The sequence below is a fragment of the Solanum lycopersicum genome, chromosome 1 (assembly GCF_036512215.1).
Source record: "Solanum lycopersicum chromosome 1, SLM_r2.1".
Classification (NCBI taxonomy): Eukaryota; Viridiplantae; Streptophyta; class Magnoliopsida; order Solanales; family Solanaceae; genus Solanum; species Solanum lycopersicum.
Genome location: NC_090800.1, coordinates 70499133 through 70571221, shown reverse-complemented (window position 1 = coordinate 70571221; position 72089 = coordinate 70499133). Strand labels below are relative to the sequence as shown.

The 72089-nt window shown below is 35.2% G+C and overlaps 6 protein-coding genes and 1 pseudogene across 6 annotated transcripts; 4 read left to right on the top strand and 3 right to left on the bottom strand.

Moving 5' to 3' along the window:
* Positions 1–5508: 5508 nt before the first annotated feature.
* Positions 5509–5985, bottom strand: LOC138346329 (uncharacterized). Its single transcript, XM_069294751.1, has one exon. The coding sequence runs from the start codon at positions 5983–5985 to the stop codon at positions 5509–5511; it is 477 nt and encodes a 158-aa protein (XP_069150852.1).
* A 16936-nt stretch (positions 5986–22921) lies between these two features.
* On the top strand, positions 22922–24777 carry LOC101260471 (pectinesterase). The gene has a single exon (XM_004229214.5). It carries the CDS (start codon positions 23063–23065, stop codon positions 24719–24721), a length of 1659 nt encoding a protein of 552 aa, XP_004229262.2. The 5' UTR covers positions 22922–23062; the 3' UTR covers positions 24722–24777.
* A 146-nt stretch (positions 24778–24923) lies between these two features.
* On the top strand, positions 24924–36607 carry LOC101261062 (pectinesterase-like; annotated as a pseudogene).
* Positions 25564–25973, top strand: LOC138346298 (uncharacterized). The gene is made up of 2 exons (XM_069294750.1): positions 25564–25599; positions 25674–25973. Exons 1-2 carry the CDS (start codon positions 25564–25566, stop codon positions 25971–25973), a joined length of 336 nt encoding a protein of 111 aa, XP_069150851.1.
* A 2019-nt stretch (positions 36608–38626) lies between the features above and the next one.
* On the bottom strand, positions 38627–39376 carry LOC138346267 (secreted RxLR effector protein 161-like). Its single transcript, XM_069294749.1, has one exon. It carries the CDS (start codon positions 39374–39376, stop codon positions 38627–38629), a length of 750 nt encoding a protein of 249 aa, XP_069150850.1.
* A 4148-nt stretch (positions 39377–43524) lies between these two features.
* On the bottom strand, positions 43525–47238 carry LOC138346251 (uncharacterized). The gene is made up of 9 exons (XM_069294748.1): positions 47233–47238; positions 46966–47134; positions 46779–46868; positions 45885–46117; positions 45686–45834; positions 44899–45184; positions 44623–44735; positions 43957–44439; positions 43525–43549 (listed from the first exon to the last, which is right to left on the bottom strand). The coding sequence occupies exons 1-9, from the start codon at positions 47236–47238 to the stop codon at positions 43525–43527; spliced, it is 1554 nt and encodes a 517-aa protein (XP_069150849.1).
* Positions 47239–67647: 20409 nt separating this feature from the next.
* LOC101260967 (pectinesterase) lies at positions 67648–69492 on the top strand. Its single transcript, XM_004229216.5, has one exon. The coding sequence runs from the start codon at positions 67778–67780 to the stop codon at positions 69434–69436; it is 1659 nt and encodes a 552-aa protein (XP_004229264.2). The 5' UTR covers positions 67648–67777; the 3' UTR covers positions 69437–69492.
* The last annotated feature ends 2597 nt before the right edge of the window (positions 69493–72089 follow it).

The window sequence follows — 72089 nt, the reverse complement described above, 5'->3', positions numbered from 1 at the left end:
TCCGATATAGATCTTAATCCACACAACTTTCAAACCAATGGCGTAGCCACACTTGTGTCAAGGTGTCCAACAATTGGACACCCTTCGTCGGAATATTATACCGTATATACAAGTAAAATGATAAATTAAGTGACTAAATAATATATTTTGGACACCCTTGACACAACAATATGATGTAATCTAATGGTTTTAGACGCCTTGACACAACAATATGATGTAATGTAGTGATTTCAGACGCCTGAAAGAGTAAAGATACACAAATTTAAAGCGTTTGTGTGTTTGAATTTCACTAGTAGTAATTTTTTTCACTTTTTAGTAAGAGCAAATTTACTTTAGCACTTGAACACCCTTTGTAAAATTCCGACTTCGCCACTATTTCAAACACATCACTAGTGGATAAAGCCTGATATACTCAATATCTAGCTCGTGTATTTGCCGAAATAAGACTTCTTATTCCTATATTAAATCGCGGCGTCACATCGATTTCCTTTGTCAATCTTTTATTTGTTAGACGTTGGAAAATGATGTTATGCTTTCTAGGAGAATTAAGTGGTTAAGTTTGGTTGAATTCAATTACGTAAAGCTATGGATATGACCATAGCCCATATGTATGTTGATTGCATTTGCGCCTAAAGAGGGATTTTTTTTTTAGATGAGTCCATTCAAAACCTTCCACTTTATTTCTCTTAGTAGGAGTATAACTTAAAAACGGGAAATTGGGACTACTCTCCTGCCGGAAATGTTTATCATGTTGCGTTTATCAAAAGTCAATTTGTGTAATTTTTAAACGTAAATTAGTTCACATTAATTCGATATTTTAAACAAAAAAATTAGATATTCTAAAACTATGTGAAAAGTACTATAAATTACAATTTTTTGCATAATAATATATTGAAAATATGCATCTTAAAATGTTAGTCAAAGTTTTTATAATTTGACTCTAAAAATAAAAACTATGACAAACAATATCGAATGGAGAAATAGTCAAAAGCTTGGAGTGGAGTGTGTAACTAGCGTTTCAGTGTTGCTCACGTTACTAACGTGATACCAAGCACTGCACAGTTTATTCACCAATTCAAACTAATACACACATGACACATTGGGGTACGAAAAGGGAAAATACACAGGCTATTATAATGCGGTGTGTTTATGGTTTTTTTTATTAATACAGACTTCATCGAATAAATCAAACTATACTGGATAAATATATATAATTATTACCCCATTCATCCGGTTTAAATTTATTTGTCTTATTTTTCTGTGTTATTTGTTTTGAAAAAAATGTCTTTGACCTTTTTTGACAACTTTTTAGGGTATGATTTGTATGAAAGATTTTTTTTTATTTTTTGAAAATAAGTTAGTTTCTAATTTATTATCTCATGTTTGGTTCAGAATGAGTGAAAAGATAAAATAATTTTTAAAAATATACAATGAGAGGAAAAATAAAACAATTTTTAGAAAATATCTTTTATGTTTGGCTAGATAATAAAAAGTACTTTTTAATAAAATAGTTTCTAACCTTATAATCAACCCCGATAATCAATTCAATACCTAACCCCGACACCTAATTAATCCAAAAATTGACCCCTACTCCTAATACGGGACCTGAGATTTGAATTGGAACACGATCTTGACCATGAAAAAAATAAGGACACGGTCCCAAGACTCGACCTAAGACCTAACCGTGCTAGAGTCCCGACGTTCAAACTAGAATATGATTCTGACATCCAAACCTGAACCAGACCCGAGATCCAACACCAACTCCCGACCCAACATTCAACTGAAGATCCAACTTTTGAAATGGAATTCGAATGAGAGTCAATGTCTAACCCCGGCACCCAACCCTAGGTCCGACCCCGAACTTGACCCGAGACTTGATCTCGACCCCAACTTGAGACCTAACCCCAATTCGATACTTGAGATTCGATACCCATCCCCAACCCCGAAACCCAACTTAGAGACCCTTCTCGAGATTGGACCTCGACCTAGACACCAAACCCAAAGACTTAAACCCGACCCTTTGCTCTATCCCTGAACCTAACCCCGACCAGATACGCAACCCCTACTCAAGACTCGACCCCAAAACCCAACATGACACCCAACCTCGAGATCTAACTCGAGACCCTTCCTAAGACCCAACCTTGACCCCGACCAAAGTCCAAAACGTGACCCAAGATCAAACCTCGACCCAAACACCCAACTCGAGATCGAACCCCAACCCAAGACCACACCTCCACTCGATATGCTTCTCAAGACTCGACTATGACTTGACACTCAACCTTTGACCCAAATCCCAATTTTAGATTCGACTTCAAATCCAACTTTGACTTAAGACTTGATCCCAAGATCCAAAACCTGACCCCGACATCCAACCTCAAAACCTGATCCCAAGACCCGATCTGAGACCCAAAGCCTCAAGACCTGCTTCTGAGACCCCGATCCCGACACTCAATTAGAAATTCAACCTTTAATTCTATCTCGAACACATGAACTTGATCAATTCGAAATTCGGTAGTGAGTCTCAAATATAGGTCGAGAGTCGCGTCTCGAATTTAGAATCAAGAGCCAGATTTAGGATTGCTATTGCCAATCGATATCCGAGACTTAAGTTAGGATGAAAAGTTGAGGTGTGAGGTTTAGAATGATTTTGAAAATTGTTTTCCTTACTTTTTAAATGGAACTCATTTTCCTTAAATTTGAGGAAAATAAGTTGATTTGAAAAACATTATCCAAAATATTTAAGCCAACCAAAGATAAGAAAAAGGAAAAACCATTTTTGGAAAACATTTTCTATCATACTAAACAAATCCTTAATTTGAACTTCCCACTTTAAATGCTTAAGACTGCAAAATTAGTAGATGTTTTGGTATATTCAACATCTCTTTAATTTAAGTTTAAAAATTTAAAATTCGTTTTATTTATTTAAGAACCACCTGTGAATTAAAAAGTAGATAAAATTATTGAAATGGTTCGAGTAAATTTTACATTTTAAAGAGTTAGTTCAACAGAATTTGTACACTTCACACGGATAGTCTTTCTTGAAATTTGCATGAAGTTGAAAATGGGAATAACGAATAGAATATTGAGTTTTGTAAGTTACAAAATAAAAAGGGTAAGTCAACGAAAGAATGTTGCATTGAGTATATCAAGGTAGGAACAATATACAACATTCTATTTTGGGGATAATATATAGACACACTTTATAATTAACTTGTGATAGAATATATGCCTTCACTTAACAAGTAATGGACCAGGTCCCTTACTACACTAATGAATAAAACCAAGAGTTAAATGCAGTAAAATCAACACAATGATTTTACGTGGAAACCTCCTTGCTTAAGGGAGTAAAACCACGACCCGTCTCACAGGATTTTCAATCGTTTTCATTAATCTTCAAAAGCAAAAGCGAAACATGATTACACCAAACGTAAGAAAGAGTTATCAATCTTACAGTTAAGCAATAGTCCTCTATTGCTTAACAAGCCTAAGTAGAAAACAATCTACCTACTAAGCTATCCCACCTGGACAACCTAGACTTCTAACACAACACACCAATTCCTTTATAGATTCAGGAATGGTTTACAGTTTAAGAACAAGAGAATGAATTCCTAAACAACTATACGAAAAGCCCCAGATATTGTTGTTGTTCTTGGAATAATTCTACCTTTGCTTTGTAGTAGATTTTGCAAGAGTTCTTGAAAAGTTTTTATCAAGTTGCAAAAACTAAACAAAAATGTTTAGGAAAGTGCCTTTTATATGGGCAAGTCACTTTCCTAAACTTCTTTGCAATTGGCTGGAAAAGTCATACTTTCTGACGTCATCGGGAAGTGTGCACCTACTTTCTGTACCGTCTTCAGCTGACAATCAACTGGCTCCTCATCATGAGAGCCTAGTACCTCGACTAGGTCCCTGAGTTTGTTTCATCTGCAATACTCAAGCAATAAACCTGCAATACTCAATTAAGAAATTGATACCAAAGGTCCCCAAGTTTGTCAAATCATCAAAACTACAAAATAACATTTTCCCCCTTTTTGATGATGACAAACACTGAAACCATGATCTAATATCCTTTCAACTTTGTTCCTCCTTTTTATATTCCCCCTCAACTTTGTTCCCCCTTTTTATATTCCCCCTCACTAAATGTTCCCCCTCACTAATGTATCATTTAGCTACACACAGTTTTACTTCCCCCTTTTGGCATCATAAAAAAAACGCAGTAAACCAGTGATGTGAGTAGAAACACTGAACAAGATCAAGGCTAAAAAGCAATCAAACAGTAGAGGAAAAGCAGTCGCAAAAGAAGATGAGAAGAACAACAAAAGAATAAAGTAACCAACATGCCATCATAACATAAATACATTAAAAACAAACTAAAATTCATCGACATATTGATAAGCCACACAACAAAAAAAGTGACACACGGAAGGATTGATTAACAATCTAGGAAGAGGGAGGGGTTTGAGATAGGGACTGGATAACAAGAGTGAGTCGTGCATTGGCAACATCATTATCCTTGATGGCCTTTTCTTGCAGGGCAATTATCTTCACCTTCAACTCATCATTATCTTTCTCCAGAGCTTGAACAACTGAAGAACCAGGTCCCTCACTCTGTGCAGTAAGCAGTTCTGCTTTGAGTATAACAATTTCTGCCTCTTTACCACTCAACCGCACAGTGAGCTCTTCAATCTCGTGTTTAAGCTGATCCAGGTCCTCAAGAAGTTGAGCCATCTTGCTTTTTGGATAGCCTCTGCCTTCAATGCATTCACATTTAAACAAGGTATTCTCAGAGATAGTCTGTTTAACTGTCTCAACCTTTCCAACACTAAGAGGAATTCGAAAATGCTTGAATACTTCCGTGAGAAAGTATCCATAACCCATTCCATGAACACCTTTCCTCTCAATGATAGTTTTGTGAATGTGCTCAATCATTAGACTAGGAAGGCTCAGAGCTTCAAAGCTGCACAACATCTCCATCACATACAAGTCAGCAGCAGTAGTAAGTGTCCTCTTTTCTGTGCTAGGAAAGAGCACCTTGTTGACGAACTCAAAGACCAGCTGATACTCACTCTTCATGATTTTATTATAAGTCCCAGCAACCTTAGTTGTGGGTGTCTTAGAAATCATAGAGGCAAACTCAGAAGAGCAAGTTTTTCCCAGCACAGACCGGGTCCCCTCTGTAGGCACCCTGAGGATTTTGCTCAACACCTCCTCATCTAAAGATATGGCAATATCGCTTACCCGTGTAAGGAGACTCCCATCTTCCATGAATTGAACATTGTAGTAAAATTCACGAACCTCTTCTTCATGGAGGATGGGGGATTTGTTGTTGAATAGGTGCAGCCAAGATTGAATCTCCACCATGTCATGCAGAGAATCCATGCCAGGAAGAGTTATAATGCCCATATCAAAAACTCTTCCTGCGAGGACTGCTTCTTTCCTCAGGCTGTCAACTACTTCCTGCATGCTGACATTCTCAACTTTCCTGGCTTGAGAACCAGGTCCCTGTGACTACTTTCTCTTCTTCCTTTTTGATTGCGATTGTTCAACCTTCCTTGTAGCCTTTTCCCTTTTCTTTTCTGACTTCTTTTTCTTATTTTTCTTCTCCGCTTCTTCTCCCGACAACTCAACCAATTTTTCCTCAGGTATTCTAAAATTTGATACCTTGAAGGTTCTTGCACTTCTAACTGCAGCAGTAGAACGTGCACTTGCCTTCAAGGAATCAGCCGTCAACTTTTGTGTAGCAGACCTTGTAGTAGGTCGTCTCCTAGGTGCCTCCTCCACAACCTTTTCCTTCACTTTTCTAGATCCCACTCTTTCTCTTCTCTCAACCTTCCATTTTAATGGTTCTTCCTCACTTGCAGATTCAGAGGAAGAGGAAGAAGAGTACCTTCCTAAATCAGGGGTTTTATCAAAGATGGGTTGAGAAGGTCTTACCTCTTCCCTTTCCAGGACATCAGTATGCTCTGCCCTTGCTTCTTCTCGCATCATTCCCAGGCTTTCAATCACGAGTTCCTCACTTGCTGCCAGTATGTTAGACTCGGAAGCCTATGTTTTGGTAGATCTGCTTTAAACATGTTGTCAGGAAACATGTCTTGAAATGGACCAGGTCCAGTAGGCACTGCAGAAGTGTTTAGATCTATGGCGAAGAAAGGGTTATCAGGAGTGTCTTGTGGAGGACTGGGTGAGGGAGGAAGTCTGGCTTGAGCGGTTGTTGGAGAATAGAATGCAAGGGGCTCTATTTCACTAAGAGCATCCAACATTTGTTTAGAAGAAGATGAAGAAGAAGACATGGTTGTGATACTAGAAGGTTTCGTTGAAAAGCAAAGAGAGGAAGAAGAAGATAGATTTTGCCCTTGAATTTGATAAGCCTTTTGAGAAAAGAGAGATGAAGTTAAGAGACGGATGAGAGTTTCAAAAAGAAGAAAGGCTTTTTAAAAGAAGTGAAAGGGTGCCAGATCCTGTGATTGGATGCGTCGTTTGAGAGAGAAACGATGGGACTGATCGGTCAGAGTAACCGATGATTGACACGTGGCATTTTCAACGGTCAAATTTTTTAGTTTAAATTTAATGTATAAATGCTAACCTGGACAGGTACCAGGTACCAAGGTAGAGTTTAACTTTATTCCTTAATTGTTCTAGGTTCTTCTTTTGCTAAGCAGGTCCCTACTGAGAGTATACCTACAAAAGATACAAAAAGGGATCTTTGTTCAGATATTTAAAATTCACACAAAGGATACCTGCATTGCAATTTTAGCCATCAAGGGAGTTCCACTGTTGGAAGCCAAAAGCATCACTTGGAGATCAACATCCCAACTTTAACCAATTCCTCTCAAATTGATCCTTGCTGAGAGCCTTGGTGAAGATGTCTGCAATTTGTTCCTCCATTGGACAATATGTGAGCACAATATTTCCCTTTTCAACATTATCTCTCAAAAAATGATGTCTAACATCAATATGCTTTGTTCTCTTATGGTGGACTGGGTTCTTTCCCATACTAACAGCACTAGTATTGTCACACATAAGAGGAATTGCGTTGATGTGAATTCCAAAATTTTCCAAGTATTGCCTGATCCACAACAATTGAGAACAACAGGCTGCAGCAGCTACATATTCAGCTTCAGCAGTTGAAAGAGCCACAGAGTCCTGCTTCTTAGTACCCCAAGAGATAAGTGATGATCCAAGGAAATGAGCCATTACAGAGGTGCACTTCCTGTCAACTTGCTAACCTGCAAAATAAGCATCTTCAAAACCAACTAGATCAAAAGTATCACCTGCAGAATAAAAGAGAACCAGGTCCCCTATTTTCTTCAAGTATCTAAGAATACGTTTTGCAGCCTTCAGGTGTGAATCACGAGGACATGCTTGAAACCTGAAACACATTCCAACAATATACACAATATCAGGCATGCTAGCAGTCAGATATAACAAGGATCCAATGATTCCTCTGTACATTGTCTGATTCACAAGGGGATCAGATTCTTCTACTATCATCTTGGAATTTGTTCCCATAGGAGTATCAATAGGTTTAGAATCAAACATATTGAATTTCTTCAGCAACTCTTTGATGTACTTCTCCTGGCATATTGAAATCCCATTTGATGATTGCTTGATTTGCAGACCCAAGAAGAATGTCAACTCACCCATCATGCTCATTTCAAACTCCCTTCCCATTAGTGATGAGAATTCTTCACAGAGATGTTCTGAAGTAGCTCCAAAAATTATGTCATCCACATAGACTTGAATGATAAGCAATTCTTGTTCTCTTTTTAATAAGAACAAAGTATTGTCTATCTTGCCTCTTTTGAACCCATTCTTCAGCAGAAACTTTGACAACCTTTCATACCATGCTCTTGGAGCTTGCTTCAGACCATATAGTGCCTTATTCAATCTGAACATATGATTTGGTAGCTCTACATCTTCAAAACCAGGAGGTTGCTTGACAAACACTTCCTCTTTGAGATCTCCATTCAAAAATGCACTCTTCACATCCATTTGATACAGCTTGAATCCCATAAAAGCAGCAAAAGCTATTAAGATTCTAATAGCTTCCATTCTGGCAACAGGTGCAAAAGTCTCATCGTAGTCAATTCCTTCTTCTTGATTGTATCCTTGCACCACCAGCCTGGATTTATTTCTAGTGATCACTCCATTTTCATCAAGTTTGTTTCTGAATACCCACCTAGTTCCTATTATTATTCTGCCATCAGGTCGAGGAACCAGGTACCATACCTTACTTCTTTCAAACTGATGGAGTTCTTCTTGCATAGAATTGATCCAGTCTGCATCACCTAATGCTTTTTTAACATTCTTGGGCTCAACAGATGATATGAATGCTGAGAATGCAACTAGATTTCTTGTTTTTGATCTAGTTTGAATTCCAGAATTCAAGGGAGAAATGAGATTATCAAGAGGATGTGATGAACTATGCTTCCACTGACTTTGCAGCAGACTGATTTGGCAGATCAACATGATCTTCTTCATCAAGAGTGACATCCTCTTCTGGGAAGTCTGATGTACTCTGGCTGGAGTTTTGGGTAGTACCAGGTACCATATCATCCTGTTCAACTTCAGCATCATCTTCACGTAGTCTATGATTCTGATCATCACAGTCATTTTTCATTTGTTGATCTGCATCAGCTTCAGCTCCTTCAATCTTCTTTGATTTGAGCATTTTCAGCACATCATCATCATCATTTGATCCATAATTCTTCAAGCTTCCATCTTCATCAAATACAACATAAATGCTTTCTTCAATTCATTGAGTTCGTTTGTTAAATATTCTGTAAGCCTTACTGGATGAAGAATATCCAACAAACACTCCTTCATCACTTCTGGGATCAAATTTTCCCAGATCATCCTTTCCATTATTGGACAAATATATTCTTTAACCAAAAATATATTTTTTTATACGTAAAATATTCTTCTATTTTACGCTGTAAATTTACTCAAGAGGAATAATATTTGGTTACGTCATACTATTAAACCGAATAAAAGGTAGATTTCTTATAGGAAATAAAGGGGAGAAAATTGGTGTAACTAAAAAAATAAGTAGCATATATGGAAAATCGATGCACTCCTAGTCCTATTTTTTGTAGAAAAAGTAAAGGTTAATAATTTTTAAGGGGGTAAAGGTTTATTTTTAAATATATCTTTAGGAAACGGATAGGAAGTTCCTAAAATATCATATAAGGTTTATTTCCAAATATGCTCCTAAAATTTCCTATGAGATTTATTTCCAAATTTGCTCCCAAAATTTCCTATGAGACTTATTTCCAAATATGTTACTAAAAAAACCCTATATAAGGAAGCGTTGAGTCATGTTGATTAAACAAAGAAACAAAAAAGTGACAGCTTACACCATCTCCAACTCAATACGAAATTTCATATTTAGTGTAAAATTTGGTGTTTTGAGCTCCAACTCATATTAAATTTCATACCAGATTTGGTGTGTGAATAGTGTTACACAATCACACCAAATAACTTGTTGAATATTATAATATCATTTCATTATACAAACTTTTATTAAACATTATATAAGTTGTATGTTTTATTTGATGAACAATTTTCACATATAGCAAATACAAAAATCATATTTCTATGCTATAACTATAGTTTGCATAATTGCACTTCATAAACTTCATAACAAACTTTGTTATACTATTTCGCTAAACATATATACAAAAGGCAATGACTATTTTGCTATACATATATGTAAAAGAAAAAATTGTATAATTCGCTGGCTTCTCTTTCAGATTTGTATAATTTTATTGGTAAACCATTTATCTCACTCTCTCATTTGAACAAATTGATGACATCCTCTCAATTTAATTTTATGCGTGTGTATATTTGTATAAAATTTGAATCTGTATACAATTGAATCGAAATACAACATTTATATATCAAATCTCTCTCTCTCTCTCTCCCTCTCTGTACAAACATAAATTATACATTGTAATTTGTATAATCTGCATTTGTGTAAAGCGAGAAAGAGAGAAAAACAAAAGAAAATTGAGCAGTGGAATATTTGTATTGTATAATTATAAGTGTATAGGAAAAAGATATATGTATTTGCAAATGTATATACATTTTTTCTCATTTTATACAAACAGAAACACAATTTATACATTTCTAACTGTATAAAGCGAGAGAGGAAACTACAGAGGGAGCGAGCGAGAGAGGGAAAGTGGCGAGCGAGAGTTTGAAAACTTTGGTCTAAGTAGAGGGGTTCATGAAAACTTTGGTCTAAGCAGAGGGGTCCATTTGAGGTGGTGAGAATGATGCAACATAGTGCTACAAAATAGCGGAACAAGGATAAAGATCTACCTTCATGGTTAATGGGCAAACGGTTAAGCACTATTTTGGTAAGGACGTGGATTGTGAGCTTGAAGTGCTCACATTAGACAACGAGTGAGTCCTGAGATGGGTCATGTCGCGATATTAAATCAGGCGCTACACGAGAGACAACCCTCAACCATTGTAATAGATAGTTTTTATTTGTTTTTTTTTAGTTTTTTTTTGAAAAAATAAATTGATATATGCAGAAAAATACAAAAATATGAGTCGTGAAACGACAAAAACTAAGACAATAGATGGGAGGCAACCCATTGTGTTTCAACTAATTAATTGTTTGTTGAAAATGTGTAGGAATAAAAAAGTTTTGATTGAAGGCACTTAAGTGACATCTTGGCGCTACACGAGCAGGTTTGCTTCACCAAAATTGAATCGAGACAGAGAACCTCGTACCAAGCCTGCATCACATGCACAAGTCTTCATTTTTCCCATCGAAAGAATTTTGAGGCAATAGACCTCATGACAGCCTTGTGTCGTGCAATGGGATCCAACTTTGTATTCGACGATAGATAATGTACGACAAGAACAAGACGGGCAAGTGTTATCTCCGTCGGTGGGCAATGGTAATGTCTTGGCCCTAAGTGAAATTTAATTCCATTAAGATAAGTGGAGCTCGCACATCGAGGCTAAAACTTGGCTCACCTGGATTTAAATTTCCAATGAGCCTCACGAAGGCTCTGTGTCACATGACCAAGTAAGATATACGTACTTTTCATTAAATTAAATGGGTTTCACCTGTTTTGAAAAGAAAATAACCCGACCCACCCCTATTTCTACCCCAAAACCCTCAATTTTTCCCTGTTCAACCTCAAAACAAAAGTTTTTCTTGCGATTTTTCTCCCATCTCTTCTCCCTTACATGATTCACTTTTCTCTCTCTGTGTCGCATAACATGGGAGTTTTTTCCTCATTGTTTTCTTCTTTAATTCTGTGTCATCCAGGTACATTTTCTCGATTTGCTCTTCGTAATGTGGGCGTGGGTAAAGTGGAAATCACTTAGTTTTGTGATTTAATTGATTGTAGGGTTGTGGGTATGAATTTTTCTTTGATATATTGCGTGTTTCATGAGAAATCACGTGTGTTCGAAGTGTTGAGTAGAGCACATTGATTTTGTTATTGTGGGTTGGATTGAAATTATTGGTAGGGTAAGTTGTGGGTGACATGAGGGCTAACTTTGGACCATAAATTATTTGTGCTTGGGTTTTGAATCCTTGAGTAGGAACACACAATGTGGTATGTTTTCTTGATTAGGATGGATATAATTGTGGCATTATGTTAGTATAATGGTTAGTTCAATTGTTTAGTAGAACCATAATTGCACATGAATATAGTCCTTCTTGTGGTTTTGGCCAGATATTATATGCATTCTCGGGTAAATGGTGTAGGTATGAATTCCTTGGTATCACTGTCTAACTAATTGCGTGGGCTTTTTCCTATGTGATGTCAATAAAAGTGACGTCCCTGATACCTGTTTGACTATATGGTACATTAATTTGTGGGAAGTCTAAGTATCTAAGTTAGGGCTGTTTTGAACATAGTGTGGGGTGGTGTGCGCACACCACCAATATCTTGCTTTTGGATGTAGTATTCTGGGCTTAACATTAATATGTTTTGTAGGTAACCATGTCTATGTCCCAATGCCCTAGGAAGGTATTACTCATCCAGACCAAAAGAAGCGGCCAAGGAGCGGTAACGTACCACTAGAACCTACGACTCCCAAAAAACAAACCAAAAGATATAGAGCTAATGTTGTGTCGAAGGAAGGAAAGAATCGGTATAAGTAGCATACTGAGGCTTCTTACTTCTTCGATGTCAGCACTAATTGATATAGCCAAGCTCAAGAGTTCCCAAAGATTTTAAGGTGGTTGCAGAGCTTAGAATGGATTTTGCATTTGTTGAGCCAGATAAATGCAACCTAAGCATAGTCTGTGAGTTCTAGTGTTGGAGACTTGCTCCCACTATGTAACTGTCCGGGGTAGGAACGTGTCTACCAGACCAATAACATCAATGATATTTTGGGCACTTCTGAGGACACAGTTTTGTAAACTAACCTAATCCGAAAAACATGGGTTGGTTGTAGGTTGTGATGAACTACCTAATTCTAGGATTACACTAAACGGAGATCACTCATGACAGGGTATGTCTGTTATATGCACTGATGACAGATATAGAGCTCAATGTAGGGTCCATTAATAAACCAATAATGCAGAAGGCTCGAGTTCACAAGGGCCACATGTATGCATTTGGGGGCTCATTACAAAGATGTAGCATATTGTAGGTGTGTCGGAGGAGAGCTTGGATTACATGACACTACTATACCCAACAACAGTGGACATTACTCGTAAAAAAGAGCCCGATACTGATTTAGGCCCAATTCTCACCACTGTTGAGCATCATAACAAGGATAATTAATCATGACCAGAACGTTTGGCCTAGAGATGCTTCGTCACACTACTGGTGGTCGGCCGTCTACTAATTGGGAGATTGGGGAAATGCACATGCGATACCCGCTGAATCATCATGCTAAGGCACTACCTGGAATTGGTTTTGAGTTCCGGGAGCCTATTGAGAATGACATCCCAACTGTTGAAGAGAATCTTCGCACGAGCTCTAATGTGGACTCCAATATTGAGGAGGAGATTAACCCAGCATAGGCGGGCGATGGTGCATATGGAAATGACGCCATGAAGGAGTGATCATGGAGTTGTTTTACCTTACCCTTCGAACTTGGTTGAATTTTGAAATGCACGGAGGACAGTGATATTGTATAAATATGCGGTGGGGGTGTGAATAACATATATAATTTGTACAAATTGTATGTTGGAACTATTTTTTCTATTTTCATCTTGATTTTGGATTCCTTGGTAATTGTTTTCGGTTCTTTAGTCAAGGATGGTCCCTTTGAACCCTACAAAAGTACAAAAAAGATTTTCATTAGTAGAAATTGAGTATGTAGTCATAGATTGAGTCAAGCTGCCCAATGATAGACGATGAAGATTGTCTTAAGGGAAATTTCATCAATTGAGTCTTAGGTTGGGTTGTGATGAAGTTGTAACTTCTTGGAAAAAGGATTGTATGAAAAACATGAGTGAAGTGATGTATAAATGCACTGACATGTTTTGTATGTGATCTAAATGTGCAACTTAAGCTTAATTGAACCTTTTGTGTAACATAATTGTGTACTGAATTTGATCCTATGTGAAAACAACTTGTGCTATGAGTGGTGAGTTTAGCTATGATATCCAAGAAATGTTTCTGAGTCTAGAACTTGCCCAGGTTGTTATTGAAGCAAAATTTAGGTATTATTATGCTCAAAAGATGATAACCTGCTTTTTTTGGAAATGGTTTCAAAGTTTAGCCTGTTAGAAAATAACATCCCTAGTCGAGCCCAATTGAGACTTTATCCTTGATTTTTTACTAACCTACATAATTATCGAATCCCTTTTATTTATACCATAGTTTTGATCCCAACCCCTAATGCACTATGTTAGGACCAAATGTGGAAACAAAGGAAAAAGTAGATAGGGTGGTATAGCGTAGTTGTTGGGAAAGTGTGAAAGAAAAGGTTAAGCAATGACCTAGGATTAGGAATCTGAGTTGGCTTTGGTCCATAGGACACTGTGCACTTCAAAAAAGGGGAAATCAGATTTGAAGGTGGCTAACTTAGTAAAATACCTCGATGATGGCCCCCTGGATCTAAATAGCAAAACGTGCACCTTAACCATAGAGAAATCTCCAAGTCAAGGTAGCTCTTGTTGAATGTCAAAAAAAAAAGGAAAAAAATGAGTAATCATAAAGAAGAAAAATGGTCAAAGTAACTTAATGAAAGGTCGGAAAATTTCATGGAAGTTATTGAAGACTAGAGGGTCTAATGCAAAAGAAAAGTTGTGATTGTTAAAGAAAGCAGAACATAGTGCATTAGGGGGAACGTGTCACTAATGTCATCTAAATGCATCCTCCCTTACCCTTAGCCTACATTACAACCAGAACAAGTCCTGTTTGATTTTGAGCATAATACACTTTATTAGTCGAGATGTACATAAAGGGCAAGCTTATGGTTCTTAGTACATGCATGTATGATGTTGCTTTCTGAATGACAGTGTGTTTGTTTGTAAAGTCCTTAAATTATATTTAATTGAGTAACTTGATTATATGGACTGTTGTTGGCGTGAGGGGCACTTGTTATATGAGGTTAGGTGATAAGGAATAGTGCTTCTGTTGTTAAAAGTGTTGGTTGCAAAAGGTTGTCAAGTCATATGCTGGAGACATGCATATTATGATTGAAAACAAGCTATTATGAAGGGTGATCAAATCTTCTGGCAGTTGAGAGTGGATGCACAATACATTGTAGTGAGTCTAGGTCTAGGAGTAGTGAGTAGTTGTTCAAGGACGAACAAAGCTTTAAGTATGGGGTAGTGATCTTTGGCATATTTATATGCCCATAATGTTAAGTATGTCCACATTTATGTCTAGTTTGAATTCAATAAGTATATGTTTAGAGTCGTATCGAGTCATTTGTATATTTCTGAGCTAACCGACATGATTAGTTGTGTAGGAAAGCTTATTGGGAGAAACGTGCTCAAAAAGGGACAAAGGAAGCAATATAAAGATTCGAGTCAAAAGAGAGCAAGGAAAAAGCTGAAAAAATGCTCTAAGGCATTTGAGTGATGGTCCCTTGTCGCTGAGAGGAAGAGTTGTTACCTTTTTATATAAAAAAAAAGTTGAAAACTTTATCAAAATAAAGAGTTATCACTACAGTAAAAATGATCTTTAATGACAATTGATAGCTTAATTGATGCTAAATATGTATTTTAAAAGTCAGTTGATACTCTCTATAAGTGTCCCTAAAGTTTAGAGCAACATTGAATTTAATGACAACTAATTAATATAGGTTAAGGCTCTACCAACTCTTCATTAATGCGCATATTTGTTGACAATTAAAAAAATATTTTTATTATAGTTTATTTTAGACATTCGTTACTTTCAAGAAAAATTGATCTCTTATTACGTCCAAAGGGAAGAGAATAACAAAATATGACAAATGACTTAACTTGCGACAAAAGAAGTGGGTTAATTGTGTCTATACTAATATTCTATTAAGATGCAATAACATAAAAATTGTTTGTACCTGTTTGCAATAAATTTTTGTAAGCGCGGAAAATTAACTGCAAGCAAAATAAATAAAAAGAAAAATGTGATTCTATTACTGAATCGTTGTGAGTACAATTCAGTTGTTCTCTTGATTCTGTCTCCTAAGTTTCTCCGCGATTCGAGGGCCTTCAGTTTTTCTGAATTGTTGGATGATGTAGACCTCTTTGAGATATTATCGATCTCCGGGACATTGGAAAGCGCTTCGTCGTTGTAGTTGATTTGCGGTTGAACTCCGTCGATCACTCCTTCGAAGAACTATTGATGTTGATGTTGTAGCTTTCTCCAATTTTTTGAATGCTTGTTGAAGAGTATTCTATCTCTCTTTGAATGTCATGTCTAGCCCCTATTTATAGTTGTAGAGAGTGGACAAGGTTGTTTGTGATTGTCAAATGATGTCATTTTGACACTTGGCACATTTTGATTCGTTCTTGCATTTGACTGGGACTACCACATCATTTGGACACGTAGCGTCACCTTGTTGGTCTTAGATAATTAGTCATTGTGACACGTGTCATGGGTTTGGGCTTTAAGGTGAAATGAACCTTGAATTTGAATTTAATAAGATGGACTTATTTATTTGTAAAGCCCAAATTAATTTTTCATCCCAAATGAACATTGATTTAATTCAAATTTTGTATGAATTTGATCCAATACAATTTATTTGTCTACAAATGCCCCTTATTTTGAGGACTGTCGATGTAGATGTTTGCCGAAGTTTGGCGACAAGACTTGAAGTAGTCATGAATGTGTTTTCCCTTTTTTTAGACTCCTCTGTGTGTAGGCTTTCCAAATTTTGACGAAGAAAGTTGAAGTCTTCATGAGAAATGATAACGCTGATATATTGAGGTCAACCTTTACCAGAGTCTTCATGACAATATTCTCTATATTTATACGAGGTCATTTGACTTTCGGTTGTTTATCAACTGATTTTCGACTTGAAGTGTTTCAAGCTGTTGAAAACTTATCGCATGACATTTATTCATAGTGTGGTAATTTCATTTTGGTCATTACTACGAAATGACCGCAAATTCAATGAGCAAGGATTGCATCCACAAGCTTGACTTGGTGATAGAGATCTTGTGGTTTCGACGCAAATTTTAGGCTTTACTTTAATAGAACGCAAGGAATTCAAATTCTCATGACGCGAGTCTATTCTCCTTTGGGCATACTTCTACATGTAGTTTTCGAGAAAACTTTACCATAATTTATTTTTTTGGAAAATTTCCATAATTTAATTCTTATGAAAACCTACCATAATTTGATTTCTATGAGATTTCCATAATTTGATTTTCATGGGAAATTTCCATAATTTAATTCTTATGAAAACTTACTATAATTTGGTTTCTGTAGATTCCAATAATTTGATTCTCATGGGAAATATCCATAATTTAATCTTATGAAAACTTACCATAATTTGGTTTCTATGGGATTCTATAATTTGATTCCCATTGAAAATTTCCATAATTTAATTCATATGAAAACTTATCATAATTTTCATACTTTGTAAAAAATAAATTTTCCATCATTATAATTTTCCATAATTTGTAGGAATCAAATTGGTGTCTCCTTGTTTTGAAAGATATATATATACCCGTATTGCATTGTCGTATCATCAAGTTCAACTGAGTCCTCTCAAAATCTTCTCTAACTCTGATTTTCGTCACACCTTTCAGCTCAGCGCGACTTTGGTAGAAAATTCATATCTCATTGTAGGAATACTCATAATGCGATCCGTTTGATTTTTCTGGAACTAGTCTCCCAGAGCTACAACATATCCGAAAATTACGGTTAGAAAATTCTCGATTTACTCAGGTGATTTTTGAACTCAGGCTAAAATTCGTATGAACTGAACGCATCAACTTTGCGCGACTTCGCGGAAAAATTCATACCTTAGTGTAGGAATACTAAAATTGCGATCCGTTTGATTTTTCTGAAACTAGAATCGCAGAGGGATACGACATATCCAAAATTCAAGGTAAATATATTCATGGATTGACGATAATTAATTTTCGACGTTGCTCTTTAATTCTATCATTATTGTTTTGCAGATTTGTTGAGTCTCACCAAAACGTTTGTATCTTGGCGTAAGAGCTCTTGAATGGGGAGAGACTTGATTCTATAGAAAATAGAATCTTAAGTCTTCATGAGTTTACTTCTCTGCATCTTTATCGAAGAGCCGCATATTGATTTTCATATTATTGATTTTTTTATCCCCTATATGGAGAGACAACATAAAACTCTCAAGCCAATAGGATCATATTCATCATGACAATTTGAAGTTTCGTGCAGTTGGTATCGTGAGGCACATCATTCATCATGACGAGCGCGAGAGCATATGCCATAATTTTTCCACATATCGTGTGTGTGTGTGTATATATATATATATATATATATATATTAGGAACTAATCTAAGGAAGTACAAAAGACATCCACATTTTTATTTAAATGATATAATTTAATATTTAAATTAAATAATTAAATGCTTTTATAAGATTTTAATTTATAGTGGGAGTAAAATTGTAATTTAACTTTCAACTTTTTTTGTCCCTCTTATAATAATACTAGTTCTCGAAATGTGCATCACACGTTTGTCCCTTAATTGATATTATATATATATATATATATATATATATATATATATATATATATATATATTAGGAACTAATCTAAGGAAGTGCAAAAGACATCCACATTTTTATTTAAATGATATAATTTAATATTTAAATTAAATAATTAAATGCTTTTATAAGATTTTAATTTATAGTGGGAGTAAAATTGTAATTTAACTTTCAACTTTTTTTGTCCCTCTTATAATAATACTAGTTCTCGAAATGTGCATCACACGTTTGTCCCTTAATTGATATTATATATATATATATATATATATATATATATATATATATATATATATATATATATATATATATTAGGAACTAATCTAAGGAAGTGCAAAAGACATCCACATTTTTATTTAAATGATATAATTTAATATTTAAATTAAATAATTAAATGCTTTTATAAGATTTTAATTTATAGTGGGAGTAAAATTGTAATTTAACTTTCACCTTTTTTTGTCCCTCTTATAATAATACTAGTTCTCGAAATGTGCATCACACGTTTGTCCCTTAATTGATATTAGAAAATTTTAATTTATATAGCTAAGTTCAAATCTAAGTCCTTTTATATGTAAGTTTAACATGAGAATATAACTCTGAACAAAATATAACATGAAAATCTTGTGTTACATGTTGGAGGTTTGATATATGAAATACTTCATGAAAAATAAACATTTTATTTTATTAGAGGAATCAATATATTTAAATAACTAAATATAAGTTTTTATAATCAAAAAAGAAATTGTCTATAAAAAAGATACGTGTAAAGAAAAATATTACAAAATGTTTGGGCGGTATACAATTAATTTTATAGAAAAAATTACAATTTCAAACGAAAAAAAAGAAGTAAATAAAGATATTACATTAAAATATATAGATAAAAATATTTTTCATACTAATTAAATTACAGTTTGTTAAAAATAGATTTATTCTAGACAAAACATGACGAAACATATCTATATAAAAAAAATTTATAATCATATAATAATAATACATAAGACAAACAGAAAAGAAGGCATTAATATGTTAAGAACAAAGAAACTATATTTCTTAAACTATATGATAAATACAAAATGTGATTAGTTTTACTATATATATCCTAAAAATTGAAGAAAGGATGAATACAAAAATACAATAATCAACTACGAAGTTATATTTAAAAACTCAAAACGATGGAGATGTGAAAAATAAAATATTTACTTCAACTTCATATTGGAGTATATTCATCTTGTAACTATCATAATTTACATATTTCTCAACAAAAAGAAGATGAATATGCATGAAATTTTAAAGAATACAAATAAATAAAATAGTAAGAATTCTTATAATTACAAACTGGTAATGAAAATCAACTACTGTAGAATGCAGGATGATTACAAACTTGAATAAAACAAGAAATATATATAATGTGGTATGAGTGTGTTTGATAGACTCTTCATTACCCCACTTATCTTATAAATTAAAATTAAAAGGTTATTAGACTCTTTATTATCTACATTTAATTAGTACATGAATATATGATGCATTAAGATCTTATTTGATGCATGAATTTAAATATAACTTTTACTTAATATTTAGTTAATTAAATAGATATTAATATTAATCTATTTTAGAGGTAAAATAAGGATAAAATGGTAATTCAACTTTGAGGTTAGAAGCTTCCCATTTATAATAATATATGATGATATGATATATGAAATGATTAGTAAGGGAAGATCGATTACACCTGATATAATTTTGGAATAACACAAACTAAGCTAGTGTTTGACCATAGATTTTCAAATATTATTGGCAAATATCATTTGGGTGAAATTTCACCATGTATTTGACCATAGTATTTGAGAAATATCTTTCACTTTTATAGAAAAATATAATTAATACCCATAAGGTTTAAAAACTATCAAAACTAACCATAAGTTTGTATTACAAGTCAATTGGATCTTCGTTGCAACAATAACAAATAGTGTCCATGACACGAGAGTATTATGGTAGTTTGAAGTGAGTGCAACAAGCATCATTCCATACATCGTGAAATAGACAAAGCACATGATTTTGATACCCTGAGCCGATTGTTCATCATTTTGATCAGCAACCATATCATCATTTAATATTCACTAAATATTTCATCACTAATTTGGTGTTCACGTAAAAAAAATTATGTAATACAACACAAACAACTACTATAGAGGGTGTTTTTGTAAAAGATAAAAGTTTGGGTAAAATTTCAATTTTCAAAAGATTCCAAATAATGAGATTTGACCCAAACACTAGAAAAAACTATTATTTGGGAATTTGAGATATTTGCCAAATATATTTCCAAATAATGACAAATTGTTTGGACAAACACTATTTGTCAACTTTTTTCCCATATATTATTTGGAAAATCTATGGTCAAACAAGCCCTAAGTAGGTATGGAGTGGTTAATTGGATTGTTGAATACAGTGAGGAGTGGGGTGTCCATTTTTGAGATCAATTTGGATTCATCCCTAGGCAATTGAATGTTAAAGTCATCCACCTTGTGCGTAGACTAGTGGAAAAGTATATGAAAAGGAAGAGTGATCTAGATATGGTGTTCATTGATCTTGAAAAAACATATGAAGAAGTCCCGATGAATGTCCTTTCGATGTGTTTGAAGGCTAAAGGTATCCTGATGGTTTATATTGTGAAAATAAAGAACATGCATGAGGGAACCAAGACTATGGTTAGAACGACGGGAGAAGACCCGGAGCCCTTCCTAGTTAAGATGGGGCTACACTTCATATAAGGGATCGTTTCTTAGTGCTTTCCTATGTGTCTTGGTGTTTGATGAACTGACACAGTCTATTTAGGAAGAGGTTCCTTTGTGTATATAATTTCAAGACGACATAGTACTGATTGATAAGACACCATATCAAGTTAATTCTAGGTCGGAGAACTGGAAACAGACTCTAGAGTTCAAAGGGTCAAGGTTGAGCATGACCAAAATGGAATATTTGGAGTGCAAATTTAGTAGTTATTGCATGAAGTGAACGTGGAAGTAAGGCTTGCACACAACGTATTTCCAAGAGAGAAATTTGTAAGTATCTTGGGTTCGTAATCAAAGGAAATGGGCACATCAATGATGATGTCACATATTGCACTAGGGCAACATGGATGAAATGGTGGCTTACCTCTAGAGTTTTGTATGATAAGAAGGTACCACCTAGACCTAAAGGTAATTTTTACAGAGAATAAGATGAAGGAAGCGAGACTGAGATGATTTACAAATGTGAATATTAGGTGCGCTAGTTCCCCCATGAGGAGACGTGAGAGGCTAGTTGTAGGGGATTCATGAAGGGTAGATATAGGCCAAAGAAGTATTGAGAAAAGGTGATTAGACAAGATATGACACAACTTCATGTTATTGACATGACTGTAGGTGATTAGACAAGATATGACACAACTTCATGTTATCGAGGACATGACTCTAGATAGGTGGATCGCTGAATAAGGTAGAGGGATAGAAAGGATGGACAGTGTGTTGCCTTGTGAAAGTTTAGGCTTGTTAGTGTCTGTGGTAGTACTAATCATATCCTTTTAATTCTTGCCATATGCTGTTATTGTGTTTGATTATCAATATTTTATTGTTCTTAGTGTTTTTTTGGTGTAGACTTTGTAGTATTTTTCTTATTAATTAATAACTATGCTTCTTCATTTTTTTTCTTATTAAATTTCTTCTGTTTGATACACTTGAACTAAGGGTCTTTCAGAATGCTTCTCTCTATCTCCACGAGATACTAACATATTTTGCATACACTATACCCCTTCTCATACTCCACTCAATGATATTTCAGTGGATTTGTTATCGAATCCTCGACGAGAAATTATGATTTTTAAACGATTAACTTTATTTCACTAACTAAAGTATCTTTAATAGTTCTCACTAAGGAAGTGTTCGTCCTAAGTCTTGGAAATATCTTTTGACATGTAACTAGAGAGACGTGGTGTAGCCGTTCTCTCATGTATATATTGAAGTTCTATTAATAAGGTAGGGATCAATGTCAAACCCTCTGATAATTATAAATACAAGGTTTGTGGAATTGACTTAAATTAGAAAATGATATTATCTTTATTTCACAAATTCTAAGTAAACTAATTAGTCTTTTGGGCAAATCCAGGCTTGTCAGGATAACTTAAAATATTTTTCATATTTTTTCATAGTTATCAAATAATACATATTCTTGTTTAAGCTAGCGTTTGAGCTAATCACTTAGTTGAAAATTTTGATTCGGATAAATTGTTAAGTTAAAATTATTTCTAAAACTTCAACAATTGAATTATTCCATTACTTTGAAATATTATGAATGTTTAAGTATCAAATAATTTCTGTTCATTTTTAAATAAGTTTTTTTTCCACAAATAATCCTTGAATATTTTCATTATTAACTTATTTAATCCGTCGGTCAACCACATATAACTTTTCTGAGAGGATCGCTTGAACCTTTAAACTTAAGTTTTTTTAAAGGTTTTCAAAATCATCTTTTTAAAGGGTTTTCTTAATTTCCTAAAAATTAAGTGACAACTCAATTATTTTAATTAATTAATAAAGTACGAAGTATCAAAAAGGGAAGTCCAATGGAAATGAAAATTTCACAAAAATAATGTTTTGGTGGTTTTTTGTTAAGCAAAGAATGAGAAGTCATACTATTTTTTAGGGGAACAACTAAAGGAAGGGAACAAATCTTACGAATTAGAGAGGTCAGACACTATTCCAAAGAGAAATTTAAGGCAATCCAAGCAAAAACTTGTCGTTCCTCCAAACTATAAATAAGAAAGAAATCAGGTAGGAAAAATCATCAAAAGGAAATAAACACAGCCTTCAATAAAACCCCTCTGAGTTCTTCACTTACAAGAAGAACCATAGGGGTTGTTTCATAGGGAACTCCCCCCATAAAAAAAAATCCAAAAAAACAAAAAAACCAAAAAAATGACAAAGAAGGTGGTAATTGGTGGAATAGCTTCTGTTCTTGTGGTGGCTTGTGTGGTGGCAGCCTGTGTCACCCTGACTAAACATGATTCTGATACTTCATCAAATGGAGTTGCAACTTCAACAAAGTCAGTTGAATCTATGTGTCAACCCACACCATACAAACAAACTTGTGAAAAGACCCTCTCCGCAGCAAAGAATGTGTCCGATCCAAAGGACTACATCAAGGTTGCATTCGAAGCCACTGTGGCAGACATCAAGAATGCCATCAAGAACACTGAGCCAGTTAAGAAAGCTGCTAGTGATCCTTACACCAAAGACGCTCTCCTTGCTTGTGAAGAGGTGTTTGATCTAGCCGTTGAGGAACTAAGGGGCTCTATCGCTAGGATTGAGAACTTTGATTTCTCTAAGATGAAGGATATAGTGGATGACCTCAAGTCATGGCTTAGCGCTGTCGTTGCTTATGAAGAGACTTGTTTAGATGGTTTCACCAAATCAGAATACAGTGCAACCCGTGACGAAATGATGAAGCTAATGAGCACCACTCGGGAGCTGAGTAGCAATGCTCTTTCCATGGTCAACAGCTTCGGTGAAATGATCACACAAAACACAGGCCTTACCCGCAAATTGTTATCAAACAGTGACTCATTTGTCGAAGCCAGTAATCGTAAGCTCCTTCAAATTTCTGCCTCCAAGCCTAATGCTGTGGTTTCTGCCAGTGGAGGCGGACAATACAAGACCATTCAGGAAGCACTTCAAGCTGTCCCCAAGAGCAGTCCAACTCCTTTCGTTATCCTGATCAAGGCGGGTACATACAAGGAACACATTCAAATCGAAAAGAACATGCTAAATGTTGTGCTTATTGGTGAAGGCCCAACCAAGACCATAATCACCGGTGACCAGGCAGTAGTTCCTAACCGTATATCAACATGGCATACAGCCACCCTTGGTGTTTGTGGTGATGGTTTCGTTATGAAGGACATGGGTATTGAAAACACAGCAGGACCCACAAAAGAACAAGCCGTTGCATTGAGAATTAATGCTGATAAGGCTGTTCTCTACAACTGCAATATCGATGGTTACCAAGACACGTTATATGCTCACTCAGGAAGACAATTTTATCGTGATTGTACCATTACAGGCACCATTGATTTCTTGTTTGGTGATGCAAGTGCTGTTTTCCAAAACTGCAAATTGATTGTGAGGAAACCAGGTCCTAATCAAGCTTGCATGATCACTGCTCAAGGAAGGATGAGAAAAGATTCCTTAGGTGGATTCGTTATCCAAAATTGTGACATCAAGGCTGATCAAGCACTCACTAGCGCCAATCCACCAGTCAAAGTCTATCTTGGACGTCCATGGAAGGAGTTTTCCAAGACCATCATAATGCAATCAAACATCGATGGATTCGTTGATCCATCAGGATGGTCACCATGGAACACAACTGATTTTGGAATACACACATGTTTTTATGCAGAGTATCAGAACAGAGGACCAGGTGCTGCACTTGACAAAAGAGTCTCCACATGGAGAGGTTACCAAAAGGATATTTCAGGAGACGTTATTAACAGCTTCACTGCCGGTAAATTCATTAATACACAACAGCCATGGTTACCAATGTTTGATATTCCCTATGAAGCTGGCATGATGAAGGTGTAATTACATATACCATTCATCCTGTAATTTTTTCTAATTATTCAAAATTATATTTCCTATTTCCTTTGTTCTACAACCATTATTTTCTTTTCATTTTCTCGTTCATCCTATAACTTAAAACTAATCAACAATAACAAAGACAACTAGTAAGTTATCAATAAAATTCCAAGATAACTAAGACGCAGCAAAATAGTAGCAAGAGGCAAGAGAGGATTTTTTATATATATATATATATATATATAAGCAGTACTTAGTGGTTAGCCTCAAGACTTTTGGGAAATTTGATTCTGTTTGGGTAGTGGTTGAAAGGTTTACTACAACCAGTCCACGTTATCTCGGTCAGAGTGGATTAGAATGCTGAACAATTGACTAAGATTTATGTAAAGGAGATACTAAAGTTGCATGGTGTGCCCCTTTCCATCATCTCATATCGTGGAACCCTTTTCACTTCTAAGTTTTGGAGGAAGTTGCATGTTAAATTGGTCAAGCAGCTCACATTTAGTACAACCTTCCATATCCAGACGGATGGACAATTAGAAAGGACTATACAAGTGTTTTGAAAACGTGTTGAGTAATTGACTTTGGAGGGTATTGGGATAAGTTCCTACCATTATGTGAGTTCTCTTATAATAATAGTTATCACTCGAGCATTGATATCACATCATTTGAAGCGTTATATGGGACAGGATGTAGATAACCCATATGTTGGTTTGAATCCGGAGATGTAAAACCTTTGGGGGATTGACTTAGTGAACGACGCTCAAGATAAGGTGAGGAGCATTCGAGCTAAATTTCTAACCTCGTAGAGTAGATAAAAGAAGTATGCGGATCACAAAGTGAGAGACATGGAATTCCAGACCGGCGAGAATGTTCTTCTCAAGGTATAACCATGAAAGGGGTGATGAGACTTGTCTAGAGGGGTAAGTTGAGTCCTCGGTATATTGATCCCTTTTAGATTCTTGAACGTGTAGGAACGGTGGCGTATAGATTGACGCTACCTACAAACTTGTCCGATGTACATTCTTTATTTGATGTGTCTATGTTGAAGAGCTATCACGGTGATGGAGAGTATATCATTAAGTGGGACTCAATAGTGTTATGCAAGGACCTCCAATATGAGGAGGAACCGATTGCTATTCTTGATCGTGATGTTCGAAAGTTGAGGAACAAAGTGATTAAGTTTGTAAAAGGTCAATGGAAGCATCGTCCAGTTGAGGAATCTATTTGGGAGACTGAAAAGGATATGCGAGACTAGTATCCACAATTGTTCGTCGAATCAGGTACTACCTTGTTCCTTCTCTAGACTACTTTTCCTTAGTTGATCACCCGAGGACGACTGATTGATAAATTGGTATCTACTGTAACAACCGGTTTCGTCTTCTAGAAATGCCAATGGGGAAAATTGGGGTCAGAAAAACTTTTCATATGACTAGGATATTTCCAACCTTGTCCAGATTTGGAGAAAATTAGAGTCATCAAGGCGTAGAAAAATCCGGTAGCAATCGGATGGAGTAAATGTAGTTTTGATTACATAATTGGATAGATAAATTGTAAAGGAATTCGTACAACTTTACAAAATCGAATTTGGATAAGTAGATCATTTGGAATTGATTTTGACGTTAAGAGCATTTTCTCAGCATAGTGGGTGAAGAGGGTATTGTAAAAAGGGAGAAGTGAAATACCCTTAAGGAGCTCACTATCTCGTTTTGTGTCACTACATCGATGCCGCTACAACAGGATGGGTACCCTTGTAGCGGAACAGACGAGAATGTATATACGTAATTTTTTTAGTTTTTTTAAAAAGCTCACTGGTCTAATTTGTGCCGCTCAGCAGGATTACTGCCACTGCAGCGACGCCGCTACAACAGGATGGGTGTTGCTGGAGCAGGATGGAGGATTTTAAAATCATAAATAAAACCCTTAGACGACTTTATTTTGTACTTTTTGACTTTTTGAGTAATGAGACGACCCTTGAGCTATTCCAACTCATTTTCCACCATTCTTGAAACTAGATGTAAGTTTTTACTTCCTGAATTAGTTTTTGATCCGTATATACTTTTAGAATGGGTCAATATTAATGAGGAAGGATTTCTTGAAGAGTCTTATGGTGGAATTAACCATAAATTGACTACTTGGGGTCATGGGTTTTGAACTAAGGTTCATAGTTCGTTAACATTTGGAATTGAGTGTTTCTTTATTGAATCCTGTACATGAATTGTTATTTATAAACCACGAACAAGCAGAACGAATCTGGAAAGGAATGGATCAATCTGTCTAGGGTTTCAAGCTTGTTTTAAGGTTGGTGATGGTTTTGATTCTATTATTGTATGATATACATTTGCTTTGCTTCGTTATGATACTTGTATGTGTATACATAACACAATATTGATCATAGATGTTGAAATGAGAAATATGAATATTGACACAATGAAATTATGACTTGAACGTGTGATCTTGATGTGTTATTGTAATATGTGATTGGGATCAGCTGCCACGTTACGACACTCTAACTTGAATCGGATTTTCACATTTCGACATGCTAATTGGGATCGATTTTCATGTTTTCCATAAAATGGATTTGATAGCCACATTCCGGCATGCTAACAATTTGATTTTGGGTTCCGTGAGAGGACCAACTACATGATATAACATGTGAACTGTGATATTGTTCTTGTGATAGTATTGAATATGTTGATATTTATGCATGTTTTATAATCCTGTAATTGCTTGTTTATGTTACACTAGTGGGATAGCCACGTGACTTACCACTACACCGTGGTTGTGTACCGATTCTGCACTTGATCATATTTTTGTTGAGTACAGCGCATCTTGCACGACTGTTGATAGACCTCTCTTAGGAGATCGATGATCACTTCGAGTTCAAGGGTGAGACACATCGTTCGAATTGCCATAAAATTTTCTTTAGTCTATGTCCATCATTTTTGGACGTAGACCTTGTTTTAGTTAGTTAGATAGTTCACAAGAAATTATTGTTAGATTTGGTTCTTATTTCTAATTTTAGTACATTGACTTTCAGGTTCTAGGTTTATCTTCCACATTATTAGTTAGTTGTTATACCATTGTTTAGAAATGGAACATTGTCTTTAGTTATTTAACTTGCTTCCGTAACGTTAATACCTTAGTTTGTAGGTTTATTGCTTTAGTTGATAACTAGTAGTGGTTCTCCCACCAAGTTGTAGTGTAGGTGCCAATAACGACGGTCTGGGTCATCATAAAACAATCGGAAAAGACTCAGAGCACTTACCAGTTACGATGAGGCTACACTTCAATTAAGGGATCAATTCTTAGTGCTTTCCTATTTGTCTTGGTGATAGATGAACTGATGTGCTCTATTCAGGAAGAGGTTCCTCTGTGTATATTATTTGCAGAAGACATAATACTGATTGATTAGACACCAAATTGAGTTAATGCTATGTTGGAGATTTGGAAAGAGACTATAGAGTTCGAAGGGTCCATGTTGAGCATGAACAAAATAGAATATTTGGAGTGCAAATTCAATAGCGTGTCATATGAAGTGAACGTGGAAGTAAGGCTTGCCACTTAAACTATTTCTAAGACAGAAAGTTTTAAGTATCTTGGGCTCATAATACAGGGTAACGAGCACATCAATGATGATGTCACACATCCCACTAGAGCAACATGGATGAAATAGAGGCTTGCCTCTAGAGTTTAGTATGATAAGAAGGTACCACCTAGACTTAAAGGTAAGTTCTACAAATTGGTGTTTAGAGTGTTCTTGTTATGTAGGTTGGAGTGTTGGCCAGTCAAGCACTCATATGTACAAAAGATGCATGTTTCGTAGATGCATATGTTGAGATAAATGTGTGAGCATACTAGAAGCGATAAGATTAAGAATGAGGTTATCTGGGAGAAGAGGAGAGTTACCTATGTGAAGAACAAGATGTGGGAAGCGAGACTAAGATGGTTTAGACATGTGCATAAGAGGTGCGCTGGTGCCACAGTGAGGAGGAGTGAGAATCTAGTTGTTGGGGATTCACAAAGGATATATGTAGGCCAAAGAAGTATTGAGAAAAAGGTGATTATACAATATATGACACAACTTCATGTTATCGAGGTCACGACTCTAGATAGGAAGGAGTATAGATCCTTGATTAAGGTAGAGGGATAGAAGGGATGGAGGGTGTGTTGCCTTGCGAAGGTTTAGGCTTGTTTGTTTGTCTGTCATAGTAATTGTTGTACCCTTGTAGTTCCTGCCATATGTTGTTAATGTGTTTGATTACAATATTTTACTCTTGTTAGTGTTTTTTTCGTGTAGACTTTGCACTGTTTTTCTTATTAATTAATGACTATGCTTTTTTCATTGTTATTTTCTTATATAATTACTTGGTTTTGATAAACTTGAATCGAGAGTCTTTCAGAAGAAGTCTCTCTATCTCGTTGAGATAGTAATATGTTCTGCATACACTGTACCCTTCTCATACACTACCTAATGATATTTTAGTGGATTTGTTATTGAATCCTCAACGAGAAATTAAGAGTTTGAATTGATACCTTTATTTCACTAATTAGAGTGTCTTTAATTAATAGTGTTCTCTCTAAGGAAGTGTTCAACCGAAGTCTTAGAAATATCTTTTGACATGTAACCGGGGAGACGTGGTGTAGCCCACCTCTCATGTATATTTTGAAGTTCTATTAACAAGGTAGGGATAAATGTCAAATCCTTCCATGATTACAAACAATACAAGGTTTGTGCAATTGACTTAAATAAAAAAATGTATCTTTTTCACAAATGCTAAGTGAACTAACTTGTCTTTTGGGCAAATCCAGGCTTGTCAGGATAAGTTAAAATATTTTTCATATTCTTTCATAGTTATCAAATAATACATATTCATATTTAAGCGTTTGAGCTACTCGCTTATTTGAAAATTTTGATTCGAATAAATTGTTAAGCTAGAATTATTTCTGAAACTTCCACATTAGAATTATTTCATTTCTTGAAATAGTATGAATGTTTATGTATCAAATAATTTCTGTTCATTTTTAAATAAGTTCTTTTCACGAATAATTCTTAAATATTTTCATTATTGACATATTTAATTCGTTGGTCAACCACATATAACTTTTCTGAGAGGATCGCTTGAACCCTTAAAATTAAGTTCATTGAAAAAATTTCAAAATTATCTTTTTAAATGGTTTTCTTAATTTTCCAAAAATCAAGTGACAACTCAACTATTATTTTACAAAAATAAATAAAATTTTCTCGAAGGCATGAAGTTTTTGACCTTTAGTTTTGAAAACGGCTGTAACAAATTATCATATGATTATTTTTTCCCAAAACACACACATTTAAAACTAATGGTCAAAACTTCATGCCTTTTTCAAAACTATGATTGGCTTAACATGTGATTTGATAAAATTGCAAAGAAGGTGGTAATCGGTGGAATAGCTTCTGTTCTTGTGGTGCCAGCCTGTGTCAGACATCAAGAATGACCTCAAAAAACACCGAGCCGATTAAGAAAGCTGCCAGTGATCCTTACACCAAAGACGCTCTATCGCTAAGATTGAGAACTTTGATTTCTCTAAGATCAAGGATGTGGTGGAAGACCTCAAGACATGGCTTAGCACTGTGATTGCCTATGAAGAGACTTGCTCAGATGGTTTTATCAAATCAGAACAGAGTGCAACCCACAACAAAATGATGAAGATATTGAATACGAAAGAGCTGAGTATCAATGCTCTTTCCATGGCCAACAGTTTTCGGTGAAACGATCACAAAAACCACTGGCCTTACCCGCAAATTGTTATCAAATAGTGACTGGTTTGTTGAAGCCAGTAGCCATAAGCTCCTTCAAATTTCTCCCTCCAAGCCTAATGCTGTGGTTTCTGCAAGTGGTGACGGACAATACAAGACCATTTCAGGAGAACTTAACGCTGTCCTCATGAACTATACAACTCCTTTCATTATCCTGATCAAGGCCGGTACATACAAGGAACACATTGAAATTGAAAAGACAGGCAAATGTTGTGTTTATTGGTGAAGGGCCAACCAAGACCATAATCACTAGGCAGGGGCGTAGCTATATACTATTGGACACCCTTCGTCGGTAAATTACATAGTATATACAAGTAAAATAATATACAAAATGGTTAACTAATTTATTTTGGACACCCTTAACACAACAAGGTGTAGCCTAGTGGTTTAAGGTGCAGCCTAGTGGTTTAAGTTGTCTTGAAAGAGCCAAACATTTAAGCGCTTGTGAGTTCAAATTTCCCTAGCAGTAGCTTTTCCTCGTTTTTTTAAAAAAAAAATTCATATATATTTGGTATCCCCCCCCCCCCCACAAATTTCATGTATACTACATAGTTTAATTTTTAAATTTTCTAGTCCACTCATTCATCTTTTCATCTTTTCTTTCCAAAAATTTTCATGTATATTACGTACTTTAATTTTTAAAATTTCTAGTGCACTCATTCATCCAAAAGAAAAAATATACCCCTATACAATTTTTGGACACTCTTTGTGAAATTTATGGCTACCGCCACTGTCACTGGGTGACAAGGGAGTAAGAATGGTGGCGGTGTAGTAAAATGGCATACAACCTCCCTTGGTGTTTCTGGTGAAAGGTTCGTTATCAGGGACATCGGTATTGAAAACAGAGCAGGACCAGTAAAAGAACAAGTTATTGCATTGAGGATTAATGATGATAAAGCAATTGTCTACAACTACAAAATCGATGGTTTCCAATACATCCTATACGCTCACTCGTACAGATAATTGTTCCGTGACTCTATCATTACAGGCAACATTGATTTCATTTTTAGTGATGCTTCCAAAACTGCCAATTGATTGTGAGGAAACCAGGTGATACACAAGCTTGCATGGTCACTTCTCAAGGAAAGTCTAAACTGTTAGGATCGAATTCACGCACACACACTAGATGAATGAAGAACACAAGAACTTTCAAGAGAAAGAGATGAGAGATCTAGAGAGAGAAAGAGAAAACCCAATATTTCATGGTAACAACCCGTAAGTAAAATTCTAAGGCGGTGAGGTATATTTATATTAATAAATCAGAGTATTTTTGGTTACAGAGAATAAATAGGAAAGCCTAAAATAGAGAATAAATAGGAAATCCTAACATTAATCAGGCTCCACTACCTTACAATTCTCCCACTTTGAGACTGACTCAATCATCCAAAAAATACATTCTCAAAAAAAAATCTCTTCATCATCAACATCTTTACCACACCGAAACATCTGTAGCAACAACTACAGAAGACCAACCGAGGTTTTACATAACCTTAGTTTCCTAACATCAACACATTTCATCAACATGTCTGCCGGGTTCTTTGCACCCTCTATCTTCTCCAAGCACATTTCACCATCCTCCACTGCCCTGCGAGTGAAATGGTATCGCCTTCTGATGTGCTTTGTCTTCGAATGATAGACTGGATTTTTCACCAACTGCATGGCACTCTGGCTATCTGAGTAAAGAATCTTCTCGCTCTGCTTCTTGCCCAATTCCTTAAGATAATCTACCAGCCATATCATCTCTTTCCCAACTTCAGCTATGCCACATACTCAGCTTCAGTAGATGAAAGAGAAATACAAATTCTGAAGCCTGGACATCCAACTCATTGCTGTTCCACCTATGGTGTAAATGTACCCGGATGTACTCTTGCTCGAGTCAATATCCCCACCAAGATCAGCATCCACAAAACCCTGTAGAGTCACCTCGCCTTTTCCAAAACAAAGTGAACTACTGGATGTACCTCTCAGATATCTCAGAAGCCACTTCACACCTTCCCAATTCTCTTTCCCAGGGTTCGCCATGTACCTGGTAACAACTCCCAATGCATGTGGTATATCAGGTCTAGTGCAGACTATAACATACATCAAACTACCAACTGCTGAAGCATATGGAACAAGTGCCATGTGATCACGCTCCTCGGAAGTCTTGGGTGACTGCTCCTTTGACAATTTAAAGTGATTTGCCAATGGAGTAGTCCTGGGTTTAGCATCATTAACCCTGAATCTGCTCAGTACCTTCTCAATGTACAACTTCTGAGATAGATTTAAAGTGCCAACAGATCTATCCCGAGAAATCTCCATCCCCAAAATCTATTTTGCTGGACCCAAATCTGTCATCTCAAATGCTGTAGACAACCTTGTCTTCAGATTGTTAATCTCTCTCATACTAGATCTTACAATCAACATATCATCCATATACAAGAGTAGAACGACATATGAATCAGTGTATTTCTTGAAGTAACAACAAGGATCCTTTTCAGCTTTGCAGAATCCACCCTTGGTCATGAAGGAGTTAAACTTCTTGTACCACTGCCTTGGTGCTTGCTTTAGTCCATACAAGCTCCTGGTGAGCTTGCACACCATGTGTTCCTTGCCTGGAACTACAAATCCTTCCGGTTGCTGCATATAGATCTCTTTGTCCATATCTCCATATAAAAACACTGTTTTTACATCCATATGCTCTAGATGCAAATTCTCCGATGCAACAACACTCAACAGAATTCGAATAGAGGCTAACTTCACAACAGAAGAAAATATTTAAGCATAATCAATACCTTTCCTTTGTGAATATCCTTTAACCACTAAACGAGCCTTGAACCTTCTTTTGCCATCTGGTTCACTCTTGATTCTGAACACCCACTTATTTAACAAAGCTCTCTTCCTTGCAGATAACTTAGTCAACACCCATGTGTCGATCTTCTCAAGTGACCTCCTCTCATCATCCATGGCTTGCTCCCACTTGATCGAATCCTCCACCTGTAGGGCCTCATCAAAAGACTCTGGTTCTCTCTCATCAGTCAACAATAGATAGTGTAATGAAGGTGAATACGTATCTGGTGCCCTCATGGATCTAGATGATCTCCTTAACACCTGCTCAGGTGTAACTTGCTCCACTCCAGATTCTTCAGTAGGAGTTGGTTGAGTATTTGCTTCGACATCTATGGGGTTTCTCTTCTCCAACTCAACCTCAACTGCCACTTGATTTGTAATCTCTAGAATCTTCTGCTCTTTGTCCTTGTACATGACAGACTCATCAAATGTCACGTCACAATGTCTCAGGATCTGTTCTTGTCATCCCTAAATCTGTAACCAAACAAATGAGAACCATAGCCTATGAAGTAACACTTCACAGCCTTGGCATCAGGCTTGTCTCTCTTTTCTGGATCAACATGAACATAACAAGTGCAACCAAAAGTCCTCAAGTGTGAGTACTTAAGTTCTTTTCCTGTCCACACCTCCTCTGGAATCTTGAACCCTAAAGGAACTGATGGTCCCCTATTGATCAAGTATGCAACTTTGCTCACAACATCCGCCCAAAGTGTTTTGGGCAGCCCACAGTGTATCCTCATACTCCTTTCAAGCTCATTCAATGTTCTGTTCATCCTCTCAACAATTCTATTCTGCCTTGCCTCACCAGGAACTGTTCTCATCAATCTGATTCCGTCAACTGCACAGAATGCCTTGAACTCTGATTTGTCATACTCTCCTCCATTGTCAGACCTTAGGCATTTGACTTTCAAACCGATCTGATTCTCAACTTCAGCTTTCCACTTCTTGAAAGTTGCAAACACATCTAACTTATGCTTCAAGAAGTAAACCGATACCTTCCTGCTGAAATCATCAATGAAGGTAACATAGAATCTGGATCCTCCAAGTAATGATACTGGATATGGTCCCCAAACATCTATATGGACCATTTCCAACCGCACTTTCTTTGGCTCTCTAGGAGTCCTTGTGAAGCTTACTCTTTTCTGTTTTCCCATAACACAGCTCTCGCAAAGACCCATATCAACAGACTTCAGACCCTCTAATTCTCCTTTTGCAACCAACATCTTCATTCCTTTAGTACTCATGTGTCCAAGTCTGTTGTGCCACAGACATGAACCGGAAACACCTTCAGCAACAGCGACCTAGTTTATACACTCTGCAGTGGTGTACAAGGTTCCAGATTTGGTGCCACGAGCTACTACCATAGCAACTTTCATGATCTTCCACGAACATTTCCCTAACTCTGCTGCATATCCCGTGCTATCCAACTGACCGACAGAGATCAATTTTTTGTTGATCCCAGGAATATATCTGACATCCTCCAATGTCCATTGGTTTCCCGAGGTGGTCTTTATGCAAACATCCCCCTTTCCTTCAATCTCTAAGGCTTTATTGTCAACAAGATATACTTTTCCAAAATTTCCAGATTTGAAATTTTGGAACAACTCCTTGCTTGAAGATGAATGGAAAGATGCACCAGAATCCAAAATCCATGATTCAACCGGGCTATTCACACTAAGGATTAGAGCATCCCCAATGTCCTCTGATGAATTTACAGAATCATTGTCATCTCCAAATTTTGTGATTTTGTTTCTTCTTTTGCTTTGTATAGTTCGTCTAAAAGTGCCCTTTTTCTTTACAGTTCCAACAAGTCACGTTTGATCTTCAGGGATTTTTCTCGATTCTTTGATTTTGATCGACCATGTTGATTTTGGCCTTTCGTCTTACTTCTCCCCCTTCGATCAACGCTGAGAGCACTGCCCAATGAATTTCCCACTTCTCATTTGTGAATACTTTCGCTAAGAACAACATCATGGATTTTATCAAACTTCAGTTTCTCAGATCCACGGGAACTGCGAATCGCAGCAACAATAGTATCCCAAGACTCGGGCAGAGATGACAACAAAATCAACGCCTTAATTTCATCTTCGAAATTGATATCCACAGAATTGAGTTGACTCACAATCATATTAAACTCGTTTATATGATCAGAAACAGATCCATTCTCATACATCTGTAAATTGAACAATCTACGCATCAAATATACCTTGTTCATAGCCGATGGTTTTTCATACATGTTTGACAGTTCCTTCAACAGACCGAACGTCTTCACAATGTTGAACGCCACGTTTCTTGACAAAGTCAACCGGATCAACCCTAGAGCCTGGCGATCCTTGAGTTTCCACTTCTCCTCCGTCATGGATTCCGGTTTCACCCTGGTCAACGGTTTATGAAGATCTTTCTGGTACAGATAATCTTTGATCTGCATCTTCCAGAAACTAAAATCGGATCCATCAAACTTCTCGATTCCAAGCTTCAAACTATCCATCTTCAGTGATCGTGTTGTATCTCCTTATCTCTGATGCCAGTTGTTAGGATCGAATTAAAGCACACACACTAGATGAATGAAAACACAAGAACTTTTAAAAGAAAGAGATGAGAGATCTAGAAAGAGAAAACCCAATATTTTGTGGTAACACCCCGTGAGTAAACTTCCACGGCCGTGAGGTATATTTATATTAATAAATCAGAGTTTTTTTGGTTACAGAGAATAAATAGAGAATAAATAGGAAAGCCTAAAATTTAGGTCGGGTCGCTGCCCTGAACCCCTCCTTCGGATGGGGGGCTCCCGCCCCCATAACCCCCGGTAACCTCACCGCGGAAATTGCGTAAAGAGTTATATATATTAATCAGGCTCCACTACTTAACATAAACAAGATAGTACCTCTGGATTAGTTATCCAGAATTGTGACATCAAGCCTCAGGCAGGGTTCCCTAGCACCATTAAAAGCCTATATTGGACGTCCATGGAAGGAGTATTCCAAGACCATCATAATGCAATCAAACATTGATGCATTCATCGATCCATCAGGATGGTCACCATGGAACACAACTAATTTTGGAAAACACACATGTTTTATGCAGAGTATCAGAACAGAGAACCAGGTGCTGCACTTGACAAAAAAATCTCAACATGGAGAGGTTACCAAAAGGGAATTTCAGGAGACACTATTAACCAATTCATTGACGGCAATTTCATCAACACAAGAGACCCTTGGCTACCCAAGAGTGATATTCCCTTTGAGCCTGGCATTATGAAGGTCTAATTAACCTATATCATTTATTTCCATACAAGGACTATTTTGTTTTAGATAATTAATATATTTTTGCTCCTTTCTTTAGACATCTTATATTCACACAATATTAAGATGATAATAATATGTTTTTTCTATCCACCTATATATGACTCCACATGAAATACAACCATTTTTCTTTGTATCAAATCAACATTGTACGAAATGAAATTTAAAAAAACAGTAAAAGTATTAAGATCAGGCCAAGTTACTGAAAAAAAAGGTAGCAAGAAATTGATTGGGAGAAAATTCTCTTTTCTGTATGTTTGACATCATTGTGCAGATGCATATATATACAACTACGAAATACGTGAACAACAAACTGAGTAAAGATAATTGAGAACATGACTGACCAACAATAAAACCTGTCTTACTTAATCTAACAAACTAAGTGTCCTACTTTGTTTAAAAAATTAAAAGATAATTAATTACAAGGAATAATATATATATATATATATATATATATGACTAATCTTCATAAACTTAGTGAACCTCTGTCTTTATAACTGTTTCACCATTATCTACACCACCACCTCCCCCCTTAAGTTGGAGGGCGAGGAAAACACACCCAACTTGCCAGAAAGGTTATTGTGAAGAGTCTCTGTTAAGGGCTTGGTGAATAAATCGGCTAATTGAGACGAAGATGGAGTGAATGAGACTGAAATTAAACCAGCAATGAAAGTATTTAAACAACATTTAGTACAAGATTTGTGTACTTCTTATTGTTGCAGCGGAATAAAAATTCACGAATTGAATGATTTTCTCCAAATCCTTCTTTGAATCACTAGGAAACAAAGATAGTTTCACAAACTAAATGTCTTATTGTGGTTTAGTCTAAACTTTAGAGTTGTTTATTGGTATTTTTTGTGTTTTTTTTCACTTTCTGAACCGTTAATCAAAAGAAAAAGCCAAAAAGAATTTAATTTAAAAAAGGTAATTATTAACGTTGGAATAGTTACATGTGACTGTTCCCACCCCTTTTTTAAATTAATACTTATCTTTTTCTCTTTTCTTTCTATTAAAAGAAATTTTGGGTTTGTTCGGGTCGGGTCAATCCACATGGGCGACCCAAATACAAAACTTACATCTCCCACTTTGCACATGGTAGACAAGACCCAAGCCAACATTACATCAGCTAAACACAATTCATATGACAAATAGTTCATGCGATCTGTGAGCATCAAGAGCTTACCTTTAAGGTTTTACAAGCCCTACATAGGAATTCAATCACATATGGAAAGAATTCATCATCTTAAAGAGGTTAACTCGAGTTCATGTTTAACTTTATACACACAATTACACTTAATGCCAATATGGTTAGTGTAATAGCCGGCTTGTGTATATAAGTTTATTATTCATTTAATGTATTTCCTTTCTACTTGAATTTATCCTATTCAACTGCTTTCCTAGACATGCACTGCATTGTCAAATCATTCATAACTACTAGTAACATGCTAAAGCAGCAACATCGATTGAAACTTTAGAAAATAGCAAAAGGTCAAAGGGTATTTCATTGAAAATTTATTTTAATTTTTTTGGGTCTCACACAATAAAGAAGCAGGGAATATTCTTTCATTGACCCGTTGATCGCTAGACACACGTGGTATGAAACACGTGCTACAATATTTTTACCTTATACTGGTGTATGTGTCTCATCATCCAAATTATCCAACATCGTATAGATCTCGGTTTAAACACCTCAAGATGCTTAACCCTAGTTTCTCTTTTCGAGGTATCTTTAAACGCACTTTCTTAGAGAAACATTTGTCATAAAACAAGTCTTAATATGGTGGTGAAATTCATCTTTTCACGTTCTTCGACGTAAGAGGTGATTGCTCGTGTGAGAGAGTCAATCATGCGACTTGTTTGACACACTTTATTTTTTTAAAAAATAAATATCACATGCATACTACATTTGAACATAAATTTAATTGTTTTATATATAGAGGAGAATATTATAACAATAAATGATTTTACAATACTGAAATATCATCATACTTTACGTAAACCTAGAGCCTTAACATGATTTTCAAACAAGTCTCTAGAGATGGCCTTCATAAAAAGATCTGCTATCATTTCACGTGTAGGAATGTATTGTAAAGTTATTTCTCCATTTATGTCTTTCACAAAATTATACTTGATGTCGATGTGTTTGGTTTTTGTATGATACTCAAGATCCTTTGTGTATGCGGTAACCGCTTGACTATCACAATATAGAATCATGGGACCCTTCAAATTCTTTGCAATACTAAAATGTTCAAAGAATCTCTTTAACCAAACAACTTCTTGTACTGCAGACACACAAACCAAAAATTCAAATTCCATTGTCGAAAGAGCTGTGCAAGTTTTCTTCTTACTTTTCCATGAAATAGCACCAACATTTAGTAAGAAACCATAACCGGATGTTGATTTTCTATCATCTCGATCAATAGCCCAATCTGCATCTGTATAACCTCTTATGAATAAAGCACATCCACTATAACATAGTGCATGATCTATAGTTTCTTTCATGTATCGAAATATACTCTTTACAACTTTCCAATGATCTCTTCCAGGATTGGATTGATACCTACTAACTATATTTACGGCATAACAAATGTCTGGGCGAGTACACATCATAACATACATCAAACTCCCGACAACACTAGAATAAGGACCTCGAGACATGCTTTCCTTTTCCTTTTCAGTATTTGGACACATTTCAAGGCTTAAAATTTCACCCCTTTCTACAGGAGTATCCATGGATTTGCAACTATTCATTCGAAAACGTTCCAATATTTTCTTTATATAATTTTCTTGAGATAAACTCAAAAACATCTTGGAACAATCTCTTTGGATTTTAACACCCAATATATAATATGCTTCACCCATATCTTTCATATCAAATGATTTTGAAAGTCATGACTTGACAATTTTTGCATATTCCAAATTATTTTCACCAAATAAAATATCATCTACCTAAAGAGAAAGAATTACAAATTTTCCATTGGACTTTTTACATAGATGCAATGGTCTTCATCGATCATGGTGAAATAATATGATATCACAACCTTGTCACGACTAAAATCTAGACCGCAAACCAGACCGGCCATGTTGACCTCTCAGAGGTCGCAAACAAGCCTACTTACGTCATCCTTACATTACATAGGTTAATTTTAGCTGAAAATTTGAAACTTTTGATTCTTTAAACATACTTTATAAACATTCTTAACACTTCATAATCGTTCATCATCAATAATCTAATATTAAAGAGATAAGCAACTGAAAGAAATAGTTCAGTAAGTCTTAATTGTATAATTGCCAAAATGGCACCAATACAATGTTTGAATCAAAACAGGAAAGAAACGCTAGTGGAACATGCTTCGCTAGCTCAATTCAAAAACTACGCAAGAATGTAATACAGTAGCATCCTCAAAAGCACGAGGACCTACCAAACTCCGAATGAATGCTGACGTCCGGATAGCAGCAACAACGAACCTATAGCTCTACGCCCACCTGTGCCTGCACCTAAAAGTAGATATTTGTATGGAACTAACACTTGTACTAAGTATGCGTATCTTCAAGAACACACCAAGCACATGCATAACAAGGAATAACTCTTTCCTAAAAACATGATTTATGGAAGGTTAAGTCAGTGGACATGCTAAATTGAGGTTACGAAAGTTAGTGAACTTTCCAAATTGAGTTAGGAAGGTTATGCCATGAGAGTAACATGCATCATTATAATAATCGTATTGCACACAACACATAACATCTTTATACATATCATAGCACATAACATATAACACATAACTTCTTTCATATTATTCATTCATATGTCATGAGACCTTGTCATCATGGACTTGGTATTTAGACGTTTCAAAATGAGGGCTCAACATATGTGACCTAAACTAGGGAGTCTTCATTAGAAAACATAGAGTCTGCTTCATCCATTCATACATACTTCATTTCATTTCATTCATAGGCCAGTGTGGACACCACCTATACCTAGGATGTAGTTTAAGACTCTCATTGGGTTTGCTGTGCAATGATCAGGAATAACCTAACGTCATTACCTGAGTCTAGATCACCTCTTGATTATCATATCCTAACAGCTTCGGTATCATTAATTTCTTTATATGATTTATTTGAGGCTGACCTCATTCATTCATTGGGAAATTTAACTTTAAAAGACATATATCATGTGAGCATCATGAAATCAGTGTCACCCCCACACTGAAAAGAGGTGGAATCACCGGCCAAAGTGACTCAATAACATGCTAGCGTATATGGGAATTCAACCCCATTAGATCCCTATATTGGCAGTATAGGTTCAAAGACTAGGAGATGTATGAAGACACATACCCGGCAAGCCGGACAGTCTCATCTCATGAGAGTTACCTGAACCTTTGCCCTTCCCAAAAGAAGGCATCACCGCACATAGCTAGCCTATCGGTGCTCAGTATAAAGTTTCATTATATTCAACTCATACGTCATGGAAGCTGACTTCTAGTATGAGGACAACATAGCTCATTGGATGATTTATCATCTCATCATTAGTATTAAGTGTGTTAAACTCAATACTTTCATTAGTGTGTTCATAGATATTGGTCTTTTCATTATCTTACACTCTCATTGGTGAGTACATATTGGTAACATTTACTTAGGCTCATTTGAGATTGCTCTCATCATATACATTAGTCTCATATCATGTTGTCACCACATTCTTCATTATTAGAACCCTTGCTTTTCATAATAACTCACCTCCTATTACGTGAATATTCATTTCTTCATTTCATAGTTCATCTCATCATATGCCAATGCAGTTGTCCATTCAGTGTATCTTACACTCGTACTTAACCCTCCTAAGGTTCATCATTTAATTACGTACATCTTAGGTTCACTTATTTTTGAACGTATGTTAGACTCATGTGTCTATACATAAAAGCCATGGGGCTTCATTCATAGTTCGCTAAGTGATTCTTACTTTCATAAGATTATGTATTACAAGACTTATGTATCTTGTATATATGACAAGATCTTGATTTTTGATCTAAGTAGATGGCATTACTCTTGGATATTTTACTCACGTATGACTTATGTATCAATATGGAAGTTTGGGCACGAGAACCCAAGTCTTGAATCACTTGGATATCATTTATATTTTTCATCAATTTTATTTCTAATATTCATAACATTATACTCTAAATTAAATCTCAACATTTATATCGAAGGATTAATTTTCTATTTTAATTAGAATTCTAAATTAAATCTCAACATTTACATGAGAGGATTAATTTTCTATTTTAATTAGAATTTTAAATTAAATCTCAATATTTACATGAAAGGATTAATTTTATATTTTAATTAGAATTCTAAATTAAATCTCAACATTTACATGAAAGGATTAATCTTCTATTTTAATCAGAATTTTAAATTAAATCTCAACATTTACATGAAGGTATTAATTTTTCTATCTTAATTTTACTCTTAGTTAACCGAAGGGTTGGGGGTTCGAGCACCCACAACCCCTTTGATTTTTTTGAGTTAAATTCAATACAATAGGGAGGTTATGGGTTCGAACCCCCACAGCCCCCCTTATTTTTTTTTAAATTTCGCCGAGGAGGTGGCTGTGAGGTAGTGGGTTTGATGCCCACTCTTCACATTTTATTTTCTCCTTTATTTTCCTCCTAACTCTCTCATCCATTCAAGAGGTTGTGGGTTTGATCCCCACTTTCCACATTTTATTTTTACTTCTTTATTTTCGTGATTTTTAACATGTTGAGGTAACGGGTTCAATCCTCCATTACCTCACTTGTTTTAATTTATTTTTTTTCAATATTTTGAACCCTCTTTGCTGACAAAAATTCATCAATAGAAACTGGAAATTTTCTTTTAATTTTTCAGCATCCTTTTATCAAGTTACACCTTGGTTCATAGGGGAATTTTGTAGTGCATTTAGAATGTTTTAGGTGTGTCTTCATGTATTCATTTAGCCAAGATATTATCCCTCAAATCAGCCACATTTCAACTATATAAACATCACATTTATATCAACATGTGTATACATGTGTAGATGAAATATATAGAACTATCATGCCATTTCAACTCCTAAACCATGAACAATACCCACGACAATAGACACATACACACGTAGTTACATTTTCAGAAATATCAACATAAGTCACATAATTCCAAACCTACATATAAACACATAATCATTTTGAAAACACGTTTCATCCCTAGTTTTCTACCAGCAAACATAACCAACCTATGATTCAATGGGAGCTAGTGGCAGGGACATGCAACGGGGGACAATCCTAGTTTTCAGAATGAATATTGTGAACCTTAAGGATTCTCTTGGGAAAGGTACCAAGAGGTAAGAGAACCCACACCTTTATTGATGTTTGAACGAAGAATTTTCTGCCCAAAACTCTCTCCAAAAATCAGTCCAAGTTACCTCAACGTCCACACCACTCAACGAACAACTTTTCTTAGCCTTAACGTTTTTGGTTGCTTTGTTTTTCTTAAAATTTCATGCGAGTCAAGTGTGAAGAACTCTTGATGTATTCTCTGGTTTTTGTTGTGTTTGGCAGAATAACGTGAGAGAGAGATGGAGAATGTGAGAGAGAGTTGAGAAACGTAAGATAGAGAGAGTTATTAGGATTAGCCATTAAGAGACTAAATTCAAGACTTAGTCAAAATAGGATTTATTAACTTAATAAAAATCTGATTTATTTAAATAATATGTGAAAGAACCATTATGCCCTTAAAATTTTAGATTTTGAAGTAATATTTAAATCACCTTAATTACCTATTTATTAGATTTTTTAGGATTGTTACATTATCTCCCCCTTAGGAACATTCGTCCCCGAATGACACTACTATTACACATCAAAATGTCAATCAGATCATAACTTAATCGCCATGTACAGTCTGCCAATAGCAACAAAATACCAAGAGATAAGTAACTATAGCCTTACGAGTAGGAAGTCTAACCTCAAGAGCTGAAAAGATGAGGATAACAGGATCTCATGTCGGCCTCAGCCTCCCACATAGCACCCTCAACAAGATGATTTCTCCACAATACATTCACTGTGGCAATCTTCTTGTTCCTCAGCCTTTTGACCTGTCTGTCTAAGATCTCAACAAGTACATCCTCATAAGACAAGTCTTCACCAACCCCCTAACCTTCAATAGGTAGCATTGATGTTGGATCACCTAGGCACTTCTTCAACATAGAGACATGAAAGACTGGATGAACAGAAGTTAGCTCCGCAGGCAATACTAGCTAATAGGCCACCTCACCCACACGCTGTAGGATCGCATATGAACACACATACCTCGGACTCAGCTTCCCCTTTTTACCAAATCTCATCACCCCTTTCATAGGAGATATCTTCAAGTAAGCCAGGTCACAAACATTAATTTCTAAGGGCCACTTTCTGTTATCTGGATATGATTTCTGTCGGCTGTAAGCAGTAGCCAACTTGTCCCTAATCACTCTAACTTTCTCCACGTCTTTATGAATTATCTCCAGACCTAAAATGGATGACTCTCCAACCTCGAACCACCCAACTGAAGATCTACACCTCCTACCATACAATGCCTCAAAAGGTGCCATCCCAATGATGGAGTGATAGCTATTATTATACGATAACTCTATTAAAGGCAGATGGTCATCCCAGTTACCTCTGAAGCCAATTACACACGCTCTCAACATGTCCTCCAATGTATGCATGCTGCGCCTTGCCTGCCCATCTGTCTGAGGATGCAAGGCAATGTTAAGTTTTACCTGCGTGCCTAAGCTTTTCTGGAAAGATCTCCTGAAATGTGAAGTAAATTGAGCTCCTCTATATGAAATGATAGACAAAGGAATCCCATGCCATCTCACAATCTTATCAATGTAGAGTCTTGCATAATCCTCGGCTCTGTAAGTAGACTTCACAGGGATAAAGTGGGCAGACTTAGTCAATCTATCCACAATAACCCATATGGAGTCATGCTGCCTCCTAGTCCTCGGAAGACCAACCACGAAGTCCATATTAACGGCCTCCCACTTCCAAGTTGGAACCTCAATAATATGAGTCAGACCACCAGGCTTAAGATGCTCTGCCTTAACCTGTTGACAATTAGGACACGTAGCCACATATTTTGCAATCCTTCTTCATGCCATCCCACCAATAAATCTGCTTAAGATCATGATACATTTTGGTGGAACCTGGATGTATGGAATATCTGGAACTATGGGCCTCTACCACAATCCTGGTCCGTAAATAACCCACATCTGGTACACACAGCCTGTCCTGGTATCTAAGTATTCTATCATCTCCCAAAGCGAAAGACTCATACATTTTTAACAACACTGAGTCCTCCAGCTCCATCAACATAAGACGAAGATGCTGACCCTTCTTGACTTCAACTATCAGGGATGATTCAGAACTAGGGTGAACTAAAATACCTCCACTAGTAGAGTCAACCAACCGCACACCCAATCTGTCCAGCCTGTGTACCTCTTTAACCAGCTCATTCTTCTCATCCTCAACGTTGGTTGTACTCCCGATGATCATCCTGCTTAAAGCATATCAGCCACAACATTAGCCTTACCTGGATGGTAGTGGACATTCAGGTCATAATCCTTCAACAACTCTAACCATTTGCATTGACGTAGATTTAACTCCTTCTGTGTAAACACGTACTAGAGACTCTTATGATTAGTGAACACATCCACATGCACTCCATACAGAGAATTCCTCCATAGGTTTAATTCAAACACCAGCGCTGCTAACTCCAAGTCATGAGTGAGATAGTTCTTTTCATGAACCTTGAGCTGTCTGGAAGCACAGGCTATTACCTAACCAGCCTTCATAAGAACACAACCCAAACTAACCCTAGATTTATCACAATAAACCGTGTAATTCTCACCATAATTAGGTAGAGTAAGCACCGGGGCTGAAGTGAGTCAGTCCTTGAGCTCCTGGAAACTCTTCTCATAAGTTTTCATCCATTATAACTCGGCCTTCTTCTTCATTAAAGAGAGGGGCAGCAATGGAAGAAAAACCCTCTACAAACCTGTGGTAGTAACCAGCCAATCCCAAAAAGCTACGGATATTGGTGGGAGTAAGAGGCTTTGTCCAGTTCTTAACAGCCTCAGTCTTCCTGGGGTCCACTTCTACACCTTGATCAGACACACATAGCCCAGGAAGGTCACTGATCTCAGCCTGAATTCACACTTGTTGAATTTGGCGTACAACTGATGCTGTCTAAGTACCTGGAAGGTTAGTCTCAAATGTTGTTCATGCTCTTTCTTGGTCTTAGAGTAGATCAGAAATACTATGACGAAAAAGTCAAGGTATTCATGGAAGACTATGTTTATGAGGTCCATAAATGCAGCAGGTGCATTCTTGAGACCAAATGACATAACCAAGAACTCATAATGACCATAACGGGTACGAAAGGCTGTTTTTGGGACATCTCCCTCCCTAACCCTAAGCTGATGATACCCTGAACGAAGATTAATCTTAAAGAAGAAACTAGACCCTTGGAGCTGATCGAACAAATCATGTATTCTAGGAAGTGGATACTTATTCTATGTAGACTTTGTTGAGATGCCTATAATCGATACACATTCTATCTTTATTCTTTACAAACAACACTGGAGCGTCCCACGAGGTTATGATCGGCTGAATGAAACCCTTATCAGTGAGATCTTTTTACTGCAGCTTGAACTCTTTGAGTTCTGCTGGAGCCATTGTATAAGGAGGAATTGAGATTGGTTTAGTATCGGGTTCAAAGTCGATACCAAAGTCAATCTCTCGAAGAGGAGGGACTCCATGCAAATCATCAGGAAACACATCTAGGAACTCATTCACTACGACCACTGAGTCTATGGAAGAAATGTCATGATCTAAACCATTAACACTCACAAGATGACATAGTAACCCTTTGGACATCATTTTATTGGCCTTGAGATTTGAAATCAAGGGATTAGGACGACTCGAATTGTACCCCTCCAAGACTAACTCTTCTTCATTAGGGAAGCGAAAGCTCACAACTCTACTACGACAGTCCAAGTAAGCATAACAACTGTGAAGCTAGTCCATGCCAAGAATAATATTAAAATCATGAATGGGAAACTCAATCAAGTTTGCACACATAGTCTTACCACTTACAACTATTGGACGATCCTTGTATACCCTATCAGTTCTTACATTTTCTCCTAAAGGCGTACTAACCACTGTAGGATCATGAAGAACTTCAGGTAGTATTTCAAAAGTAAAGGAAAGCAGAGGAGTCACAAAGGAAAGCGTAGACCCTGGATCAAGTAGAGCATATACAGAAGTTGAGAATACTTGTGACCACATCATCAGACTTCTCCTTCTCCTCTCCTCCCTTCAGGGCATAGAATTTGTTCCTCTTGGGAGGATCGACTCCTACTGCACTCTGAGGTTTAGGCCTAGGCTGAGCATTACCTCCAGCCTGACCTCTGTTATATGGACAGTATCTGACGATGTGTCCACTCTTACCACAACCGTAACAAGCACATGTGCCGTGTCTACACTCTCCACTGTGAGCTCAGCCACACTTCACTCAATTCTTCTTAGGACACTGCATCTCACCTCCATTACGCTTCTTGGGTTCGGGTCTGCCTCCTCTAGGTGTTGTACTCTTCTGAGGGTTAGAATTCCAAGAAATCTGTTTCCCCTTCTTGAACCTGGGCTGCTCAGAGACGCCAAAATTATTTCTGTGGCCTCAATGGCTGGGATCTGTCTGATCTTGAGGCCTAGTCCTCCTAACATCACAAACACCGCTCCTCTTGCGGATGTCTTCTACCTGCTGGACATGCACCATTAACTTGGAAAGATCCATATTATCATGGATCATCGCAGACTGATACTCCTCGTCCAGGTCCCCATTGATTCCCGTGAGGAGCCTGCTCATCTCATCCCTGCTATTCAAAACTAGGGAAGTAGCATACCTGGATAATTCCAACAAAACTAAGTACTCTCCTCATTCTTGCTATTAAATATTAAGGGAAGTAACATACCTTGATTGCTTAACAAACTTCAGGGAATACTCCCTGACTGTCATAGAGCCTTGTTTAAGGTTGATAACTCCTCAACCTTGGCCTCCCTCATCTCTCTGGGGAAGATTCTCTCCAGATATTCTATCTTGAAAAGCTCCAATGTGACTGGCACTCCTTCTAAGACACGGATATCTTGCCATATCCTGCATTAAGTCTGTACAACATCCTTGAGTTGGTATGAATCCAGCTCAGCCTTCTCAATATCAGTGGCCCCCATAGCCACCAGGATCTTATGTACATCGTCAATAAACTCCTGAGGATCCTCTGAAGTCTTAGACATGTGAATATAGGAGGATTCATCCTCATGAAATCTCGCAGACTGTCAGCCATGCTGCGAACCTGTGGGTTTTCCATCTAAACATCCTGCCGGTTGACTTGGGCTGTCATAGCCTAAGCCTGCATCGTGATGGCCTATGTCATCTGGGCTAGAGATTTCCTCACTTCAGGATCAGTCAACCCAGTTGGGTTAACTGGCATGGCCACTCCTTCAGTTGGAGCCTGGGTTGGATTCTGATTACCCCTAGCTGCCTCTCCTCCCCTCCTCAGACCCTTATTTCTCCAAGTGTTTATTCTCTAAAAACAAGAAGGATTGATGTTAGACACATTCATAACACCAAGAATTCAAACATTAGGAAAAGCACGATAAGATCAGAAGAAGGGAAATTTTCCGTACACATCGTGCAGTCTCTAACCCAGGATAGTGGTGCACCTCACTATTATGACTTAGAAACTACTCAATGTGGTTGATGTGAACTCATTATTCTCGAAATTGAACCTAGTTCTCAGGTACCAACTTTGTCACGACCGGTATCTAGACCGCAGACGAGACCGGCGTCGTTGACCTCTCAGAGGTCGCAAACAAGCCCACTTACGTCATCGTTACTTTACACATGTTAATTTTAGCAGAAAATTTGAAACTTTTGATTCCTTAAACATACTTGCTAAACATTCTTAACATTTCATAATCATTCATTGTCAACCATCTAATATTGAAGAGATAAGCAACTGAAAGAAATAGTTCATTAAGTCTGAATTGTATAGTTGCCAAAATGGCACCAATAGAAAGTCTAAATCAAAACAGGAAAGAAACGCTAGTGGAACATGATCCGCTAGATAAATTCTGAAACTACGCTAGAATGTAATACAGTAGCCTCCTCGACAGCATAAGGAACTATAAAACTCCGGATGAATGCTGACGTCCGGATAGCTGCAACAGTGAACCTATAGCTCTATCTCCTACCTGTGCCTCCACCTAAAAGTAGATATTTATATGTAAATAGTACACACTTGTACTAAGTATGGGTATATGTAAGCACACACCAAGTACATGCATGAGAAGGAATAGATCTTTCCTAACAACATGATTTATGGAAGGTCAAGTCAGTGGACATGCCAAACTGAAATTAGGGAAGTTAGTGAACTTTCCAAATTGAGTTAGGAAGGTAATGCCATGAGAGCAACATGCATCATTATAATAATCGTATTGCACACAACACATAACATCTTCATATAGCACATAACATATAACACATAGCTTCTTTCATATTATTAATTCATATGCCATGACACCTTGTCATCATGGACTTGACATTAAAACTTTCTAAAATGAGGGCTCAAAATATGGGACCTAAACTAGGGATTTTTCATTAGCAAACACAGAGTCTACTTCATTCATTAATACATACTTCATTTCATTTCATTCATAGGCCAGTGTGAACACCAGCTATACCTATTATGTAGTTTAAGACTCTCATCGGGTTTGCTATTCAATGATCAGGAATAACCTAATGTCATTACGTGAGTCTAGTTCACCTTTTTATTATCCTATCCTAACACCTTCAGTATCATTCATTTCATTGTATGATTCATTTTAGGCTGGCCTCATTTATTCATTGGGAACTTTAACTTTAACTGACATAGATCATGTGAGCATCATGAAATCAGTGTCTCCCCTACATCGAGAAAAGGTGGAATCACCGGCCAAAGTGACTCAATAACATGCTAGCGTACATGGGAATTTAACCCCGCCAGATCCCTTTATTGGCAGTATAGGTTCAAAGACTAGGAGATGTTTGGAGACCCATACCCGGAAAGTCGGATGGTCTTATCTCATAAGAGTTACGTGAACCTTTGCCCTTCCCGAAAGAAGGCATAACCTCTCATAGCTAGCCTATCGGTGCTCAGTATAAACTTCCATTACAATCAACACATACATCATGGAAGTTGGCTTCTAGTATGAGGGCAGCACAACTAATTAAGTAATTTCTTATCTCATCATTAGTATTAAGTGTGTTAAACTCAATACTTTCATTAGAGTGTTCATAGAGACTAGTGTCTTCATTATCTTACACTATCATTGGTGAGTACGTATTGGTAACATTTACTTAGGATCATTTGGGATTGATCTCATCATATACATTAGCCTCATATCATTTTGTCCCCACATTCTTCATTTTTAGCACCCTTGCTTTTCATAGTTACTCACTTCTTATTACATGAATGTTCATTTCTTCATTTCATAGTTCATTTCATCATATGCCAATGCACTTGGACATTTAGTGTATCTTACACTCGTACTTAACCTTCTTAAGGTTCATCATTTCATTACGTACATCTTAGGTTTACTTATTTTTGAACGTATGTTAGACTCATGTGTCTATGCATACAAGTCATGGGGATTAATTAATAGTTCGCTAAGTGATTCTTACTTTCCTTAGATTATATATTACAAGACTTATGTATCTTGTATATATGCCAAGATCTTGACTTTTTTATCTAAGTAGATGGCATTACTCTTGGAAATCTTACTCAAATATGACTTATGTATCAATACGGATGTTTGGGCACGGGAACCCAAATCTTGAATCACCTTGATATCATTTATATTTTTCATTGATTTTATTTTTAATATTCATAACATTAGAACTCTAAATCAAATCTCAACATTTACATAAAAGGATTAATTTTTTATTTTAATTCGAATTCTAAATTAAATCTCAACATTTACATGAAATGATTCATTTTCTATTTTAATTAGAATTCTTAATTAAATCTCAACATTTACATGAAAGGATTAATATTCTATTTTAATTAGAATTCTAAATTAAATCTCAATATTTACATGAAGGGATTAATTTTCTATTTTAATTTTACTCTTAGTTAACCGAAGGGTTGGGGGTTAGAGCCTCCACAACCCCTTTGATTTTTTTTTAGTTAAATTCACTACAATAGGGAGGTTGTGGGTTTGAACCCCCATAACACTTTTTTTTTAAAAAAATTCCTCCTTACTCTCTCATCCATTCAAGAGGTTGTGGGTTCAATCCCCACTTTCCACATTTTATATTTACTTCTTTATTTTCATGGTTTTTAACATGGTGAAGTCACGGGTTCAATCCTGCATGACCTCACTTGTTTTAATGTAAATTTTTTCAACATTTTGAACCCTCTTTGCTGACCAAAATTCATCAATAGAAGCTGGAAATTTTCTTTTAATTTTTCAGCATCCTTTCATCAAGTTACACCTTAGTTCTTAGGGGAATTTCGTAGTGCATTTAGAACGTTTTAGGTGTGTCTTCATGTATTCGTTTAGCCAAGACATTATCCATCAAATCAGCCACATTTCAACTCATATGAACATCACATTTACATCAACATGTGTATATGAAATATAAAGAACTATCATGCCATTTCAACTCCTAAACCATGAACAATATCCACGGCAACAGACACATACACACGTAGTTACATTTTCGGAAACGTCAACATAAGTCACATAATTTCAAACATACATATAAACACATAATCATCACAAAAACACGTTTCATCCCTAGTTTACTACCAGCAAACATAACCAACCTATGATTCAATGGGAGCTACTGACTGGGACATGCAACGGGGAACAATCCTAGTTTTCGGAATGAATATTCTGAAACTTAAGGGGTCTCTTGGGAATGGGACCAAGAGAGAAAATAACCCATACCTTTATTGATGTTCAAATAAAGAATTTGCTGCCCAAAACTCTCTCCAGAAATCAGTCAGAGTTACCTCAACTTCCACACCACTCAACGAACAACTTCTCTTCGCCTTAACGCTTTTGGTTGCTTTGTTTTTCTGAATATTTCATGTGAGTTATTCAAGTGTGAAAAACTCTTGATTTATTCTCTGTTTTTTGTTGTGTTTGGCAGAATAATGTGTGAGAGAGATGGAGAACGTGAGAGAGAGTTAGTAGGATTAGGAGACTAAATTTAAGACTTAAAAAATACGATTTAATTAACTTAATAAAAATCTGATTTATTTTAAATAATACGTGAAAGGACAATTGTGCCCTTAAATTTTAGATTTTCAAATACTAATTAAATCATCTTAAGTACCTATTTATTCAATTTTTTAGGATTGTTACATTCCTTATGAAATCTCAGATACAATTGCCTTGAAGATTGCTTTAGGCCATAACTTGATCTTTTCAATTTACAAACTTTCTTTTCTTGACCTTTAACAATGAAACCAACTGGTTGTTCCATATAGATTTCTTCGTTTAATTTTACATTGATAAAAGCGATCTTCACATCTGTTTGGTGTAATTCTGGATCTAAACGTGCAACGATAGCTAAAAGTAATCGTATGGACATAAACTTCACAACTGGTGAAAGAGTTTCCTCATAGTCTATTCCTACTCCTTGAGTAAAACCTTTTGCAACCAATCGTGCTTTGTGTCTTTCTATTGACCAACCTGATTTACGTTTAACTTTAAGAATCCATTTATTACCAATATCTTTACATTCCTTAGGAAGGTCAAATTGATCCCATACTTTGTTGGATTTCACACTCTAATTCTTCTTTCATACCTTTGAACCATTCTTCCCTTTCAGGTTTTGATAATGCCTCAATTACAGAATTAGGTTCATCCAATTCTCTGGAAGATACTCGTAAAATATAATCCTCAATCTCATAAGATCGTTTAGGCACACCTTTTTTTGTACTCTTACGTATTTGAAGTTCAAATTCCTTTATAAGATTTTGAGATTCATAACTTCCACTCAGACCAGTAACCATTTCTTCATCCATTGAATTATCATGTAAGTCTGACAACATTATCTGATCTTATGAATTTATTATTTCATACAGAGGCTCAACTTCAGCTATTTCACCCTTTTGGGAAAATCATTTCCCAAACATCTGACATCTCGTGAACAATTTTAGTAATATTTCCATCCTCCAGTTCATCGATGAACACATATCCTTAAGAACGTTCAGAGTACCTTATAAAGATACATTTCTTTCCTTTTTGACTTAGTTTACCAAACTCACCGAAATAATCTTTAATTTGAGGAACAACCCCACAGACATAGATCATTCAGCTTTGTCTTATGACTAGTCCAAAGTTCATAAGGAGTGGAAGACACTGACTTAGAAGGCACTTTGTTTAATATGTAAGCCGCAGTCAATAAAGTTTCTCTCCCGAAAGAGATAGACAAATTTTCTTGTGCCATCATTGATCTTGTCATGTCTAATAATGTTCTATTCCTTCTTTCAGCTACACCATTTTGTTGAGGTGTATACGGAGTAGTTAATTGTCTGATAATACCTTTTTCAGTACATAACTCTTCAAATTGTTTTGACAAATATTCACGTCCTCGATTGGTTCTTAAAACTTTTATGCTTTTATCTAATTGATTTTAAACTTCATTCAGATATCTTTTAAAGCACTCAAGTTCTTCAGATTTATGAGAAATCAAATAGACATAACCAAAACATGTGACATCATCAATAAATGTAATGAAATATGTAGCACCAAACCTTTCCCTTACATTTATTGGACCACAAAAAATTAGAATGAATTAACTGAAGTGGGAATTCAGCTCTCTAATTTTTCCGAATGGTTTTTACGTGTAATCTTTATAGCAAGATAATTTTCACAAGTTGGCATTTCAATTTTGGTGAAAGAAACCTAAATGCCCTTCTTTTGCCAACCTATTCGTTCGATCTTGCCTATGTGACCAAATCTAGCATGTCATGTAATAACATCAACACCATTGTTACTTGAATGACATGTCATTACACAATGGTCAATATAATTTTCATAAGTTGAAGGATTACAATCTAATACAATAAAACAGTCATAACGAAGTCCAAAACCATATAAAACATTGTCTAGAGTTATTCTAACACATTATGACAAAAAAAACAAATCAAAACCAAAGTCTAAAAGAACAGACACAACCACTAAGTTTCATCGAATCTCTGGAGTATATAGGACGTCATGCAACATCAAGGAACGACCACCACACAAGTCCACTTTGCAAGTGTCTATACCTTTAACTTCAAGAATATCATTATTTCATACGTAGATCCACCTTGATTTAGATGAAACTCGATGAAACTCCACAAATGCCTCTCTATCTCGACGTACGTGGTCGGTGGATCCTGAGTTTATAATCCACATAGGATAAGCTTCAGTTAGTAAAGAGGTGCTACAGACATATGTAGCACTTAGAGATGTGTTATTTAGAAATGCTACCTTTTTAGGCTCAGTGCATTCACATGCAAAATGCCCCAACATTTGACAATTGTGGCACTTCATTTTTCTTTTCTCTATCTTCTTAAAAAACATTTTTCTTTCTTGAAATTTGGTTTCTTATTTTTCTTAGAATGTCCTTCTCCATTCTCTTTGTCCTTACCATTTCTTTTCCAGCTTTCTCGTGCTTGAAATCGGAAGATTTTATACCACTTGACTTTGCCACAAAGGCATTAGAAGCAGCCTTAGCAGCACCAAGGCACTCATCTTCAAGTTAAACATCGGAAAAAGTTTTGATGCTATCATTATGGCTCAATTTAACCTTCAAATATTCCCAATTATTGGGTAGAGACCGAATTACTGCCTGAACTTGTTGCTCATCTAAAAGAACATGGCCAGCACTTTTGAGTTGAGCTATCATGTTTGACATCACCCTAACGTGTTGTTTGATATTCTGATCACGACGCTTTTTTTAAGTGTCAAATTTGATAGTCCACTGTCGGAAGCAGGTAACAGACATACCCCCGTACGTTCCTCGCAAATGTGCCCACATAGCATGTGCAGTATGGAATTCCTCACATTCATGTATGAGGTCATCAACTACAGAATTAACTATTATTCCCACGTTCCCCTTATGTGTTGTGCAGTATTACCCTCTTCTGGTTCATTCAAAACATGGTTTATACTTTTCAAAACATTTTGCTCTTCCAGTACATACCATATTTTACGATTCCAAATGTCATAATTATCACCGTTAAGTTTTTCACCTTTGTTTAAGTCACCAATGATATTTTTTGATGCCATATTTGTTATTGACATATAATTAGGCAAGAATTTTAATCAATTATGCATTCGACACACACATTCAAGCAAATTATTTCTCGTAAAGATTTTTTATTTAATGTAAAATCGAAATGATACGTATGCATCTTATCATCATCTACAAATTAAATATTTAATTAAAATTCAAATCTAATTTCTTAATGTGTATAACTAATATATTGTAGACTTTGATAACAAGGATTTTTAAATTAATAACATAATATGAGATTAGTACAAGCTACATAATTCATATCTTTTTTTTAAAAAAATAAGCAACTAAAGATTACAAGTAATTCAAAGACAGAAATCCTCCCTCAAGTTTTTAAGACAACTAATTTAAACCTTAAAAGGTTGATTAGGCCATATGTCATGATAAACATCAATCAATCTACTACCCCAAGGTTCACATAAAGCGTCTGTTAAATAAGCTAAGGCTCTCCAATCTGAAATTCCCTTAGAATCGACCAATTTAGCCCATTTTATTTCAAAAAGATGAATAAAATCACGTGCTGACACACTAGGGGACCTCTTCAATGAGTCAAACTCTTTAATTTTCTCTTTTTTCCCTTCAAATGACCCTTAGGTTCCTTGAACAAATTTTATGTCTCCCTTGGGACACTAATTTGTATGATTTCACGCCCTCAAAAACATGTCTTACGGCGGCTTACTCTTTTACCTTGTCCCTTTGCTCGACTTTGGGAACTCCCACTTAGATTAGGTTGAGAATGTTCCCTTTCATCCTTTCCTGAAATGGGAACAAAACAATAATATGGTTAATACCATTTAATGCGACAACATATGTCGCAAATTTTCGTAAAAAAAAAAGGAAATTTCAAGGAGCGTAAGGATTAAACTAATTTAAAATTATAATCTAATCAAAGAACAAGTGATCACTATTCTTTATTAAATAAAAGAGATTACTCATGACCTTTTTTAAAAAATGAACCACAATCTTATTTGACCATTTGAGAAATATATATTAAATTAAATACTAAAATGGACACTGTGTTAAAAAAAAACTACAAAACCATTGTCTTATTTCTTTTATAAAAATAATAATAGTTTATTATTCCAAAGAAAATGGTATAAGTATTTTACTAAACAAAATTTGACCATCTTGTTTTTCTTTTCTTTTTAAAGAAATCCACTTTTTCCTTTTATTTATTTATTTAAATAGTGGAACTATCCCTTTTTCTTTTTGATCTTTGCAGAAAAAGAAAAAAAATCAAAACGAAAAAAAAATCTTACATGTTCTAATTTTAAAAAAAATGTGTGTAGGACCATTTATTTTTTATTTTAGTTTAATTTTCAATAAAAGGAGTATTATTGTCCCTGAACTCTTTATTATTTTTTTAAAAAAATCATTAACATAGGAACAATTGACTTTTTCAAGTCCTTATCCAACTCAAACTCTTTTTCCTTTTCAACCTTTTATTTAGATTAAAAGCTTAAAAACCCAGACCAAGAAAGCTTCACGCTTCATTCATAATAAAGAAAATATTCTCTATTTTCGTTCATCCATGACAAGAGAAAAATAATTATTCTCTACCCTAAAAAAAAAAAGAAGAAGAAGAAGCTTATTTGATTGTTTCCCCAACAAAAAATAAAAGACATCTCATCGTCGGAATAACAAGTTGAAGAAGTGAAGGTATTTTATTAGATTTCCAATCAAATTCAATTTTCTTTTAACTTATGAATTAAACTTCACCATAGTTTTAAAGAAAATATATACTTATCTTCATATAATTATTCTTGACATAAGATATATGTACATATATATATTTTATAACACACAATCAGTACATAATTTCAACTACAATGTCATGGAGCATTTATCCATGGCTCTGATTCCAAAGAAATAATTCAAACAACGTTTCATTCAAGATTTGTGTGTCTCTGATTGTTGCAGCGGAATGAAAATTCACAAATTGAATGATTTGCTCCAAATCCTTCTTTAAATCACTAGGAAACAAAGGTAGTTACACAAACTAAATGTCTTATTGTGTTTTTAATCTACACTTTAGAATTTTTTGTTGTTCTTTTTTGTGTTTTTTTCCACTTTCTGAAGCGTTCAATCAAAAGAAAAAGCCAAAAAGAATATAATTTAAAAGGTGATTATTAACGTTGGAAAAGTTACATGTAAATGTTCCCACCTTTTTTAAATTAATACTTAAATTTTTCTCTTTTTTTTTTGTTCAGGATAAAAAATTGTTGGGTTGTTTCGGGTCGGGTCAATACATGGGCGACCTAAACCCAAAACATTCAAGCAAGAAATTGTTATCGGAAAAAATGGAAATCAAGCTCCACATGCTTGATTCGCTCATGAAAGACGAGATTCTAAGCAATATGTATAGCAACTTTACTATCCGAGTGAATAGGATCCAACAAAGCTATAGGAATTTGAAAGATCAGTGAATAATCGTACCAACCAAGTCAACTCGCAACAACTTTTCTCATGGATCGATACTTGTTGAGTCATATGATCGTTTAACCATATGATGTGATACCACTTGTTGGGGTATGAAGGGGTGATAAGGATGTCATGTTGAAGCTTACAATTGCAAATCATGATTGATAAATTAGATAACAAAAAAAGATACTAAAAATAAAAATTACTATTATCTCAAAACTAATATAAAGAAAAAAACTTTAAACTTTAGAGAGAAAAATCTCTCCATAAACTAAATTCTTAAGTGTCTACATTGTGGATTCTATTGTTTTTTGTGTTAGAAGAAACAAACATATATTTATAGAGTTCTAAAACCTTCTCCTATTAGAAAATGACTAGCTACTCCAAAACATTTTCCTAAAAGGTAAAAATAAACCAAATATGAATCAATATTATATTTTGCTTTCATTAAAGCTAAAAACATTAATGTTAACGTTTTAACTTTTATTTTTAAAAAATAAACTTCAAATAAGGTAAAACAGTCAGCGCTAAACACTAACAATACTCAACTTCAACAGAGCTGAGGGAGATAGAAGTTTGCTTATTTGACATCCAAGATATAATAGGAGCACCAAGAGCTACGTAAAATCTAATTACAGACTTTCGTGAATTAGGGAAAGCCCCCAATCACAGAAAGCTATCAATTCAAAGGAAGGTGATGAAGACATGAACAATTCCAGATCAAGGTTATTCAACAAGTAGCGAAGGGCACGAAGAGCAGCATTCAAATGAGGGCCCTTGTATCTTGCATGTGTTGGCTCAAATATTGTACTGTAAAGGCAAGATATGGGTGAGTATCTGTGAGATAATTTAACTTTCAGAGTAGATCACGATATAAAGTTGGATCTTTGATTATATCACCCGAACTAGCAATAAATTTGATATGAGATCAAGAGGGAAAGTAACTGCAGTAAGGTCGAGAATATCAAATTCTGCCAGCAAATCCAAAGTTAACTAGCATTAATTGACAATTAGACTCCACTGCTCACGAAAAACCTCCATACCAAGGAAATAGTGCAAGTTTTCCAACTCTTGATTAACACCTCTAAAATGAATTAGGTGAAGCTAGACCCTAACATGTGTGTCATGAGGTTATAAAGTATTAAAATAGTTAATTATAGTGTTTTACAGGCATTGTTTAGAGTTTGGAGGTCAAACTTCCAAGACGTTCGGAAGTTAGCCTTGAGACGTGCTTGTGTGTTCTAGTGTGCCTTTGCATGTTTTACATGTTCGTTTTGGTTCAAATTGATTTGAGAGGTTCCTAACATCAATAAGAGTGTATTTGGGCATTTTCGTGGCTTTTCATCAATCAAGGTATGGTGTTTCATCCTTAAACTCTCTTTCTTCAAGGAGCCAAATTTCAAAAACTTTTCTAAGACTTCTCAAAAGAGGAAATCTTCTATTTTGATTTCTAGCCGTGGGTTCTTGCATAAAGTGATTTAAATCAATGATTTATGATATAATTGATGTTAATTGAATGATTTTAGATCAAAATTCCTATAAACCCATCCAAATCATGAAATCCTAATTTTAGCTATATTATCGGTGATTTGATCATGCCTTTATTGTATTGAATTCTTATGTAGATTGTATTGATCTATTGACATATGTATGAATTACGATAGATTTGCATATAGGTTGACTTAATTTGATAAAATCCATATGGTTTCATGTTGAATCTTTGTATGGTTTGATTATTGGTTTGAATTGATGTATGACTATTGGGAAGAGCCTTTGTGGATTGAATTTATTGGATTGGCTAAAGGATTGGAGGTGGTGATGTTGGAATGGTCGTATATTGACCTAACTGTGTAGTATATGCATTGAATTGTGATGATAGGTGTGGTTTACTTATGGTGGCGGTGCTTATGTGCTATAATTATGAAGATTGTGTCCTTGTCGGCATTACTTTTTGAATTATGATGTTATCATGTTATAACTTGTATAAGTGATCAATGTGAAGGCTTATATGGCTTATGTATAGGAATGAGGTGAAAGCATGGTTACTCCTAATTGATTATAAGTGACCATGATAGACTATTGTGATGTCTTCATATGTGTATACTTGATATTGAAGTGTGATTCTTTCTAATGAGTCTATGATGGATTATGTTGATGCTTCTATAGGAATGAATAGGGTGACTTGTAATAGACATTGGTTGTCCTTATGTGCTACTTGAATGTGATTGTACATGTTATAAGATGATGATGAAATGTGTCTTGTTTGGGCAGACCTATGTCCTTCGACTTGATACATGAAGAATGTGAATATGAAATCTTAACTTAGTAGGCTAAAGCACCTCTGTCATGTGTATATATGATTGAAATATGACCTTGAACATGGTTAATATGGTCATTAATGTGGAACCTTCAAACTAGATAGAAGGTTATGATATCCTTGAAACTGAAAGTCGTAATGGTGTTCTTCTTGTGTGAATGATGGACTTAGGGGTAGGTTGGCTGGAATGGCATGAAACCATCCTTAAGAAATTCATGAAGCTATCACAGTAACCATTGTGTGGCACCCTATGGGATCCATCTTTGGTAAGGTGTATTATGATTTGGTTATGACTGCTATATGGTACCTCTTCATATGCCCTTTTTATTTAATACTCTATCAGAACAAAGTCTAATATCGAGTGAGTATGCTTGGGCAGAGACTCTACTTAAGTTGAGACTAGAGTACAAATAAACCCTTGATATTCCGTAACCATGTGCCTACATGGGATATGTCCTAGTTCTACCCCTTGGCAAGTAAAACACCCTTCATTGGAGTAAGGTAGACTCAGGATTCTACGCCTAGCTAGTATGTTCTATGTCGATTATTGCTTATTCTCATCATATGGGATACATTCTAGTATTGGATAAGTTCTACAACGATTAGGTAGTGGAATAAAATGCTATCTAGACATAGCACGAGTAGGCTTTGACTATGCTATTATGTAGGTTCCCTAGGTCTTCTCCAAGACCATTATGTGAAAGTTCTTAATTGTTAAATGTCTCATAAATGACTTAATGAATATTTATTGACTATTTTAATGTATCTAAATGAAAATTTACTTAGCTAGAGTAGCTTTAAGGATTGCTTAGGTAGGCTTGAAGAGGGTGTATAGGCGATTTCTTCATGTCTTACTTAGGTGAGTCTTAGAGTGACTTTAGGTAGGGAGTTAATTAATCAAATTAGAATAATCTTGCCTTAGGTAGTCTTGAGATCACTTAGGTGTGTGTGAAGGGGTTGTATGGGCGACCGTTCATATCTTACTTAAGTAGGTCATAGGATAACCTTTGGTATGAGGGTCTTATGCTAGATGGTTTGAAGTGATGTTTATTCTATATTGTTAGATAACGATGATTTTATTGCATGACACCATAATATTAGTCTTTCTAATGTATTGCATATATTTTGTCTTATCTCTAAAGGTGTAGATGGCAATTGAGAGGAGTCATTTGAAGTGAAGCTTGGATACTATATTCTTTCAAGCAAGTTGTGGTATGTCCTCAATTGATTCGAGGACATAACTATGTTTAGCTTTTCTTGTTAAAGACATTGTATTAGACTATGTTATTTCTATTACGGAAAAAAGCCTAAAATACCCTCGAAGTATTAGAAATGGTACATAACTACCCTCCATCCACCTATTGGCTCAAAGTATGCTTGTCATCTATCTTTGAGTTCAAAACTGAACACTTATTTAATGATTTTAAATTAAATGATTTAAATATTTTTTTAAATATTTGGTGCTCAGTTATTGGTTATAATTTAAATTATTAGTATCATTTATAAACTAACCAACTACCCACCCAATTAATAAATCATCTCTAATATCAAATTGCCCAAAACATTACTAAAATACTACAAAATTACAGATTCCTAAAATTGACATCCAAAATTATTCGAGTCTGAATTGAAGCCCCAATTAAATTTTGGTTGAGTCGCATATTTAGGAGGACACTTCAATAGGATTCTCTTTCAAGCTTGAATTTGAGATTTATGATTAAACGTAAAGAAGTAGTACATTCCAAATTAATTCTTGTAAATTTTTTAAATGTAATTTTAAAATATTTATGATTTGTTTTAAATATTAAAGCTTAAACATATTATTATTTTAAAAAAAAATTTATCTATTAAGTACCATCACATCATTGAGACAAAAGAATAATTAAGATGAACATAATAAATCTTTTAAGTTTATCAGTAATTTTTATTTAGACACTTGAACTATAATATGTTTTGATCAATGACTTGTATGTATGATATACTTCTACAGACATTTTCGCATCAAATTTTTTGAAAAAATCATTTGCTAGTAGTTGTTGCATTAGTAATGGGGATGGTTTATTAATTGGGTGAGTTTAATTAGTAATGGGTGTGTAGTGGATTGGTTTATAAACTATATTAATAAGTTAAATTATAACAAATAGTTGAGTGCCACATATTAAATAAATGATTAACTAGTTTAAATTTAACACTGTTAAATAAGTAGTCAATTTTGAACTCAAGATGAATGACAAGGGTATTTTGGAGCCAATAGGTAGATGGATGGTAGTTTTGTACCATTTCTAATACTTCAAGGGCCGTGACCCAATATATATATTCGTGTATCTAGGATAACGACAAGACTTAGCCTTTTTCCTATGATTTTCTACAAAAGATAATTTGAAGTATTATGCGATTGTTCTGAAATGTTTTAATTTCGCACTACTATATATATATATATATATATATATATATATATATATATATAAAAGATGAATAATGTCAAAGGGCTTCTATAAGACCTCCAAGAGATCGAATACACCGTGCCACGATTTCAGAATAGTATTTCTTCTAGGGTATACTCTCGGTAGTGACAACTTTAAGGTCATTCAACTCTTCGATGTAATTTCTTATAATAAGATATCGTCTGCATAGATAGCCACAATACATATAAATGAATTTGTTTTCTTAAAGAATATGGAATAGTCATTTAACGAATGAGTAAAACCTTTGAAATTTAAGGTAGAATTTAATTTGGTATACCATTGCCTAGATGCATGTCGTAGCCCGTAAAGGGACTTTTTCAGCCTACAAACATGATTCGAGGAAGGAGGAGTAAGTCTAACTGGAAATTTCATGTACACCTCCTCCTCTGAATCTCCATGTGAAAATGCATTATCCACATCCAATTGGAATAATCCCCAATTCATTTTTACTGCTACAGACAAGATACACCTAATTGTAGTCATTTTAACCACCAGTGAAAATGTTTCACTGAAATCTATTCCCTCTGTTTGTATACCACCTCTAATTATCAATCGAGCTTTAAGTATTTCCACTCTTCCATATGAATGTTGTTTGATTTTATACACCCATTTACATGGTAATGCCTTTCTCCATGAGGTAACTCTACAACCTCCCAAGTTTTTTTTAATTCAAGCACTGCAATTTCATTAGCCATGACATATTTCCAACCTAAGTGCATCATATCTTGGGTGTAGATAGTAGGTTATTGGAGGTTTGAGAAGGAATTTATGAATGTTTGATTTGTGGAAGACAAGATGGAAAAACAAAACCGAGGAGGAGTAACAGAGGAAGGAAACAAGATCTGGTGACATTGGTGAGTTGCAAAGCATTTCATATATAATCCTTTATATAACTAGGTGTTTTATGAGACCTAGAAGATTTTTTAAGAATATTATCTATGACCATAGGAGAAACTCAAGGTGGGGGAGTGTTACCAAGATGATCATCAGGAAAACCAAACTTAATGATAGGTGAAATGGGAATAGAATTTCCCTATGTGGACATATTATAAGGAACTAAAGTAGGCACACGATCCATAGGAACAACAATATATGATCCTTAGGTAGAAAAGATTCGATACATTCACCAAGTTTAGTAGAGGCAAAAGGAAATATGTTTTCATGAAATATCACATCTCTTGAAACAAAAATTTTCTTGGTTTGAAGATTAAGTAACTTAAAACATTTATTTCCATGAGGATATCCCAAAAACACAGATGACACAGCTCTACGTTAAAACTTTGCCCTATGAACTGAAAGAGTGGAAGAAAAACACAAACAACCAAAACACTTAAGACTCTGATAATTTTGTTTAGACTTGAAAAGAATCTCATAAGGTGTTTTGTATTTGAGAACTTTTGAAGGAAACCTATTAATCAAACCGGTTAGTGTTATAAAAGACAATCACCCAAAAACTTAATAGGTAAATGCGATTGAAAAAGAAGCGCTCTAGACGTTTCTAATACATGCCTATGTTTCCTTTCCGCAACTCCATTTTGTTGTGGAGTGAAACCGCATGTTGTTTGGAGAATGATTCCCAGATGACAAAAATTCATATTGAAATTTTCTAGTCGAAAATTCATAATGAAATTTTCTAGTCCCTAATTTAAAAGAATTTCTGATCTTATTTTTTGAACTTTAGTGCAAAACTGCCTCTCTATCATGATTAGGAAAGATTTTAAGTACTGTAAAAGGATTTGATTTGGAAGATAGTAAGAAAGTCCATGTTCCTCTATTAAAATTATCTAGTATAGTGAAAAAATATCTGAAATTGTCATGAGTAAGACTGTTGTAAGGTCACCGAGTATCTAAATGAATGAATTCAACAATAGATTTTGTAGATATAGAACTAGAGGGAAAATGGAGTTTGGACTGTCTAGCCATTGGACAAAGAATACACGGAGATTGAAAATTTGAACAAAAGACAGAATATTTTTCATAATGATTAAAGGCATCGATTCTATAATTCCATAGCTTCTCTTCTACATTTGAAACAGGAAAATTGAAACTAGAATTTAAAATAGGAACAAGATTGGCAACACAGTGCCTTCTTGGAATTAAAACTTGACTAGAAATAAAACTATCACTAGAAATCGTAGCTTTAGACTTCGATTTTAGAATGTAGAGTCCACATTTTTCTTCACCAATATCCAGTGGCTGTTTCATTGAAGGGCCATGTAGAATGAAAGAATCAAGAGTGAAGAAAACATGTCGATTATGTTGTTTACAAAACTTGTGGACAGACATAAGATTGAATTTAAAAGATGGAATATAGGGAACGTTATGCAAGATCAAATTTTGCAGAATAGTAATAGAACCATAATGTGTGACCTTAACTTCGTGAGAATTGGGAAGTTTCACCGTGATTGGATTTCTTAATGACTTAAAATTGGAAAGAAAATGGTTGTTAAAAGTCATATGTTCAGATTCACCAGTGTCCAATATGCAAGAATCGGCGTCTATTTTAACCAAAAATGCATAAGAATTGAAAAACCTTTTCACACGAGCACAATTGGCACTCGTGGTAACTTTGACATTGTTATCACTTTGTTCTCTCGTTTTGAATTGTTGAAGTAATTGAAAAAGTTCTCCTATGTTAGAGTTTTTCCATTTGAGAACCTGTTACCCTCGTGATCAGCCTCATCCACAGCATGGTAAGCATTGTTAGTCAGAGGTTGGAATTTCTTTTGTTTTGTGAACTTGAAATCTCGAAGAAATCCATGAATGCTATAACATTTGTCAATGTTATGACCTGGCATTCTGCAATAGGCACATGTGCTTGAATTCTGATTTGATTCAACACATCCCTTTGGTGGTTTGAAACTATGATAGTTTCTATTTTTCCTGATTGATCTGTTACCATAAAAGATGCAAAATCCCCTGGATAGACAAGAGAAGTATTGATTTCTTGTTGCTTCTCATCTTGGATAACCAAAGAATAAGCCTATCAATAGAGGGTAAAGGGGATGACAACAAAATATTGCTCCTAACACCAATAAAAGACTCATTCAGCCCCATCAGGAATTGTAACAATCTTTCATCTTGAATGGCTTTCAGAAGTTTTGCCTTAGCACCACAGTTGTGAACACAAACACAAACAGAGAAAGTGTTTAACACATCTATTTCATCCCATAGACTCTTTATTTTAGTGAAATAGTCTGATATACTAGAGTTACCTTGCAACACAACATTTAGTTTGTTTTGTAATTGGAACAATTTCGCACCATTCGTCTGACCAAATCTATCTTCTAGGTCGCTCCACAGTTCTTTGGAACTTTGGGAGTAAAGCAGTTATTCAGATGTCTCTTTAGATAAAGAGTTGAGAAGCCACGAAAGAACCATATTATTGCACGTGACCATGCCTTTTGAAGAGCCAAATATGTAATTAGAATCGAAAGTAAACCATTAGTGAAGCCAAGTTTGTTTTTGGCAAAGAGAGCAATTATAATAGCTCTTTTCCATCCACCATAGCTTTTCCCATAAAACATTGTGGAAACGAGATTCATCTTTGGATAATCAGAAGGGTGAATATAGTAGGGATGAGTTGAACGGATGACATTATTTCCAGCTGAAAGAGTGGCTGGAGTGCTTTAAAAAATTGGATTAGATGTAGAAGAGGTGGGTGCCATTGCAGAGAAGATGAAGAAAAGAGAAAACGAAACAAGGATTTTAGACAAATTTTAAACCTGCTCGAATACCATGAAAAAAAGATAGCAAGAAATTGATTGGGATAAAATTCTCTTTTCTGTATGTTTGACATCACTGTAGAGGTGCACATATATACAACTCATGAAATATAGAACAACAAACTGAGTAAAGATAATGGAGAACGTGACTAACCAACTATGAAATATGTTCTACTTTATTAAACAATCTAAGTATCCTACTTTGTTTAAAATAAACTAAAAGATAACTACAAGGAATAAAATAAATATATCTATGACTAATCTTCCAGAAACTTAGATTGACATCACTGTAGAGGTGCATATATATACAACTCATGAAATATATGAACAACAAACTGAGTAAAGATAATGGAGAACGTGGCTGACCAACTATGAAACATGTCCTACTTTATTAAACAATCTAAGTGTCCTACTTTGTCTAAAAAAAATCTAAAAGATAACTACAAGGAATAAAATTAATATATCTATGACTAATCTTCCAGAAACTTAGCAAACCTATGTCTTTTTCATCGTTACTGTTTCACCATTATCTACACCAACAGTTATGAAGTTTTTTAACATAATTTCCGAAACGTTCATAACAATTGTTATTGGTGATTCTCCCCTATTTTTTGCTTGACAAATTATCAAGATTCATAATTGTTATTGGTGATATTTTCTAAAAATCAAATTCAAAAAAGCAATATCAATATCAATAAGCCTTATATTGTGAAGCACTGAAATTCCTTGTTCACTTCATTATGAATGAATTTATCCTATAATTATTTTACTCATAGTTTTGAATATTATCTTTTAGAAGTTGTAGTTGAAATTCGAAAATTTCAATTAATTAACAACCTTTTACTCATAGCACTTCTTTTAATGACGATTAATGAATAATGTCTATATCAATGCCGATTAATGTATAATAGCAACGATTAATGGATAATGTCGTATTTGATTAGTATTACCAAATTTTTCAATGAAGAATAATGAATAATAATAATTTTTAATGAGGATTAATGGATAATGTCGTATTTGATTAGGATTACCAAATAATTCAATGACGATTAATGAATAATAACAATTTTTAATGACGATTAATGGATAATAGAGAATTTTTTCTAATGACGATTGATGGATAATAACAGATTTTTAATGACGGTTAATGGAAATATCGTATTTGAGTAGTCATTAATAGTTATTATATGGTCATGACTTCAAATCCCCTATTTAAAAATTTTGATATTATAAATAAAGCCTTAAGTTTGTAATAAAAAGAGTAGAAAGAGTAAAAGATAAGATGTTAACCAGGGTTGAACTTGGGTTGAAAGGGTAGATCTCCTTGCAAAACGAACAGACTTAAAGCAGTTTTATGTTCTCTTAAAGTGCACTCTTCAGTATAGGTTCTATTTATGTTAGTTTTTTGAGATAGATATCTTAATATACATAATTTTTTGCAAAGTTAATGGTGCACATGCACCCTCCTATTCATGTGGGTCCTCCCTTGTGACAGTGTGTGAGTGAGTGAGAGATAGAGAGAGAGGTCAAGCTATTTTTGTGGAAACTCCAGGAAGAGAGAAAATTTAGTAGTATTGAAAAAGTAAAATTATACCTTCATAATTGAGAGGTCAGACACTATTCTAAAGAGAAATTTAAGGCAATCCAAACAAAACTTGTTACTCCTCCATATATAAATAAGATAGAAATCAGATATCAAAAATAATCAACAGGAAATAAACACAGCCTTCAATAAAACCCCTCTGAGTTCTTCACTTACAAGAAGAACCATAGGGGTTGTTTCATAGGGAACTCCCCCCATAAAAAAAATCAAAAAACCAAAAAAATGACAAAGAAGGTGGTAATTGGTGGAATAGCTTCTGTTCTTGTGGTGGCTTGTGTGGTGGCAGCCTGTGTCACCCTGACTAAACATGATTCTGATACATCATCAAATGGAGTTGCAACTTCAACAAAGTCAGTTGAATCTATGTGTCAACCCACACCATACAAACAAACTTGTGAAAAGACCCTCTCCGCAGCAAAGAATGTGTCCGATCCAAAGGACTACATCAAGGTTGCATTCGAAGCCACTGTGGCAGACATCAAGAATGCCATCAAGAACACTGAGCCAGTTAAGAAAGCTGCCAGTGATCCTTACACCAAAGACGCTCTCCTTGCTTGTGAAGAGGTGTTTGATCTAGCCGTTGAGGAACTAAGGGGCTCTATCGCTAGGATTGAGAACTTTGATTTCTCAAAGATGAAGGATATAGTGGATGACCTCAAGTCATGGCTTAGCGCTGTCGTTGCTTATGAAGAGACTTGTTTAGATGGTTTCACCAAATCAGAATACAGTGCAACCCGTGACGAAATGATGAAGCTAATGAGTACCACCCGGGAGCTGAGTAGCAATGCTCTTTCCATGGTCAACAACTTTGGTGAAATGATCACACAAAACACAGGCCTTACCCGCAAATTGTTATCAAACAGTGACTCATTTGTCGAAGCTAGTAACCGTAAGCTCCTTCAAATTTCTGCCTCCAAGCCTAATGCTGTGGTTTCTACCAGTGGAGGCGGACAATACAAGACCATTCAGGAAGCACTTCAAGCTGTCCCCAGGAGCAGTCCAACTCCTTTCGTTATCCTGATCAAGGCGGGTACATACAAGGAACACATTGAAATCGAAAAGAACATGCTAAATGTTGTGCTTATTGGTGAAGGCCCAACCAAGACCATAATCACCGGTGACCAGGCAGTAGTTCCTAACCGTATATCAACATGGCATACAGCCACCCTTGGTGTTTGTGGTGATGGTTTCGTTATGAAGGACATGGGTATTGAAAACACAGCAGGACCCACAAAAGAACAAGCCGTTGCATTGAGAATTAATGCTGATAAGGCTGTTCTCTACAACTGCAATATCGATGGTTACCAAGACACGTTATACGCTCACTCAGGAAGACAATTTTATCGTGATTGTACCATTACAGGCACCATTGATTTCTTGTTTGGTGATGCAAGTGCTGTTTTCCAAAACTGCAAATTGATTGTGAGGAAACCAGGTCCTAATCAAGCTTGCATGATCACTGCTCAAGGAAGGATGAGAAAAGATTCCTTAGGTGGATTCGTTATCCAGAATTGTGACATCAAGGCTGATAAAGCACTCACTAGCGCCAATCCACCAGTCAAAGTCTATCTTGGACGTCCATGGAAGGAGTTTTCCAAGACCATCATAATGCAATCAAACATCGATGGATTCGTCGATCCATCAGGATGGTCACCATGGAACACAACTGATTTTGGAATACACACATGTTTTTATGCAGAGTATCAGAACAGAGGACCAGGTGCTGCACTTGACAAAAGAGTCTCCACATGGAGAGGTTACCAAAAGGATATTTCAGGAGACGTTATTAACAGCTTCACTGCCGGTAAATTCATTAATACACAACAGCCATGGTTACCAATGTTTGATATTCCCTATGAAGCTGGCATGATGAAGGTGTAATTACATATACCATTCATCCTGTAATTTTTTCTAATTATTCAAAATTATATTTCCTATTTCCTTTGTTCTACAACCATTATTTTCTTTTCATTTTCTCGTTCATCCTATAACTTAAAACTAATCAACAATAACAAAGACAGCTAGTAAGTTATCAGTAAAATTCCGAGATAACTAAGACGCAGCAAAATAGTAACAAGAGCCAAGAGAGGATTATATATATAATTATCTAAGTCGTTGTTAGTGTCTTAATATAGTCAATTAAATCTTATTCATTAATTTTGCCTTATGCCATGTGCCATAAATCCAATCAAGAACTCGGGAAAAATTGAGAGAAGAGAAATTGAGAGGATCTCCATCCATTTTTTTTCTATAATTAATCTATTTTTTGCTCTTTTATTTCAATACAAAATCATCTCATCCATCCAATTAGCGTACGCAATCATTAAGATGATAATAGTACTAATGTTTTGTAATGACCCCAAAGGTGATTTTTTCACCATATCCTCCACAATTGTGCTTGGCCGGCTCAACACAATTTGAGACCTAAAATGAAATTTTAATTAGAGGTCTAAATATTTTTAAAAAATTATTGGTATTTTTTTTACTTTTTAAAAATTTTAGATGTAAATTAATACTTAATATCTATTCTATAAATGATTTTTTTCAAATACTTTTTTAAGATATTAATTCTTAAGCAAGATTTTATCAATTCTATATTGAAAACATTACTTTATTCAGAAAATTATTATATGAATCAAAAATATAGTTCTATAAGTAATAAGTTGATCAATTTTAAATAAAGATAATAGTTAAAATTGTAGAATCTAATTCAAAAAATTGATAACTTGAGCTTACTTTGATAAAAAAAAAATAACGAAGAAATAAAAAAAATATTTGTAATTTACTTTTTTCAACACTTTTCAGCTATTGATTCATATTTTTAAGAGAATATTACTCTAATCATCAAAGGTTTGAAGAAATAGAGTGCATAAGGAGTTAAAAGTATTTAAAAAATATGAATATCAGCAAAAAAAAAAAGTATATTTATACTTTTTATTATTAATAATGAATTCTTTTCATGAAAAAAATTAAACGTGATATTTTATTTTATAAAAATTTGAGGCCCCCAATTTCAGCGGCCTAAAAAACAATAGTAAAGAGTCGACACTGCAATTGTGGTGAAAACGATATAGAAAGGGGTTTTGAGGGGCAATTTTGTGTTTAAAAATGTCAATGTATGCATTAAATCTCTTTGCATTACTAATACCTAGAAATCATTGGTGTTAGTAATATACTCGTTAATACACAATAGAGTGTATAACTAATGCAAGCATTAATAATACCAAGCATGAAAATGTACACCAAACAAGATACTACAAATACATAAAGCTAGCTCATGCATTAATTTTGCTAATACATTCTACCAAACGACCCCTTAGAGTTTTGAAGAGTTAAAATTGTTCAAAGTGGTTATTGATAACAACCAGTGCTACAAGTCTCGGAATTAAATTTGTTCAGTTCCATCAGCTTCACAATAGGAATTTTTGGTTAGTTTGACTACTGCCTTTGTCCCAAGGCTTTAATTTTGAGTTATAAGACGAGATGCAGAGAAAGTTAAGGCTGACGTTTTACTTTAGTCAATGCTTGAGGTTAGAACAGTTATTTTTGAGTTTAAATGATTTCACTAGGCCCAAATGGTGATACTTGGTCTAGTTGAAGATTTGGTTCAGTTTCCGAAACTTTTGGATGAGTTTCATATCCTTACTTGAAAATTTAGACATTCTTAAGTTAAAGTTGACTTTTGTCAATGTCTGGTTAAAGTGACTTTGTTTTGGTGTTCTGATGATTTCAGCACTTCGAAATATCATTTTTAAGCTATGGATAAATTGATATTGACATAAACTTGTTGATTCATCAATTATTTTCATTATATTAGCCACATATAAGCTTGAAAATTTGAGCTTTTCCCGAATAAAGTTAAATTTTGATAAATTGAGAATTTCAAGTTCGATTTTAACTCCATCTTTATGAAATTTCATATTTGAAATGGTAGAAACTGGACTAGAGAGAGATGTTCAAGAGTATGTGATGGTTGTTTTCCAAGTAATATAATGTGTGCATGTTAACTGTCTGTACAACTTGTAAAATACATTTGGTAAAAACATAAGGGTTAAATGTGGAAAGATGAACTGTTGACAATCTCATACAACAAAGGTGTTTTTCTTATTTGTATTAATGTGTTAAACTTGACAAGATTCAAAAATGGATTAATGATAAGATATGGTAGTTAGAAGGATAATTCTTCATTGGTAGAAAAGTCAAGAAAGCACCTTTGTAGGTGAAATTTAGGTGAAACATAAATTGGTTTCACGAGGTAAATCTTGACATATTTTGATGTCATGGATGACATTAATAGGAAGAATTCACTCCTATGTAGGTAGCTCCTAATTCATTTGTAACACATCTTTACTTGCCTTCTCATCTCCTAATACATTTGTTCTTCTTCCCATCTTGTAGTATTTTACTTGTAATTTTTTGGAGTGAAATAAATATTGGTTGGTTGTGTCCGAGGAGTAGGCAAAAGAAAATAAAATTTTACCGAACCTCGTTAATTCTTGGTATTCCTTTTATTGTTGTCTTATTTACTATTTAT

Bases quoted from the DNA above. Each gene is read 5' to 3' on its own strand.
- LOC138346329 (XM_069294751.1), bottom strand. From the start codon at position 5,985: ATGCGAGAAGAAGCAAGGGCAGAGCATACTGATGTCCTGGAAAGGGAA.
- LOC101260471 (XM_004229214.5), top strand. From the start codon at position 23,063: ATGACAAAGAAGGTGGTAATTGGTGGAATAGCTTCTGTTCTTGTGGTG.
- LOC138346298 (XM_069294750.1), top strand. From the start codon at position 25,564: ATGGAATTCCAGACCGGCGAGAATGTTCTTCTCAAG. The intron at 25,600-25,673 runs GTATAACCATGA...GATCCCTTTTAG, and splicing joins GCGAGAATGTTCTTCTCAAG to ATTCTTGAACGTGTAGGAAC.
- LOC138346267 (XM_069294749.1), bottom strand. From the start codon at position 39,376: ATGGATACTCCTGTAGAAAGGGGTGAAATTTTAAGCCTTGAAATGTGT.
- LOC138346251 (XM_069294748.1), bottom strand. The intron at 45,835-45,884 runs GTACTTAGACAG...GTGTGAATTCAG, and splicing joins ATTTGAGACTAACCTTCCAG to GCTGAGATCAGTGACCTTCC. The intron at 43,550-43,956 runs GTATGTGTGTTC...TGCTATTGGCAG, and splicing joins AAGGGGAAGCTGAGTCCGAG to ACTGTACATGGCGATTAAGT.
- LOC101260967 (XM_004229216.5), top strand. From the start codon at position 67,778: ATGACAAAGAAGGTGGTAATTGGTGGAATAGCTTCTGTTCTTGTGGTG.